The sequence below is a fragment of the Amblyomma maculatum genome, chromosome 10 (assembly GCF_055883805.1).
Source record: "Amblyomma maculatum isolate TAMU_Amacu chromosome 10, ASM5588380v1, whole genome shotgun sequence".
Classification (NCBI taxonomy): Eukaryota; Metazoa; Arthropoda; class Arachnida; order Ixodida; family Ixodidae; genus Amblyomma; species Amblyomma maculatum.
The window spans coordinates 111,935,582-112,007,670 of record NC_139353.1 but is presented as its reverse complement, the minus strand read 5'-3'; the positions used below and the strand labels follow the sequence as shown (position 1 = coordinate 112,007,670).

The 72,089-nt window shown below is 45.1% G+C and overlaps 1 pseudogene across 1 annotated transcript; it reads right to left on the bottom strand.

The window, feature by feature from the left end:
* Nucleotides 1–16,509: 16,509 nt before the first annotated feature.
* LOC146177250 (BTB/POZ domain-containing protein 6-like) lies at nt 16,510–71,456 on the bottom strand (annotated as a pseudogene). Its single transcript, XR_014701352.1, has 4 exons — nt 71,171–71,456; nt 46,891–46,949; nt 28,522–28,745; nt 16,510–17,095 (listed from the first exon to the last, which is right to left on the bottom strand). The product of XR_014701352.1 is annotated as a BTB/POZ domain-containing protein 6-like (transcript).
* Between the last annotated feature and the right edge of the window lie 633 nt (nt 71,457–72,089).

Genomic DNA, 72,089 nt, shown 5'->3' with positions numbered 1-72,089 from the left:
AAGACAGGCGCCGTGTGAGAGGGTTTGGGGACCAGCGAGTGGAGAGAGTGTGTGTTTTGAATGTTGTATTTTTATTTGGCGTAATTAAGGACCTGGGTCCAAGATTATTCCCACCCCACGGGGGTTGTGGCGTGTTTTTAAATAATTTGATTGGCTGCTTCATTTTCGCGGCGGATCACCTAAGGTGACCGCCATTGGGTCTTTGTTGATGTCTGGTATCAAAAAGCGGTCCTCGGACCATGTTCGACAGTCAAGATTGAGGCTCCGTGCTTAGCACGTATTTACACCCCCTAAGCTTTAACCGAAAGGCTCGGTAGGAAAGTAAGGGCCTGTAAAGTGACTTCTCTGTGTGAGAGTCTTCATTTTCTTTTAAGTTACAGTTGTCTGTGTGACTTGTTGCTGTAACTTTGCCTATGTATACTATTTTGCTTCTGTAAATATATATCTCCTCCTGACTATCATCAGATCATCGTCTTCTGCTTCTTACCTGCCGAAGACAGCTAAACATCACTGTCCTCAATAATATTTGTTGTTTATATTGTGTTAGAGAAACAAGAAAAATTGAGAAAATAAGAAGGAAGCACTTCACGCACAATTAAAATATGAAGAATGCAAAGGTTAATATTAAAAAAATTAACTGGATTACAATTACTGTTTTCCTTTCTTAAGCACTGTTTCACACATTTCTTGTGTGCACTGCTAATCGGAGTCCCGTATTAGCACTCACTCCCCCCACACGTAGGACGCTGTATTGGGTACGCATTAGGTCCATTAAAAACGGTAAGAAAACACACACACAACCAAAATAAGGTAAACGCGGCGCCAGCCACTGCAGCGCAGACTCGTCGGAGGCACGCTGCAGGCGGGGGTTTTGTGGGTTTACATGTTCCAAGACGCACTCTCGGGACGCTCCACGTGCGGTTCAAGGTTCACGCGGCCGTCGCCCAAGCGGAATTCCCAGTCAGCCGCTAACAACTGTATGCCATTCCTTTTTGTGCCCGTCGCTGTTGCTAGGGTTGTCAGTAGTTAAAAATAAAAATAAACAAACCAGATCCCTGCAGCACTCGCGACCTGCACCACTGCTGTAATTCTCGGCATCCGGTGCTGCAAGAGCTGCGAAATTTCTACTTTCGTGATGCGGCTGAGACCTAACCTCTACACGTACGTTGCATTAACACGCCGCACAAACCCACTAGGAAAGTACTCTGTTGCTGCGCCGCCGATCTGTACTCGAAAGCTTTAATAAAGCGGCATCGAATGGAACTATAGACGCTGCCTATTTTTATGTGAGGCTCCATTTATTTCAGATGCGACATAAGGACGAATGCAACTATACTGCTGGCCCCGGCTGACTGACCTGTGCACTCAATATCTCGAATTACCTGTCGTCGCTTCACCTATGTGGCTTATTGCACTGACGTTTTCGGCTGGTGTGATAGTTTTCTTTAGCGGCAGAGGTGAAAGGACTCTACTCAGGACATGAACAAGGTTCCATAACAACCAGCTGCGCGAGATCGCACTTCGATTGACCGCGAAACACTGGCGGATGGACGAGGGAGCTGTGACGTCACGCTCTTCACCTCATGTCTGCCGGCGGAGCGAGGGCGGCTTGTCACGCGCTCGCTGAGCGCAAAAAATTAAACCATCCGCTGAAACGTATGCGGGTTGACGCTATTGTTTAGTATAATTGGCATGTTGCGATTTTATTTGCAGCGTTTTCTCCAAATTGTCATAATTTTGTTATTTATTCCTTTAAGAGAATCAAAGGTGTCTGCTTGTTGTAATGGTAAAATGTCTTAATCTGCTTGACTCTTTGTCTACGCGTGCATTACGCAATGACGTACAGAACGATGCTTATGTGAATGAAGCTGCGAGGTATCCTTAATGACAAGTTAAATATAGGGGTGTCACTTAGCAAATCGTGTAAGAGATGGCCAAATATACCAGTGAGCTGGGCGTAGTGCTAGAAAAAGAGCATCATGTAACTCGAAATGCGCTGCTTATACAGGGAAGAGTTCTGACTGCACAACAAGCCACAGAACGAGACTATCGATTTTAAGAACAGAGGGTACCTTATCGTTTAGGGGGATAGAGAAATAGGTGGGCGCTAGTGCGCATGGACAGGAGGAAAGCTGCACCCTTCGCTCTATCAGCGCAGCATTCCGCGCATGCGCGTTGTCACCCGCAATAACCCTATTCACTAGCCTAACAGCCCCCTCCCCCTTCCGTGTAAAACTCGCTTCTGCCAAAGTTTAATGGCTATTACTTAAGGTAACGCAAAAGGTAGTTATTCTCCTCAGTGCTGACCTTTGCAGGGAAAAATTAAAATGCAGGCAAAGCTTAGCAGCGTGCCCCACGCAGTGCTGCAACTTGCTTGAACCAAGAAGACGCGCGGTATGAAGACAACTGTGTAAATATATCTTGAAGATTATCGAAAATACGGGCCCTGCCACGAAAACAATGATGCAACCAAAGAATTTCGGTCTTGATTGGAGCTGCTCAAATAAAGGGTAGCATCTGCAACAAGTTGCGGCAACGTTTTTTAGCGGCTCGGTTCCTGCTTATATTCTTGCTCGGAGTTCGACGCCGCAATATGAGCTGTGTGTGACTGGCTCCTGTGACCGTGGCCATGAGCAGCCCCGCCGACAGCACCGCGCGCCCTTCCTTCTCTCTCTTTCTCACTCTCGCCGTACTATTTTATTTTGACGCAAACGGCATTGATGTGGTATGAGAACCACGAGGACTCCCTGACAACTTGGAAATGTTTTGTCGAAGCAATCAAGGAATGTTTTGGCGACCTAGCTGCAAAGAAGAAACAGGCCGAGCAGACACTTGCTCAGAGGGTCTGCCGGAAAAACTTGCACCACCTACATAGAGGCCATACTCAAGTTGTGCAAGATCGTCGACAGCACAATGAGTGAAGAAGATAAAGTAGGCCATCTGCTCAAGGGAATTGCGGAAGATGTCTACCACTTCCTCATTGCCAAGGAAAACTTGAGTTCGGTCTCTGACGTTATCCGGCACTGCCGAACATTCGAGACCCAGAAGACTCGCCTCATTACACCGAAATTTGGACGGCTCGCAAATGTGACTACAGTGGCTAGTATTGAAGAATCGCTATCTGAAAGCCTTCTGTGCGCCATCCGTGAAATTGTTCGAGATGAGATGTCACGACGTGAGCAGCTCGCCCGGCCCAATGGCTTCGGAGGGGACGTATATTCTCTTCCAACCTATGGGGGTGCGTGCCCGCCGAAGTCCGCGAATGTCACCGACTTTGCCTGCCGCGAAGACCTATACACTCCGCGACCAAGACCGGAAGAGAGTTTCCAACAATTCTCTTGCCATCAGCGCAGAGATCATCGCCCTTACACCAGTCGTACATCGCGCCGACTGCCGTACAACTACATCGCCCCGGAACCACCATCTAGATATTCGTCGCGGCCTACAATGCAGGAACCAGCTGACACGCCACTTTTTGACCGACCTCTTCCAGTGTGCTACAGGTGTGGTGTCGCGGGTCATATTTCCCGCTACTGCAATCAGCGCGCACAATTCAGGAATCCTCCGATGGCATCGAACCGAAGAACCGTCCAGCCCTATATCGACAACTATCGGCCAGAAAATCCATCCCGGAGGGGCCGCTTTCAAAACGATGGGCTCTGCAGCCATTCTCCAGCAGCGTCTGACAGTAGTGTGACACCGCCTCCGTCATTTCGTGTGCGCCAATCCCCGTCACCACGGCGCCGATCTCCACCACCAACGCAGGAAAACTAGCCAGCGCGGCCAATGGAGGTGAAGTCGCTGGACAATGTGCGCTGCTACATATTATTCCTCCGTCTGTGTTCATGTTAAAGAACAAGGTTAATGTGCTCGTTGATAGTTTACCTACGATGGCGTTGGTAGACACTGGTGCCACTGTCTCAGTAATGAGTTTAGATTTTAAGAAACTTTTGAAGAACAAAGTTATGTTTGGGACAAAACTGTTAATTTTTATGGAGTAAGTGGAGAGTTATTGTATACGGTTGGGGTATGCAGCGTTAAAGTTTCTTTGGGGGGCACAGTATTTCCGGCGGAGTTTGCAGCACTGCCTCGATCTACACACGACGTAATCTTGGCAATTGACTTCCTGCGTATGTGTGGCGCTACAGTTGATTGTCAAACTGGAGAGCTAAGTGTTAGTGGTTTTCTTCCTCGTGAACTTTTGGAAGAGACGTCAAATTATGAAGACGTTTTGTGTGTGTGTGATGAAGTCGTCATACCACCACATTCTGCAGTGTGTGTCCAGGTGCCCTGCTCCCGTGCTATTAACGACTCTTTTGAGGCTACTGTGGCGCCTCTTAATTTACAGTGCGTAAAGAAAAATGCGTTAATGCTGCATTGTTTGGTTCGCTTGAAAGAGGGCCGTACCGGACTGTGGACTATAAATTGCTCATCGGAACCAGTTATTTTTCCAGCAGGCTCCAAACTAGCTTCATGTAGCGCAACTCTCCCGAATTGTGTAGCTGTCGTTACTTCTTCCCTAGACAACCCCGCTACTAACTTACCTGCTGACGAAAAGCTTCTTCCGATGATCAGCGCATCGTTAAACACCTCACAACGACAGATATTGAAGAACCTCTTGTCCCAGCACCTATCCGTCTTTGATTTCGCGCAATCCGACGGCTCGCAACGTTTTTCGCTGCCACGCGCACGCCACAGGATTGACACGGGATCTGCCCATCCGATCCGTCAAAAGCCGTACCGTGTGTCGCCGTCACAGCGTAAGATCATCACCGAGCAAGTCCAAGACATGTTGAACAGGGGCGTAATACAGGAATCCTCGAGTTCTTGGGCTACTCCCGTGATATTGGTGAAGAAAAAAGACGGAACATGGAGGTTCTGCACTGACCATCGTCGCCTCAACTCCATCACTGAAAAGGATGTGTATCCTCTCCCGCGCATCGACGATGCCATAGATTGCCTTTTCTCCGCGCCTTATTTCTCCAGTTGATTTGCGATCGGGGTATTGGAAGATTCCGATGGACCTTGCTGACAAGGAAAAAACTGCATTTGTTACGCCGGACGCCCTATTTGAATTTAACGTGATGACCTTCGGCATATGTAATGCGCCGGCCACATTTGAAAGATTTATGGACACAATACTTCGTGGCCTCAAGTGGGAAATCTGCATGTGCTATTTAGACGATGTTGTTATTTTTGTCCGGACTTTTACTGAACATAACACGCGACTCGCTGTTGTTTTATATTGCCTACAGAAGGCTGGCATTGTCCTGAATTCCAAAAAGTGCCGTTTTGGTGAACGTCAAGCGCTGGTACTCGGGCATCTCGTTGACCGCGATGGAGTTCGGCCAGATCCACAGAAGACTGCAGCAGTTGCAGCATTCCAACGACCACAGACTCAAAAGGAGCTCCGCAGTTTTCTGGGGCTGTGTTCCTACTTTCGACGATTCATCCCAAGGTTTGCCGACGTCGCCTACCCTCTGACATCCCTTTTACAAAAGGACGTCCCTTTCGACTGGACCTCAGATTGTGACGCGTCTTTCCGCCAACTACAATTTCTGCTTACGTCACATCCCATACTATGGCACTTCAACCCCTCCGCTCCGACTGAAGTCCAAACCGATGCAAGTGGGATTGGTGTTGGCGCTGTGCTTGTGCAACTTTCGGCAACAAGCGAGCATGTAATTGCGTATGCAAGCCGTTCCCTCAGCAAACCTTAGCGTAACTACACTGTTACGGAGCAGGAGTGCCTCGCTGTAGTTTTCGCTGTTCAGCGGTTTCGGTGCTATTTATATGGACGCCATTTCACGGCTGTGACGGACCATCATGCCCTGTGTTGGCTCGTCAACCTTCGTGATCCATCTGGTCGTCTGGGATGCTGGGCCCTTCGTCTGCAGGAGTACGACTTCACAGTTTCGTACAAAAGTGGCCGCAAACACGCCGATGCAGACTGTCTTTCACGTCTTCCTCTTCCTACGACCGAATGTGACTCTGGTGATTTCGATCATTACATCGCCTCCGTCGTGCCCGAGTTTCCCGACGCCTCGGCTCTGCGCACTGCGCAAGAGACCGACATAAGCCTCGAGCCACTGCTTGCGGAGGCGCGGGATTCCACTGCTTCCAGCCCATTTTGTCTCCGTGACGGCCTTTTGTACAAAAAGGCTTACTCAAGCACCGGCACGAATTTTCTGCTTCTGATTCCAGAGAGCTACCGCTCGTGCATCTTACGTGCGATGCACGACGACCCCTCTTCCGGTCACCTGGGCTCTGCACGAACGCTCCATCGTGCCCGCGACCGGTTTTATTGGCCAAAGATGCACCAGACGATTGAGCGATATGTGGCGAGCTGCACTGAGTGCCAACGACACAAACGTCCTACGTCCACGCCACGGGGCCTGCTACATCCTGTGACTCCACCACGTGGCGCATTTGAGAAAATCGGAATCGACCTTATGGGTCCCTTCCCGAAGTCATCCGACGGAAATCGTTGGATCGTGGTTTGCGCCGACTACCTCACCCGCTACTACGAAACGGCTGCTCTTCCTTCAGCCGCCGCTCACCACGTTTCCCTGTTCTTGCTCCGTTCTGTGATCCTCCGCCATGGATCTCCGCGAGTGATCATCAGTGACCGAGGTCGCCAGTTTATGGCAGATGTTGTGGAAGAGCTTCTTCGTTTGTGTGCGTCGCATTTCCGGCATTCCACACCATATCGCCCTCAAACCAACGGCTTGATGGAGCGCACGAACCGCACACTCACAAACATGCTATCTATGTACATCGCATCTGACCAAAGAATTGGGATACTATACTGCCGCTTACAACATTTGCATTCAACACTGCAACACATGAGACGACTGGCTACAGCCCGTTCTTCCTGCTATATGCCCGTCCTCCTCGGGGTTCTCTAGACACCATTCTTCCTTTCTCCGTCCATGACGAACCGCGAATCGCGGAAACTCTTTGTCGAGCCGAAGAAGCTTGCCGTCTCGCCCGTTTGCAAATTCTCGCTTCGCAAGAGCGTTCAAAAGCTCGGTACGACAGCCGGCATAACCATGTGTCTTACGCCCCTGGAGATTTAGTGTGGCTTTGGCGACCTCTGCGAAAGCGTGGGTTAGCCCAGAAAATGTTGGCGCATTACGCTGGCCCTTACGTTGTGCTTGAACGCTTCAGTGAAGTCAACTGCCAAATAGCACGTATGACAGCAAGTGGTCGTCGTTCAGCCAGAACCGAAGTTGCCCACGTCGCCCGCGGATGAAGCCGTGTCACTCGTGGAAACGAATAACTACCTCGCCCAGGGGTGCTTCGTCTTCCCAGGGGGAAAATATAACAGTACAGAATAAGGTGAAGTTTAGAATACAAGTGAAGGAGAAAGACGTTGAAAAAAAGAGGACTATCGTGCCGGACACGCTGCCGTTGACCAGCTGGGCTCCCTGCCCTATCGTCTTGTTGTTCAGCGCTCCGACGTCTTATTCCCGTCGTAACAATATCATCCTTCAGGAAATATTTTGAACCCAAGACGGCAATGAGGACACCGACGCGTGAGACTTTGTGCGGAATGGGTGCTAGCGCTGGCTTAAGTTCGGTCCCTGATGGCAGTACTACATGTCATAGAAGGATGCGTACTATGCCAACAACCCAGAGCGTTGTCGCCATTTCGCCGTCGGTTCGCGCTTTCGCGTGCATGTATATTTTCCTAAGTAGGCGGCAAAGCGAATGATGAGCACATTCGCCGGCCAGCCTTGTCGCGTCGCTCTCTTTTTCGCTCACATGCAGCTCAAGTCTATAAGGTGTAGCACCAGCAAGCGGGATGCTTAGCTTATTTCTGCCAACCGGGAAAGTGATACTTCTCTGGTAAATGTTGGCGCGATTTGTGGTAACAATCAAGCGCCAGAAGGCCTGCTTTTCAGCAACTGGATGTTGGATGTTGGAGCAACCGGAAGATTTCAGACAAATTGTCTATGATGAAATGCTTCTACAGCAGGCTTCACAATCCAACCGCGTTTTCCCCGCCACACTTGGCAATTGCAGTAGTGAAGGATGAAAATAGGGGCATCAAACACTGCCGGTCGTGCAATTTGACAGAATCAATAGGCACCATTCCCAGTTGATAGTTAAGTAACGTGAAATAAAATGAGCGTGCAAGCATACGGTCAATAAGCAGTTTTAATAAGCAGCATTACTTGTTTCTTACCCGCCGTCTACGGAATGTGCGAGCGCAGTTTGTTCGCAGTGGCTTTGTAGAGCTTATGCCGATATGATTGCGCTGGAATAATTGGTGTTCTCAGTTGTAACCTGTTAATTTGTATATATGTATTTATATTTTATGCTTATTGTGTTCTAAATGTGTTATATATTTAATTGTGTATAGATATTACATCTTTAGGTCGTATTGTTCGATTGCTTATGACGAGTATACCTGCGCTAGAGTAATTACAGTACTTATTTTGTTGTCTTTATATAGTTATCTGCAATTAAAAATTTTACTTCATGCTACATCATGAAACCCTATGTCGTTCGATGGCTTATGAGGAATATATTTGCCTCTCTCTATTGACTGTCGTAATTAATTAACTGCGATCAAATGCGAACGTTGTGCTACAACATCGTCATATATGTTTGGACAACTCGTAATGAGTACGACTGCCCTGCAATAGTTTTCACTACACTAATTGCACTACACATGCTGCCAGGTAAGTTGATGTATTGCGCTGTAAACAGAAAGCGCGGCAACTTGGAGAGGGATGAAAGCCTGGTCAAATGTGTACGAGCGCGCTGTGTTCGTCTTCTTTTTTCCCGTCAAGTTCTTTACACCGCGCACTGCCTTCCTTCAGAGTTTTCGAAAAGTAACAGGCCTGGTCTGCGCAGAAAGGGTCCTTGAGTGCGCGATTTCGTCGTGCATTGACTAAATGTGCATAGTAATTTAGAGAGGGAGGGACTTCCAACCACGGAAAGGATTTCTCTTACACACGGACACCCGCACGCTTTCAATATAGCTCGTAGGCGGGGATATTAAAGTGGTTCGTTTCCTATCCTTCCCAAAAAATCAAGGCAATATTGTTATGCGCAAGATCCACAGTCAGAAAGCTGTCCGCACAACTAACGTTGATGACACCACAGATTCCCCCCCCCCCTCAGCGTCGTCTTCCTCTGAAAGTATGTCGCACTTGATGATCAGCACGATCAGCGATTACCACTAAGTAACACTACACCCCCCCCCCCCCCCCCCCCCAGGGAATAGCACAGTCCCGGTGCGGTCTACGTTAGCGAAATAGAACGTGCATAATAGGGCTTCATACATGACATGTGCACTATCTCAGAGGTTGGCGCTGTGGACGAGGACTTCGGATGCACAGATTCAAATTTGTAAATGATGTCAGTCATGGGACGCAAAACACGGTAAGGGCCTGTGTAACAGTCCAGAAGTTTTTCACACAAGCCCACGCTACGGCACGGGAGCCACAGCAAGACAAGTGATCCAGGAATATAGTGGTAATCACGATGGCGACTGCCGTATCGAAACTTTTGGGAGTCTTGGGATGCAGAGAGCATGGCATGAGCTATCCGGCGGGCATCATGAGTGCGGGCGACGGCATCACTGGCGTAAGTACTGGTGGCGTCTGCCGCGGGTAGGGAGGCATCGAAGGGCGGTAACGGGTGTCGACCAGATAACAAATGCAATGCAGAGTATCCAGCGGTAGAATGGAGAGATGAAGAGTAAGCGAATGTCACAAAGGGGTGACTTTCCCAATCTTGGTGGTCGTTAGTCACATGCATGGCCAGCATGTCTGTGAGGGTACGGTTTAGACGTTGCGTGAGGTCATTAGTCTGGGGATGATAGGCGGTAGTGAATTTGTGGCGGACAGAGCACGAACGGAGAATTTCGCCAACCACTCGTGACATGAAGCAGCGGCCACAGTTAACGAGGGGCACCACGATGAAGAATTACGTTTTTCAGAAGGAAGTCAGCAACGTCTCTGGCACCGCTGGTCGGGATAGCTCGGGTAATAGCTTACCGCGTAGCGTAATAGGTGGCGACGGCGATCCATTTGTTCCGCGAGGCGGAAACTGGTAAAGGACCAAGACTGTCAACGGCTACACGGGGAAACGGGTCAGTCGGTATGGGAATCGGCTGCAAATGACCTGAGGGCAAAATTGTAGGTTTCTTCCGACGCTAACACAGTTCACATGCGGCAATGTACTGCTGAACGGAGCGGTAGAGTCCCGGCCAGTAGAAATGTCGGCGCAGGCTGTCATATGCGCGAGAGACACCCAGGTGGCCAGCCGTGGGAGCATCATGAAACTGTTCAAGAACAGTGGAACCAAGGTGTTGGAGAACGACGAGAAAAACGTCTGTGCCATCTGGTCGCATATTACGTCGGTGGTGTTCTCGTGGAGCACGGATAAGGGCAGAGATAGATTAGAGCGGTCGGAGGTAAGACGGAGGATAAGGAGAGGCAGAGAAGGATCTAAGTGCTGTTCGTTGGAAATGTTAGAAAAGGCTGAGAAAGACAAGACACGTGTCATCGTCAGAGTCGTTAAGACTAGGGGAGTCGACGGGATGACAAGACAAGCAGTCTGCATCTTGGTAAGCCGACCAGACTTGTAGAAGACGGAAAAGGTATATTCTTGCAATTGTAGCGCCCAGCGCCCCAAACGGCCAGTAGGATCTTTGAGAGATGAAAGCCAACACAAGGCATGATGGTGCGTTATACCAGTAAAAGGGCGTCCAAACAAATAAGGGCGGAATTTTTTAATAGCCCGAACAAGCACCAGGCACTCTCGCTGTGTGATAGAATAATTTTGTTCGGGAGTTGATAGAAGGCGGCTGGCATACGTAATCACCCTAGTACGGCCGTGTGTTTGCTGAGCGAGTACAGTTCCTACGCCATGACCACTTGCGTCGGTGTGAAGTTCAGCATTGGCGGATGGGTTGAAATGGGCCAAGACGGGTGGAGTAGTGAGAGCAGCAGTGAGCTGCGAAAAAGCTGCGATTTGTCCATGCCCCTAAGAGATGTAAACGCCTTTCTTATGTCGAACAAGGGCTGCAAAGTTCGAGACGAATTGTTGGAAACAAGAACATAGGCCAATAAAACTTCGAACTTCGCTGGATGAACGCGAAGTGGGAAAATCTCTGACGGCACGAATCTTATCATGGTCAGGCTGACAGCCGGGGGCATTACCCAAGTGACCACGGAACTTTGATTTCTCAGGGACCGAAGCTGCACTTCTTGGCGTTTAGTTGGTCCGGCGCGGCGTAAAAGAGCAAGGATTGAAAAAAGGCGAAGGAGATGGCTGTCAAATGTAGAGGAGAAAACAATTACATCGTCAAAATAACAGAAACAAAAGGTCCACTTCCAGCCACTGAGCAGAGTCCATTATGCGTTCGAAGGTTGCTGGGGCATTGCAAATGCCGACAAGCATTACTTTAAATTGATAGAGGCCGTCAGGGGTGATGAATGTTGTTTTTTCCCGGTCTCTCTCGTCGAAAGAGATCTGCCAGTAGCCGAAACGAAGGTCGATGGGCGAAAAGTAGCTGGCTCTGTGCAAACTATCAAGCGCGTCGTCGATACGCAGAAGAGGATAGACATCTTTTTTAGTTATCTTATTCAAATGGCGGTAGTCAACGCAGAATCTCCAACTGTTATCCTTCTTCTTAACTAACACGACAGCGTATGCCCAGGGGCTACTGAAAGGCTCGATTACGTCGTTCGCTAGCATCTTGTCGACCTCCCTTTGAATGACGCGTCGCTCGGCAAACGAAACGAAACGTGTATAGGACTGGTGTCACCGATGTCCATGCGGTGGCTGACAACTGTTCTTTGACCCAATAGGTGGGCACTGAAGCCAAAAAGGTCACTGTAGGTGAGCAATAGCTTGTGTAACTCAGCAGCGAATCCATGTTGAAGATCAGCTGCAGTCATGCTGTTAAGAGGATCAGGACGCGATGTGGAGGACAAAGGAGTGGTTGCAGAGACGCCAGTTGAAGGATCCGTAGTCAAAGCTGAAAAGACACAATCAATGATCGGGGACAGAGCAGCTAGTAAAAATTCTCTCGGGCAGAACGTGAGAGTGGTGTGGTTCTGGGAGATGTGCACAACTATATGAGGAAGGGTGACGTGCTGCTGCAGCATGACATCAGTAATAGGACACACGAGATAGTCGCCGTCTGGGACGTGTGGGAATGGCGACATAGGGATGTAGATGGCAGTTTCAGAGGTAAGTCAGTAGAACTGTGCCGATCGAAGGCGGGGTCAGGAGGGGTTTTTAGTGCAGAGCGGAATGTCCAAGCGAAGTAGGTCGGCAGAGCAGTCAATAAGGGCAGAGTCGTCTGTTAAAAAGTCAGTGTCAAGAAAGACGTCGTGGAGGCATTGGTGCAGGAGAGTGAACAACAGTGGGGCATGATGGCCAGCAATGGTATCTCGCGCCATACACATGCCAACCACGGCAGCAGCGCCTTCATTGGCTACGCGAACTGTGGACGAGACGGTTGGCGTAAGGACTTTCTTGAGGCGACGGCAAAATCAGGAGCTTAGAAGCGTCCCTTCCGGGAGCTGCCTTGGCTAGTTTTCCGTTAAGTGGCCAGAACAAGACGGTGACGAACTGAGGCGAGGAAGAGGAGAAAGCGAACGTCGTGGTTGCGGGGATGGTGAACGGTTGGCAGCACGAACAGAGGCACCGGGGTCGACAAAGGTCCGGTCGGGGCAAGGTGAGGAATAGCGAGGAGCATAGTCTCCGCGGCAGTCGACTTAGGTGAACTGGTGAGATCTCGTGTGCCAGTGGCTACGGCAGTGAAGTGAAATGTGGACAACGCGAGAACAAGTAAAACAATGGGGCGATTGTAATGGGTACGCCATTCATTTGGATTGCGGTACCGATATCGGGGCGAGAAACCGACGTTGGTTGAGGCAGCAGCAATCACTGGAGGGGCAGTTCCGGTGTCTATGGTGTCTGTGGCGCTGGCAAAAGGAAGGCCCCTATTCGCAATCTCTTGGCGAACAACAGCCTGAATGAGTGATATAGTAGCCAGGGTGTTGTCGGGAGTATACGATATTGAGGCCGCGGGAGTCATTGCCTCAAGCTCTTGGTGGACAATGCGTGTCAAAGTATTGTCGTTAGCATGCGGTCGAAGAGTCCGAAGATCGATACAGGAGGAGCTAGCAGTCGCGTTCCGCAGCCAGTAGAAACAGTGAGATATGCGCCTCTGCTTCGCCTGCTGAAAACATCGGCACACCTGCAGGACAGAGTCCACGGTGGAATAATCCCTGCACAAGAGGAGGTTGAAGGCATCGTCGGCAATGCGTTTTAGTATACGGCCGACGTTTTCCTCCTTAGGCATGCCTTGGTCGACTTTGCGGCATAGAGATAGCACGTCTTGCATGTAAATGAGATAGATTCCGTAGATGTTCGGGCGCGTGAGGCGAGCGTTTTCTTGGCGGCGATGTGGCGGCCAATAGGTTTTCCGAATAAGTCGTGATGCTTCTGTTTGCAGATATCCCATAATGTTAGGTCATCTTCATGGGTTTCCAACCGTTCCCGCGGGGTCCCAGTCAAGTAAAATATAATATTTGCGAGCATAAGTGTTGTATCCAACTTGTTGTGATTGCTCGCACGCTCGTATAGGGCTAGCCAGTTCTCGACATCAACTTTGTCGGTCCCGCAGAAGGTTCCGGGGTTACGAAAGCGGGCCATGACGACAGCAGGTGCGGCAGTCGTAGAGGTAGCGCCGTCTGTAGTCATTGCGGTGGTACCGACGTGGCGGCCGCTGCGGAGATCCAGCTTGTCACAGGGGATCGAATGAATTCACCTCCACCAAGAGATGTTGCGCGGAAGATCCACAGTCAGAAAGCTGCCCGCACAACTAACGTGGATGACAGCACCGATTTCACCATCCTCAGCGTCGTCTTCCTCTGGGAGTCGCATTTCATCATCCCCAGCACGATCAGCGACTACTACTAAGTAACAATATGAATACTAAATTTATTTCTGGAGCCGCTACGGTTCAAGTTCAAGTTAAGGATAACTTTATTCCCGTCGATGTAGAGGCCTCTCCACTCTCTCAGGAAAACCATAGGGGGCCTCCAAGGGAGAGGGAGCACCGCAGGGGGACATCTTTCGCAAAGCGTCCCGTGCCAGACGGATTACTTGAGCTTGCTGCTCCGGAGCCAGGCTCCGGAGGAGGGCATCCCAGATTTTCATAGCGTAGCACTACTAGTCGCAATCACGGACTTCGCCGATATTTGTCCGAAGCCGCTCACTTTCTCTCTCTCTCCGTGAACTTAAAGTGGAGAAAGAGAAGGTGGCGACGCGCACGTCGCGCGGTTCATCATCGAGGATGCGGAGCGGCTACATAGATAATGCAGAAACCGCTATCTCTTTCTCTCTCTCTCGCGGTCCATCCGTCTTTCCGTGAACTTGAAGAGGACGAAGGAGAAGTGGTGACGCCCGCATCACGCGACTTAGCACTGAGGGGGCGGAGCAGCCGCATAGATGCACCCAATGAGAGAGTAATACAGTGAGATGGGGACGTGTCAGTCGCAGACGTGGCGGCCGTCACCGTGCAGCGTTGTACAAACGTGTTTCTCCAGGTTGAGCAGTCCTGTGTCGTCCCACCATCGCATCAGCCACTCCTCAGCCTTCAGAGACAGCAGACGTGCACGCGCGGTGCTTCTGCACCTCAGCTCTGAGCCGCTAGCCGCGTCGTGAAGCTGCTTGTACTTACCTCCGCGCCCTAACTAGCGCTCGCCTACTAGCACGTTTCCCTCTCTCTTTCTTGCCCCCTATGGCGCAGGTTTTCCGTGCTTCACGTGCTGAAGTACAATGGTTAAGCTGTGCTACGCACCTAATTCGCATTTGATTAACTATGCAAATCGACGTAATTTTTTCTCTCTGCTTCCATCAATATGCCAGGAAGAATCGGGACATTCACAAATGAGATTATCCTGATTGGTTATTATCCTGAATTTGGTGCAGAATATCCGAGGTTCATGGAAAGCAAGGTGTCAAGCCAGCGCTTTGAACTCGCGGAAGCGCCTGCAGCCTCCGGCGAACGCGCCGACGCGGTGAAGCCTGGTTCGGCTGTAGAGCCACTTGCCGCCCAGGGTAGCGGCGGCGCGCGGCGCTCCGGGGTTTTTAAACGGAAGCTGGTTCTAGTAACGGTGAGGAAAGGCGCAGTATCTGTCCTGTCCCACCGAATCCCGCTGACACATCTCGCGGAAAACACAGCAACGCTCAGGCGCTCACGTTTGCGCATTTTTCAGTGCAGATTCTGCAGTGCTCTCGGATACTTTTGAACGCGTCACCCTCTCCCAATGCGCCTCCGCTCTTTCCCATCGCACCGCCACTCTCTCCCATTGAGTCACGCTTTGATAGTCTTTGCAAATCGCGGGACCGGAAGTGCGATCACGTAACCATTTTGGACCTCGCCTATACTCCAGTCGGCTATTTCGACGTTTAATTCCCTTAATTGGCTTTAATTATCTACTTACCTCACATATACTACATCTGAAATCCAGGAAGCTTTCTTCGTTGTACATAGCATACAACCATTTGTACTGACTTAACTCGTTCCAGTGAGACGCAAACGACTTGACAATTTTCTGGTGACAAGCCCCTCCAACATAGCCACACGTTCAATTGATTGGCTGTAATTCTCTACTTACTACATTCCTTCATAAAACATAACAAATGCAATATTTAACCTGCCACCCGTCGTTTCAGCAACACAGCGGCTACCACACCACGACAATAACTAAGGGAATTCCGCCCGTACAAAGGGCGCAGAAACATAGGTGTCGCTTCGCCTTTCCTGCGGCTAATCACCGCATTGAGTAAATAATTTGTTCGTTGATAAATCTGCATCGTACAGAATACAAGCAAATCAGTGCTATGTAAAGCAGCGTTCTGATGCCGAGATATTTAGATGTCACACTCTTGAGCATAACTTTCTATTTATTTAATAAAACAACCTGAGTTACAAATACCCTCTGAAATATGAAGGTATGTTACAAAGCACTGCGCATAAACTTTATTCCCTTTTCAGAGAGTCAAGTCCTTCAATAAATGTACGGTGGTGATGTGCAGATACGGCAACCATGTCTGCGGAACGAGAACACACGAAGTTACAACCATCGTCTTGGCGGTGTAGATAAGTCAGTCGTGTCGCTTTCTCTTTTTACGGTGTATTAAGAAACCAATTTTTTTTTTTTCAGTGTGCATTTACCTTTTCTAATTTTGCGCATTATTTATTTACTCAGATTCATAGGAACGTTTGTAAAATTTGGTGCACACTTAGAAGTTACTTGCGTTTCTTCATCTTGCAGTCAGTTTAGTATCAAATGATTTCAATCTTGTAGAATATATCCTTAGACGTCAAGCAGCTTCAGGCTTCCATTTAAGGCCGCAAAACCGTAGACAAGTCCTGCTGCACTTAAGCAATATTTAAGGAATGACTCAAAAACGTGCCTCATAAACTCATAAACGAACGCAAACTAACAAACAGCTTCATCATCACTACATGCGATCCTCAGTGATACTACAGAATCCTTGAGGCAGGGGTTGTGACCCGAATTTCACAATGTTTCGCAGCAGTGCAAGATTCTCGGCGTCTTCCAGCAGACCCCAGGATCCCGGTCCCACCACAAACTCCTCCGCTGTCATGGTCAGAAATCGAAGTTTTGGAAAAAAGGTACGCATCATTGCCTTCAACTCCACGGGAACGTCCAAACCGAGACTCCTGACGCACTGTTCTTGGGCTCAGCCGAAGACCGCTTTCGTGATGCTGTCTTCAGAGACTTTCTTGATATTGTCCACAATGTACCGAACGGTGTCTTCCAATGCACCGTTGAATTCCTTTGAAGTAAGAACGGCTGGCGCATTAGTAGAGGTCAGAAGAGTCTGTACGACGCCGTCCATGTCTGCTTCCCGGCTCCGCATATAATAATCTATGAAAGAGCACAATTGGTCGGCCTTGAGATTCTTCTCGATGTATGCGCTGCAGGCGTCTGCCAGCTGCGGAACGAGGTACTTCTTAGCGGCGAACCTCGCATGCAGTGCGTAACTGATCTTCTTGAGCTGCGGCTTTCCTGAGTAGAGATACCTGCATTGATCGTAAAGAAACGGTGGACATAATTGAAAACGCCACTTCCACTTTATTGCAGGTAGAGTCTGCATCACGCTTGCGTCAGCGCCATAGCGGCGGCCTGCGCTGAAAACATACGGCTTCAAAAAGCTGCTAATTCGCTTATGAAGTGACGTATGCGTGCACGCGGAGTGACTATGAGCTACGAGCAAGGTAGTATACTTGCAATTAATCTGGACAAGAGGTGCTGCCTAATTTCAGGAGGAGGAGGAGGAAAAAACCCTATTTAAATAAAAAAAAAACGTAAACACTCCCAGGAAGACCTCTTAATCCAGCAGCCCTCTGGCTGCTCCTTCTAGCTTAGCCAGCTCGACTAGCCGCAATTGATCTGCAGGTTGCGTGGCTAGAAGGGCAGCCTCCCAGGAAGAGGGGGTGGCTGCCTAATTTCAGTTCTTATTGCCCGCTAATCATTTACGACTGCTTAAGCAGAAATGACGCATACAATAGAGAGGAAAGAATTCGTACTCGTAGTGCATGCAGACTGATGGAAATTTCTGCTACACATTTGGTCCACTACACTCTTTCATTAAACTGCCAGGGCAATAAAAGTGATAAAAAATAATAAAGAAAAGCACCTCAGAAGCCTTCAAAGTTGTGAGAGAGCTGCTTAGAACTACAGCTGCTATACTCGTGCAACAATAGTACGCCTGCATAAGCGCGGAGCCTACAGCAACGTCGCCTCCTGCGGGCGCGCCTGGCGACGAACTGCGCTGCTCCCTGCCTGCCCTACTCGTCGCTGGTCCAAGTCGGTTTCGCCGGGCGGCACTTAGAATGAACGTGTCAGCGGCTCAACGCTATAATAAAGGTAAGTCTTCCATAACTGCTTTACTATCAGAAGCCTATGTCATTGTAAAATAAGCTTGATAAAACGTATGTATGGCGACTGTCCTCAATGGACCTAATTTGCTCTCCGCCGTCGACTGTTCCTAGCCGCTTGCAGCATTTCTTGGTGCACCGGGTCACACTGGCGCTTCGTAGTGATTGTAGGTGCGTTCTGCGATGTAAGCAATTGTCGATTGCAGTTCAGTGTTGCCAAAACTACACTGGATGGCCACTTTAATTAGGTAAAGTTTATGAATGTTTTCTTAACAATCGCCTAATCCGCACACATAAAAGCGGGCTCAAAACGTCGCACTAAAGCGGTGCCTCGATCAGTGCGATTCAAACTATACACTCACGAGCATTCCTTCTTAGTCAAAGCCACTCCAGCTTTTTGTTAACTTTTCCCAGCCGCTCGCATTGCGTCGGAATTTGTATCGAAGCGAGCGGCCGACATCGGCACTGCTACAGGTAAAAAGTTATCGGAGAGAGATTTGGTGACAGCTGTTCTCAGGCGACAACGGCAAGTTTCCGAATGATCCGTGTTGGCGCAACGTGACAGGATCGCCAAAATGATGCAAGCATCATGTTTACGGTCACAGATGCAGTTGATAATTGTTTCCGAAGTATGACTTCGCCATATGGCGGAGTCACACTGCATACAGAGCAGACGACGCGCCTACTCGTTGACGTCACTAGTTTTTTTGGTCCACGTGACATTTCAACTTTGTCTTTTTTGTTTGACGGTAGGTAAAAAACAAGCAACTACGAAACTAAATCAGAAACTGGTATCTCTTAACTCCTGGGCCTCAAGAAGAGAGACTGCGCCTGCGTCGACTTTCGGATGGATACCATCACATTCGAGTATAATATGGTTAATTGTTTCTGTGGATTTACCACATACTGGACATGTGTCATCTTCATTTTTTCTCTCTTTTTCTTTGTAACATGCTGTAAAGCTATTTAGTGCTTCTAACACCGTGCACTATATGCTAACGGAATCGCTACGAACTATTTACAGTGCAAAAGTACAGCAGGAACATTTCGGTGTCCCTACCCCTTTAAAGCATTTTACGAGTGAAATGCGCAAGCAATATTTTCTGGATCCATTGCACACGGATGCAAGTTAATGAAGACGACGACATACCATGAACAGTGCGGCAGTGACGGTTAAACTAGGGGAAAATGTCAAAAGTGGCTCGGTCCATGGTTGGGCCTCCAAAATGCATGACATAACTGAATGAGGAATTGGCGCCACCGCGGAAATTAGTGGCCGCAGGAACGCATAGCAAGAAAGATAGCAGCTCAAGTCCTGGAGTTTACACAATTTTTAATTCATAAATGCATTTAACGGCTAAACTTTCATCTTCCATATTCCGTCATAATTCCGTCCACCAAAGCAGTTGGCACGGTTACTATATAAGAGGGTTTTCAGAAATTCTCGTGTTGCTGTAGCGTTACTTCATAATAATATCAGATGAAGAAGTACTGACAGTGATTAACATTTACAGTACAACCTCCAATACAGATATTGCGGAGGTAAAAGGCTGTTTGTAAAAGGCTGTTTATCTGAAAATGTTTCTATCCCGGCACGAAGGATTGCAGGTGGAGGGTGGAACATAGGAGCGTCCCCTTTGAAACGGAATGGTAGCAGTTGCTCTCATGCTCGGTTTTTTTGCTATATCTTAATTATTGTTTTAGGTCGGTTTACTATACCATAGTTCCATTTATTGAATTTTTGTTTCTGCATTACTAACATTGTGTCACTTTTCTGCTTTTGGGCCACTAATCTACCAATCGTATTTTGCTAGCTTCCACCCAAGGTTCATTCACCCAACCACTGGCATCTCTAAACCCCAGGGCCTCAGTAAGAGCGACTGCTCCTGCATCGACTTCTTGATGAATACCATCACATTCGAGTATAAGATGGTTAATTGTTTCTGTGGATTTACCACGTACTGCACATGTGTCATCTTCATAGTTAAATATCATTTTGTAACTGCGTGTTCTAAGGCGCCCTGATCTAGCTTCAAAGAGTAGGGTACTGCATCTTGAGTTATCAAAGAAAGCTTCCTTCCTGATCTGCCTTTCCCACTTTCGGTATAGTTTTACCCTGTCTTTAGTTTCCATACAATTTATCAAATTTTTACCTTCTGTTTTTCACCTGTTGCTTAACGCTCTTTACTTCTTCGTCCTTGTGACCAGCCTACTTACTGGTTAGTTTTCTAGTTCTGCCTGCACTCTTAGTCAACGCTTTTTAGGTATAGGTATGTAAATATTTTAGCTACTGTTGTGCAAAGCCGACCAATCTTCACTGTTGCGCCAGGCCGGCCAAGCTTCACCGCGTCACCGGGTTGTGTGGCGCCGCCGTGTCGCGGAAATGGACGTTGTTCTTCTTCTGCCCCTCCGTTTGCGGTTTCGGGAGGAACACGACCTCGGCAGGCGGGAGAGAAGGAACCCGCGTGCTGCTCCAGTATTCGAAAGCCGGGATGCGCGGCCGACCATCGGACGCTTTGTTGCCATCGGCTCCGAAATGGGTCCCGGGACCTGTGGCCCCGTTCTGCGACGTTGGGACCTGCCGCTGCATCTCGACCGCCTGCTGCCTGACACTGATCTGTGAGGGCGGGGCCGGACGAGAACAAGACTCGAGAGTGATTTCGGACGAATGTGTTGTGAATCGACTGAGAGAGATTGCTCGAGAGGCTCTCAAAGAAGGCAGGCTGCCATCCTGCTCTCCGAGTTCTTTGATCGTGCTGTAAATAGCTGTATAAAGCTCTTTTCCTTCGTTCTTTCCAACTACGTCTTATATCATAGACTTCATTGCTATTTTCCCACCCCGACACCACGCTACCCGTGATTCACGATACTGCCCACCTGTTACTGTCCAATTTCCTCAGGCGTTTCGCATACAATACTTTACTCTGAGCCTCCCGTACTTAGAAAGATGTCCAGCCCATATCTCTCTGTACCGCCTCATTTGTAGTTTTGCCGTGGGCAGCCAGTGCTAATCGTCCGACGGCTCTCTGATTTATTTCTAATGCCGACTGTATCTCTGCTTTTAGGCACAAAACAGCATTTCCGAAAGAAAGCCCGGGCACCATAATTTCTTTCCAAATACCCCTCAACACACCTGATACCTGTAGTGCCCCCACAATGCCCTACGCTACATCATCCCGGCATTTCTTCGCCATTTTGTCCTACGTGATGATTGCTCATGCGTTTCAATGTATTCCAATCCTTCGTTTACCCACACCCCTAGATATTTATATTCTGTCAGGTATGGGCATTTCAGGGCCTTGCATTATTTATCAAACCCGACCTAACTGCGCTAAAACTGAGCTTAGAGCGTCCCTTTCCTCTTCACAATACTTAACTACAGTTTGCAAGTCTTCCCGGTTATCTGCTAACAGCACAATATCGTCTGCATACATTACACGAGGGGGCACTGCTCTACCACCTTTCCGCCTAATCTATTTGACAGGTTAAAACCAAGGTTACTTTCTTGTATCCTCCGTTCCATATTTATAATATAAAGCCTGAACAGCAGTGATGATTGAGCACAAACTTGCCTTAATCCTTTGCATACCTTGACAACGTCCGTACTTCTTATCCATTCCCATGTAATTTCTACTTTGTTATCCCGGTATATTTCTTGCAGGAAATCTGTTATCTCATGACCAATACCATCTTTTTTTATATGTTCCACGGGAGTTCCCTGTTTACGTTGTCGTACGCCCCTTTTAGACCATATAAAAAGGACTATTTTCCACTCTAAATATATTGATGCATTGGGTAAGCACGAACCTACCATTTCTAAAGCCGTTCTGAAGTTTTCCGAGTATCTTCTTTTTTTCTACCCATGATTGCATCTTTAATTTCACCGCCTGCATACCCAACCTGCATAAAAAACAGATGTTATGGTAATCGGCCTGCAGGATTTTATGTGCGTCCTATCTCCTTTCCCTTTATAAATGAAATTAATTTTACTCTGCCGCCAGCTGTTCCGAATTCGCTTATTCGTTGTGACCGTTTTCAAAGCTTTTAACAACGTTTCCTTACTTCCTGAACCGAATTCATTAATCAGCTTGATCGGAATTTCATCTATTCCTGTTGATGTGCCCTTAGGAATATTTTTTTTCTGCCTTTTTTCAGTTTAGATCGGTAAGTTCCAAGCTGCTTTGTATACGGCTGACTTGTGTTATTGCTCCCAGATTTGCGGAGATTATCCTATCGTCGCTCCTAAATGGCTCGGCAATAACTGCTGTAATGTAGTTCACAGCGTTGTCTCCCTTTAAACAATTTCCCTCGTTATCTTGAATCCAGTCCTGCTTTCTAGAGTTTATATGGTTCTAGAGTTTTCTTGGTCCGCCATTTGTGGCATCGTGTATTTCAGCCATCCAGCGATCGGTAGACTGCTTGATTTTACTTTGGACGAGGGCCAGTACATCAAGTTTCTTTTGTCAATACGATTCCCATTTTTGGTCTATTTTCTCATGAGATACCTGTGCTTGCTTTGCCTCTCGGTGTTCCCTTGAAGCAGCCCGCCGTTGTTCAATGGCTTCCCTGATTTCCTTATCCACTAGCTCACTCGCTTCCTCTTTCCATTCCAACTGTTTGCTACTTTACCCTCCCTAATTTTCCTCCTTATGAGTAGTTCTACCTGTTCATAATTCCAGTCTTCCATGGGGTTTTCTCTATTGCTTCCTCTATGTCTCCTGCTTTCTGCGCTATTTGATCGTCGTTTAACTGTCCGTTTGCTTTTTGTCTAAGTTCCTTTCTCTTTTCATCAAGGGGCCCATCTGCTGACTAATACGCTCATTATCACTTCCCACATTACACTCTCCTTCTTCGTCTGTTGCAGTTTTTGTGAGTTTGCTATAAATTCCATGCGATATTAGACAGACAGTAGTCAATGGTCGTCTACCTGTTCCGGAATTCCCATGAAATTTGTCCCTCACATTTTCTTTCTCTATTTACAATACCTAGGTTGTGTCGCTTACAGACATATCTAGCATTAGCTTCCCGTCACAATCCGTATATTCATCTAGATTACCGATGTTGCCATTCATGTCCACCTGTATAATAATATCGGCCCCGTCTCCAAACTGGCTTATATCGTCACTGAGACATTCAACGATATCCCTGTTTTCCAGCCTGAATTAGTGTCTTGTTCCCAATAAACTACCCCTAGCCATTTCCTTATGTCGGCAATTGTTCCTGATAGCCATATATGTTCTTTGGAATATGCATTTATTTTTTGCGAATGTGTTCCTTGATTTGTCAAAATAGCTCCCCCTCCACCCTTCTCCATTCTCGTTTCGTTGCGCCCTTCTCAGACGTAGCCCATTTTACAAAACTTGGAAAAACCGGTTTGAATGGACTGGGCTGTTAAGCGGAGGGGCGGGGGAGGGCGGGGGGTGGAGGGAGTCGTCAACACTTTCCTGTGCAACGAGAGCAGCCCAGTTCCCCAATATGGCAGCACCCTTCACCCATTTTAAAATCGTGTTATATATTCTAGCCGATGTTGAATTAGTGGCGCCATCTGGTGCCCTAACGTAGGTCATAATGTTGGTTGAATCGGGTTAACGGCCCCAGATAACGCAACATGTCCAGAAGTAGTCTACACTCCGTTAATTAGGTACTTGTGCTTGACTGCTTGAACTACTAGCCTTTTCATTTTGCTTATCCCTCTCGTCAACCACTTCTTATATTGCCAAGACGCTATGAACTATGATTGTTGTTAATAAACCACTTCAAGCCACAACAAGAAGTGAAACTTCTATTGATTACATCTTTGCACGACACGTCGCTGTAACAAGCATGGACTGCGTGTTACCGCAGCTATGCCGCTACTTGCTCTCCTGTGCAGCAGAACAGGAGCACACACCACGCGTGATTAAAACTTATCTCCTCACAATCTGTACTTTGTTTATCATAACAGAACATGCGCTAGCATGCATGGATTTCCGCAGTATAATGATCAAGGCGTAGCAAGCATGGATTAGACCAGCAATTCTTTTTCTCAGGAATCATTGACTGTGCGTGGTGACACATTCTTTCCATAATTCTTATACACGCCGCTGATGAAACAAGATAAGATTTCGTGTTAAAATGAGAGTACATAACTTTTGATACACAAATCACCTTGGCTGGCCTTTTCCTGCGCTTGCCAGAACATGCTCTCATGCGGTGGCCTACAGATCTGATCGCTCGCGCTCTTTTAGGGTCTCAACATTGTATTGACCACAATTATTTTATTTCTATCGTAGTCAGAGGCTTCACACAGTCCGAAAACGAGGCTTTCGGAAATAGGCAGCCTTAGTGCTGGCGAACTAAATCATCCTCTTCAGCCAGTTTTTGTGCATCAATCTTTCATTCTCCTATTATTACTATAGCTGCTATTCTGGGCAGATCATGCACTCACACACAAAAAGAACATAGTCACTCCGTAAGTACAGTGTGTGAGTTTGTGCACAGGCGGCCGAAAAAACCGAAAAAGGAGAGAGCATGGAACGCATGCTAAGCAACACCTGAGAAGCATTCACTAAAAATGCACCATACCATTGAGTGTTTTGCACTGTTTACAGACTGTTAACATTTTAATCTTTGCGCAAGATATGTCAGTGCAGGTCGACTGTACCGCAAGGCGGTCATTATATGTATTATAGAGCTCTGCCGCGAAGTGAATAGTGAACTGAATTTCGCCAATTAACTTTTATACTTACTATTTTACCGTTTATCCTGTTAAAAAACTGAAAGTTGTCAACATAAAAGCGGAGTCCAGTTTTTAGATTTTCTTGATCTTCAAAGCATTTCGAAATATAATTTCGTTGAAATTACGTTGAAAAGCTCTGGAAGTGCGATTCTCGAATAGACAATTTTTAAAATGGCGATGCTTGCCCATCTACCTTCCCCAAAGACGGAATCAGTTGGTGCATTTTATGCGGTAGAAGTAGGCGAACTGATTTCTGCGGCAATACTACGCCCAGAAAAGCCTTTCAAAGTGTGCATTGCGGGAAGCTATCTTCATGAGCTAAATGTGCACATTTTTCACGTTGCATATTTGAAAATGCATTGGTCATGAAAAAAAGAATTTAAACTGGACTCAGATACTAGATTTAGAGCCTCAAATTTCCCAATGAAATGTTAGAATATTAAATTATATTAGCAATACGATTAGAGAAATTTGTTTGTTTCATCGCGGAGCTCCGCCACCCACATAATGTTTGCCTTGCTGTACAATGAGTGTCTACAGACCGACAGTGGTATATCTCACAGGTTTTAAAATAGCGATCAAAAGAACACCGGTTATATCTGACAACCCAATGAAAAAAAAAAAAAAGCACTTAATGGGTGACAGTGCAGTCGTGGAGATGTGTCGATAACTGATAGATGTAAATTTTGCTGCAGGTTTTCTTTCTGAGTCTTTTTTGATAATAATAATATTAATAATAATAAAATTTATTATCTCCTTTTTCCAATACAAATACAGGGCTGCCAAAGCTTCTGGATGCTTGAATGGCAGTGCTCGGCAGTAAACAGCATATAAGCCATTCACTGATACATGAAAAACAACAAGAAAAACGAAAAAACCGAAACAACAAAAACGAAAACAATGAGACAAAAAAAAAATGGATTCAAAAGAGCGAACGCAAAAATGCACACACGCCAGGTGAAAAAACATGTAAAAACACAACTAACAAAGCTGTGTACTAGAACTAACATCTTAATTTCACAAGACAATCTTTCACTACCTTTTTGGAATGAGCAGAAAATATTTCTTTGGGTAACCAGCTTAAGAACAGAGGGAACAATGTTTTAGAAGACACTGGCCATAGCGTGTACGCACTCTAGGCACGAGAAAATAATAGCGACTTGGCAGATCTTTCACAGGAAGATAAGGTGTGGAAAAATTATTTGACCAGACGTGTTTAAACTATTGTTTCAGAAGATAGATGAAAAAAGTCAAGCATACGTAAAAGTTCAAAAACGTTACTATGTTCATCACGTGACCTACCATGTAATACTGATTTAAGGGCGGATTTCAATAAACTGATCATTTTATTTCGTCAAAAGGCGGAGCAGAAATAAAAGCAGCAAATACCATAGCGTAACACACTGTAGGCTAAGGCGTATACTATTTGCTTGCGTACATTCATAGGGCAAAGGGGCTTGACAGAGTACAGCAAACACGCAACTTTCCGGAGCTGAGAACATGCAAAAGACAAATGAATATTCCAAGACATGCCGGAATCAAAGAATACTCCTGAGTATTTCACTGTTGACACAGGGATAATTGACGGACACTTGCAATGAAGACAATTAGGTTTGTACAAACGAATTGATACGCCATTAGGAATTCCCTTTAAATAATTGTGAAAAAATACTAATTGTTTCTTTTTATTGTTAACACTTATTAAGTTAATGCTGAACCATTCCATTACTAACTCCCTGTCATGTTGAATAAAAGATAATGCTATCTTATAGTCCTTGTGTCTAGAAACTAAGAGCGTATCATCAGCATATTGAAAAACACGGCACAGTTTGCAAACAGAGCTCAAACCATTGACATATAAATTAAACAAAATAGGTGCAAGTATGGACCTCTACGGAACACCGGATGTGATCTCCTGCTGGCCACTTCTATATTTGCTTAATGCAACAAGCTGTGAGCGATTGGATAGATAATTAACAAGAAGAGGCAGAAAAGGACCTCTAAACCCATAATTGTGGAGTTTATCTGACAACACATCATGGCTAACAGAGTCAAATGCCTTAGACACGTCCAAAAATAAGGCACAAGCAAATTCATTTTCTTCAATCCAGCTCTGTAGCAGATCACATAGATCATCTAGCGCGTTCTGCGTACCACGATCCTTAATAAACCCAAACTGATTACCAGAGAACACGTCATAAGCTTCAAGAAAAGTGATCATCACAATAGAAATGTGTTTTTCTAAAACAAGCGCAATGCATGGTACGATCGAGATACCACGATAATTTTCAACTTTATTTTTTTACTCCATTCTTGTAGATAGGGATAGCCATCACCTTCTTCAAGCTCTCAGGTACTGTTCGGGTGGAAATTATGCCATTGATAATCGCGAGCAGAACATGCTTTAATCGTTCAAAACTTCTGATAAGTGAATCGACAGAGATACCATCCCACCCTGGAGACTTTAGCCTGCTAAAGCCAGAAAGGATGCAACGTAGATCGTCCTGAGAGCAAGAAGGCAGAAATGCTGATTCAAGCACCGATTTCATGCTGTGAGATGGTAGATTACGTAGTGTTGAATGTGCGGCCAGATCAGCAGTTTAAAAAAAAAAAAGGTATTGAACTCATCAGCAGCAAGTGTCAGAGATAACGCCCCAAAGTTGCGGGAAATGGAATCAGCTACGTTTCTAGGTCACAACCATCTAAGCGATTATCAACATCTCAGGACCTAGCTGGCTTCCTTTTCGATGCCTTAAACCTTGCCTGGAAATATTGACCTTTTTTTTAATCGGAGTAATGCGTTAGCCCTGTTGCGGGAAGACCTGTGCAGCGCCATCAATTCAGTGTTTCTAGGTTAACGCCTACAACGGTCCCAAGCCATTTCCCTTAATAGCCGCTATAACATCGGTAGTAATCCACGGACAATCAGTCTTCCTTTGCTTAATGATTATAGTTTTTTTACAGGACTCTAACAACTGTGAGAATGTTTCAACGAATGAATCGTAGAGAGCTTTCAGACGTGTGCGTTAGGAACAGATCCTGTAGTCGTACTTTTCAATTGCGGAGTCAAGTCGATGTCGGTCAACGACATTGATTGTGTCCAGTTCACCTTGCTTCATCGCCGTTATACCAGCATGTGAAAAAACACGGCAGCCAACGAAGAAATGGTCCGACATTTTTTGTTCTATGATTAATAAACTGGATTCATTGTGTTCAAGGCGAACGTTCACGTGCTCAAGGCATGGTGATATTAATTTAATACCAAACATTTCAACGCGAGTGGGAAGGTTGATTGTGGCATCAAGGCCGGCATCGACAAGAGTGTTTACAAGAGTGTTTAGGTAATCGACAACCGATTGTTCTTTAGCTCTTAGAAGGTCGATATTTTTATTACCAATCATGCAAATTTGACCCTTTGGAAAGGTGGTCTTGCTGAGCTCTTCGATGAAGTAAGCAGTATTTTGCTTTGGCGGACGATAAATTGCAACCACAGTTATTTCAAAAAGCCCCTTGTGAATGCAGAGAGCTAATGATTCTGCTGTGTTGAAAGAGATAGAAGTAGTCGTCGAAACCCAACAGTCTTTACAGTTCTTATGACCGCCGCATGACCAATAGAGGCCACCTTCTCTTTCTCTCGGCAATATTTTAGGCAAAAACTGTAGCTCACGCACTCTTGTCTTCAACGCAATTGACAACAAGATGCTATTTCAAAACCATTTCAAGCGCATTGAGCAATTTTTTAAATAAAGCCGCAGCCCTTACTGTGCGAATCCACTAAGCCTAACTTATTAAATGAATCACTCTAGCACAGTACCAAATGAAGCCTGTGGCTCGGAATAATCTTCCTCACCTGAGAAGTATATTAAAGCCGTCCGGATGGACGTCAATGATGACAACCTGATCTTTTTCTGCGAGGTCACCTTAGAACATTGCGTGGAAGACCTCGTTTCTCATTGCCAGGAAAAGCTTGTGAGCCCGAAACTTCCGCTCCGGAACATCGGGATCATCTTCCGGACGTACTACAAACTCGAAATCGGTGAACTCGCCACTGTCCAGGAAGGCCTCGACGCTGAACTGTAAAGAAAACAAGGTTTGTCAGTTACCGGCGCTTACCACTTGCAACGCGCTAATACCTGTGAAATACGCGCAAAAACCACGGGAGGGCGTTTTTATTAGCCCGCTTTGCTGTTTTCTGACCGGGAGCTGTACATGGAACCGTTTGCTACTGAACACAACAATGACAACTCCCACGAAAAAAAAAAAAATCAACCTGTTTGCATGCTGTTTGCATAGACACATTGCCATATTCACTTTTGGCACTTCCATTCACTAACGACGAAAAAAGTGAGCTTGTCACGTTTTACCCAAGCAACGCCAGGCTTTGCGCCAGGTCTGATTAAAAAAAAAAAGTGCAATCACCATAGTATGCAGTCGCAGCAAAGTTTCTTGTCATTGCTAAATATCTCTTCCCCCCTCCCTCCTGTCATGCTTAGATGAGCGCTAACAAAACTCGTCACGGGATATGTACTAAGTTGACGTTATTGAACCCTCTGGTTTTTCTAAGTTTTCCCTGAGTACTTTTGTAAAATTAATTCCCCATATTAGACAGAACGTTTTATTTCAAGATGCGCGCAGATAATGCCAACTGGTACTGTCAATAACAAATAAGCGTGCTAGAAAGAAGAGAAGCTTTGCAGTAGAGGTCTACGGAGGACAGAATATTCCCGTAAAGACAAACTCACGTGACAAATAGTAATTTCCGTTTCAAAAAAAAGAAAAAACGTACGACACAGCTCAGAGAAATTCACGGGTAATCGAACACCTTCGTAAGAAATGGCAATACTCACTGCAAATTGCGTGGAATCATTTTCTAATATATTTAAAAGAATTCGTACAAATTATCAGTAACCTGATTGTTTAGAGGTTGCAAGTTTATCACGAGATTCTATATCAACAAAAAATAGCAATAACATCTATTTGAACCAGCCACATGTAATAGCAATCTGTCAAAAATTGTGTAGGCCTGAGAGGAAGCCATCTTTGGCACCAAAACTCTTTGGAAGCCAGCAGCCTCAAGCGTTCTAAAGTACTAGCTGCTCTTGCGCAGTGCATTTGTATCATAGGAGCGGGGAAAATGAGCGGCTTCTTTATCAGATACACTATAAATGAGCAAACTGTTGGCTCATTTCTTATGTTCCACAAGAGAGCCGATCAGGCCTGGTTGGTTGATGCTGGCACAAGCAATAAATTCAACGAGGCTATGATGACGGGACATGAGAGGACAAGATGGACATTTGCAATGTTGCGCCGCTTGAAGAGCTTATTTGGGTTTTATATTAAACCCCCTACCTATCAACGTTAGCCACATTTTTATTTTTAATTTCTAGAGGGTACTTTGGACCACTAAAGTGCGATGAGGTGAAATCCATTATAGAGGGGTGGATCGTATCTTTCCACTAAGGCGCCTCTATCTCCTTCTTTTCTTTCAATCCCACCTTTCTCCCTTCCTTTACGGCGTGGTACATGTGTCCACGGAGAATTGTGACAGACACTGCGCCTTTTCTCTCCTGTAAATCAATTTCAAACGCCGCTGTTGCCTGCTGTACTAATGTCTCCTAGACATCTGGGTCTGCTTCTGTTTGCTATGTGGTGCGACGTTCGAGGAAGCGGCAAATGAAAAGCGCCGCACGGACGCCCAGCGGGGTCAGCTTCGTGTATTCATGAATCACCTGGTGACCTTGTGACCTGTCGTGACCGTACATCGCGCGCCCCTTGTCGAGCACAACTAGCATTCCATTGAAAGCATCAAATTTCATCGGTATTCTATAATTCGTCTACAGGAACGAAAAGGCGCAGTATCTGCCATTCGCGGAATCCCGCTATCATTCCCACGGTAGACAAGGGGAATTATGAACAGCGATTAATAATCCGGGGCGTGACGCCTTTAATAGCGCACGTTTGATGTGGCCCTACAGTATTTTTTATAACATTTTGCACTCTTCTGGCAAGTATCTTCATAAGCGCTTTATAATCAACAATTTTTGGCAGCAAATTAGCCTCATCCTCACTTTGGGTATTAAAACCACATGGGGTGTTCTAAATGACGGGGGCTATTGTGTGTGTGTGTGTGTGTGTGTGTGTGTGTGTGTGTGTGTGTGTGTGTGTGTGTGTGTGTGTGTGTGTGTGTGTGTGTGTGTGTGTGTGTGTGTGTGTGTGTGTGTGTGTGTGTGTGTGTGTGTGTGTGTGTGTGTGTGTGTGTGTGTGTGTGTGTGTGTGTGTGTGTGTGTGTGTGTGTGTGTGTGTGTGTGTGTGTGTGTGTGTGTGTGTGTGTGTGTGTGTGTGTGTGTGTGTGTGTGTGTGTGTGTGTGTGTGTGTGTGTGTGTGTGTGTGTGTGTGTGTGTGTGTGTGTGTGTGTGTGTGTGTGTGTGTGTGTGTGTGTGTGTGTGTGTGTGTGTGTGTGTGTGTGTGTGTGTGTGTGTGTGTGTGTGTGTGTGTGTGTGTGTGTGTGTGTGTGTGTGTGTGTGTGTGTGTGTGTGTGTGTGTGTGTGTGTGTGTGTGTGTGTGTGTGTGTGTGTGTGTGTGTGTGTGTGTGTGTCTGTGTGTGTGTGTGTGTCTGTGTGTGTGTGTGTGTGTGTGTGTGTGTGTGTGTGTGTGTGTGTGTGTGTGTGTGTGTGTGTGTGTGTGTGTGTGTGTGTGTGTGTGTGTGTGTGTGTGTGTGTGTGTGTGTGTGTGTGTGTGTGTGTGTGTGTGTGTGTGTGTGTGTGTGTGTGTGTGTGTGTGTGTGTGTGTGTGTGTGCGTGTGTGTGTGTGTGTGTGTGTGTGTGTGTGTGTGTGTGTGTGTGTGTGTGTGTGTGTGTGTGTGTCATAAATTTCCGTAAAGGCGCAATTAAGAACCTCAGTGATTTCTCATTTGAAACGCTTTTTGGCACCTAAGCCGTCAGAACCAGGGGATTTGCCAGCGCTCAACTCTTCCATAGCTCTTTCAATTTCTGTCATGCTGATTGGCCTCTCCAGCGTTCTTCTAGTTTCGGCATGCGGGACAAGAAGGCATTCTAAACTCCTCTTCTTGGATCTGTCGTCGGCCAAACAATTCCCGGTACTGCTCAACAAAAGCCAACTGAATTATATCACTGTCATTCGTTACCTCGTTTTTGTACTTTTTTGATTTCATTCTGAGTCGCGTACCTCTTTTCATCACTCAGCGAACGCTTAGTGGGCAATTCGTCGAGCCAGAAACGCTCGGCCCGCGCCCGTATCATGGCAGCTGTGTACTTGTCTTCAACGATAACCTCAAGCTTACCATCGGAACAAATGTGCACCTTCCAAGAACTGTTCTTGAATGCTGTGACGCCTTTGTAGAACGAGTTGCTATGATGCAGCTTGATCTTGCGAAGGCTTTCGACAGAGTGTCGCACGAAATTCTTTTCGCAGTACTAGAGCATGTGAATGTTGGCTCGGTGATATCAAAAGGTGTGCAGATGGCATGTGAAAGCTGTGTCGCACGTATTATTGTGAATAAGCAGTTATCAGAATGTGTGCCTGCCTGTTCTTCAGTACGGCAAGGTTGTCCGCTCTCACCTCTGATTTTTGCTATTTATTTTGAGCCATTTCTGTTATCATTGATACATAGTGAACGCGTCTACGGGTTCACTCCTCCAGTCTACGCAGGTAAAAGCACTGGCTTACGCGGATGAAATAGCAGTTTTTTTCGCAGATCGGGAAAGATTTAACTACTACTGTGTGTGACTACTGCAATAAGGAAGGGTGTGAAATCAATTGGGCGAAGAGCAATGCTTGTTGGCACGGTGAATGGGATAATACACCGGCAATGTTTGCTAATATGCGGTGGATGACTGTTGCAGCGAAGTACTTTGGTGTACCATTAGAAAATTATAAGAGCAGCAGAGAGTTGTGGAACGACACAACGCAAGACTAAGAAAAATGCGAATGGGTGGAAAGGGCGCGACCTCTCCGTGTTCGCACGTGCAAGCGTCTGCAATTTGTTTTTTATTACCACAATTTGGTATTTGCTGCAATTGTTATGCATGTCCCGCTTGAGAGAGAGACCCTTTAATGAAGAACAGAGATTTTAGCCGGCGTTTAAATTTCGTTGACATGCTACTCTGGGTAGGAAGGGGAATTCGGGAGGTCAAGATGGAAAAAGAATCGTGAGGAGATTAAAAGAAATGAAGGGGGGCCTAAAATGCGGCCATTAAGTGTGTTCTAAGGTGCATCGTGGAGTAATGGTATAAAATGAAATGATAAAATGCATAGTCCGATAAATGTGCTTACAGAGTTTACTGCGTGAATGTGCAGACACTGCATAGCTTATTAGATTTGGAGTCAAATTGGGAACGACCTAGATGCACTAATTTCTTTCTTCCCATGATTTCCTTTTGCACGAACAAACAGACCCTTTGTTGCGCACAATGATAGAGATGCGCTTAGGTAACGCGATACCTGGCTTTGTTGTGTCTAATTGTCCGGCCAGAAACCGCACTGTCACTGAATATTTACGAGAAGTTGTTTTTGCGTTACACAATTTGAGTGCCCATTTTTCGGTTGAGTATCTTAGTACAGTATTCCGGAAAAAATTGTATAAGGACTTGCTCAACCTGTTTGTACCCGAACCTCTATATTGTGGAGGCCCAGGAAAAGATGTCCTAAAGAGAGTTCGACCGTCAAATCGTTTTTCTTCAGGCTTCACTCTGGCATCCCTCCCGTAAAAACGTGGTTGAATGATAAAGGTATATTTATACCATGGGCCCTCAGCTGCACAATCTGTAAAAAATCAGAGACCATCGATCAAGTTTTTATAAAATGCTGGGATCCCGTTTTTCAGTGGGATATATTACAAAGAAATTAAAAAAAATTAACTACCCATTAATCCTTAGGGCATCCGGTTTTTATCCGTAACAAAGTGACGAGGTCCCACACGACGTGATTATGGTGCTGGGCCTCCACAGCATCTGGAAAGCGCGGATGGCATTTAGGCACGGGAAAGAAAATGTACGATCGATCCGGGACAACTTCATCGAAAGTGTCACATTTCTCGAAGATATTCTCCGCAGTCAGCCTGAGCATCCTCAGTGGATGGATGTGATTGACGCATTGACCACAATGAAAAAGTTTTAAGACATCACTTAAGTCAAAAGCGGGCTAGTGATTTCTATGCCTGTATGCACTTTGTTGACCGGCAATAAAGAAAAAAATATCTGGGCCGTGGCGTAATTGGTAATTCAATTGCCCGGTGGGGACAATGTTTATTAACTTATTTTTCTCTCGCTCTCGAAAAGTGACACCTCTGCTGACAACCTTATGTCGACAACGATGAGGCATTAAAGGTTTTCGCCTTAAAACGTAGGACTCGCTGGCCCCGATCATCTTAGAGCGCGTGACTAGGACCGAAACATCTTGACACAGTGAAGAGTAGGTGCGCACCGAGAAGGTATACAGGCACTGGGCCTACCTTTCCCTTCCCTAAAAAGTAACGTAAAGAAAATGCAGAATGAAAAGGCGGTGTGATTTGCATTTATACGTGTAGGTATCCGCCGAAACGTGAGGTGGATATTTTGCCTTCCTTCCCCAAAAAACAATTCTAAATCAAAGCAAATCGTCTACTGAAAGGTGCGGCAGTGGCTGCACGTTCCTCCCCCCTCCTCCTCCCCCCCCCCCCCCCCCGCCAAAAAAAAAACGCGAAAAGAAAATGCTCTAAAGGCGAAGCTTTATCTCCCCTCTAATTAAGATCATCAAACCGTGTACAACCTTGATTAACCATCCCTAACAGTGCTTTCGCTCTTATAACTCTGTTCAGTTCAGTCGTTCAGTCGTGTCCGACTCTTCGTGACCCTATTGACCATGTCACGCCACGCTTTCTGGTCTCTCACTATCTTCCTAACATCACATAACTTCATTTGCAGTGCCTCGAGGATGCCATCTAACCATCGCGTTCGCTGCCTACCCCTTCTCCGGCAACAATCAACCTTTCCCAACATCAAATCTTTCTCCAGCGACTCCTCTCTTCTCATCAGATGACCAAAGTAGCTGAGCTTTAACTTTAGAATTTGACCCTCCAATGAGCAGTCAGGGTTTATGGTCGGCAATATTGACTGATTTGATCTTCTGGCAGTCCAAGGAACTCTCAAGAGTCTTCACCATGCACCACAATTCAAACGCGTCAATTCTTCGGCGGTCAGCCTTTTTCACAGTCCAACTCTCGCATCCATACATCACAACTGGAAAGACCATAGCACGAGTTATACGGATCTTGGTTGGCAGACTAATGTCTCTGCTCTTTACTAGGCGGTCAAGGATAACCATTGCTCTCTTTCCCAGAAGCAGGCGTCTCCTAATTTCATGGCTGCAGTCTCCTTCCGAGGTAATCTTGGAGCCCAAGAAGAGAAAATCTGTCACAGCTTCCACTTCTTGTCCCTTGGTGCTCCAGGACTTCATAGGGCAAGACGCCATGATCTTTTGTCTTTTTAATGTTCAGTTTAAGCCCAAACGTCTCAGTCTCTTCTTGTACGCGCATCAGAAGTCTCTTGAGTTCCGCTTCACTTCCTGCAATTAAAGTGGTATCATCCGCATATCTAAGGTTTTTGATACGTTTTCCAGCAATCTTCACACCAGCTGAAGACTCGTCCAGACCGGCCTTCCTCATGATGCACTCTGCATATAGGTTAAATAGGCAGGGCGACAGTATGCAGCCTTGCCTCACTCCTTTCTCAATCGGAAACCAATCAGTAAGACCATGCCCAGTTCTGACTGTGGCCTCTTGCCCTTCATACAGGTTCCTGAGGAGACAGATGAGGTGAATTGGAACTCCGATCTCTCGGAGAGCTTGCCACAATCTGCTGTGATCTACGCAGTCAAACGCTTTCGCATAATCAATAAAGCAGAAGTAGATGGGTTTCTGGAACTCTCTTGCTTTTTCCATGATCCAGCGAAGGTTGGCAACTTGGTCTCTAGTTCCTCTGCTCTTGCGAAACCCAGCTTGCACGTCCGGAAGCTCCCGATCCACATACTGCTGCAGCCTGCCTTGGAGGATTTTCAACATCACCTTGCTAGCATGCGAAATAAGCGCGATCGTGCGGTAGTTGGAACAATCCTTGGCATTGCCTTTCTTTGGAATTGGGATGTAAACTGACCTCCAATCCTGTGGCCACTGCAGGGTTGTCCAAATCTTCTGACATAATGTATGCAGAATGTTAACAGCGTCATGGTTGAGGTTTTGAAGCAACTCAACTGGAATGCTATCAATTCCGCTAGCTTTGTTCTTAGCAAGGCAGGCTAAGGCTCATTCAACTTCACTCTTCAGGATGCCCGGCTCGAGATCAGGTGTCACAACCGTCTTATGTTGGGTTTGCACATTCGGGTCCTTCTTGTACAGTTCGTCTGTGTATTCCTGCCACCTCTTCTTTATCTCTGCGGCTTCAGTGAGGTCCTTGCCTCGTTTGTCCTTTATCACGCCCATCTTAGCACAGAAGTTTCCTTTGATATCTTTGATTGTCTTATACAGAGCTCTTGTGTTCCTTAATTGGCTGTTGTCCTCAACTGCTTGGCACTGTACGTTCAGGAAGGCATTCTTATCTCTCCTTGCTATTTTCTGAAAATCCGCATTGAGAGCCTTGTATTTTTCTCTTTCCCCCATAACTTTTGCCATCCTCCTTTCCTCAGCTATGTGCAAAGCCTCTTCAGATAACCAGTTTGCTTTCTTGCATTTCTTTTGCTGTGGAACTACCTTAGTAGCAAGTTCTTGTATTATATCACGAACATCAGACCACATCTCTTCGGGCTCTTTGTCTTCTAGATCTAATTCTTGAAATCGATTCCTCATTTCCACAGCATATTCTAATGGAACTTGATCCAGATTATACCTGAAAGGCCTTCTAGTTTTCTGCGTTTTTCTCAATCGAAACTTAAATTTGGTCACAAGAAGCTGATGACAGGTGCCACAGTCGGTCCCAGGTCTTGTTTTTACTGCTTGTAAGGCGCTTCTCCATCTCTGCCGGCAAATAATATAATCGATCTGATTCCTGTACAGACCGTCCAGTGAAGTCCATGTGTACAGGCGCCTCTCGTGGTGTTGAAAATGAGTACTCGCTATGGTCAGGTTGTTTTCTTGACAAAACTCTACTAGCCTCTGCCCAGCTTTATTTGGCTCACCAAGACCGAACTTGCCTGTAATTCCGGATATTTCTTCACTCCCTACCTTAGCATTCCAATCCCCTATGAGAAAAACGACGTCTGATGATGGGGTGCGGTCTAAAAGGCATTGTAGGTCCGCATAAAATCTCTCAACGTCAGCTTCTTCAGCAGTAGTGGTCGGTACATAGACTTGGATAACTGTTATGTTGAAAGGGTGTCCTTGGATCCGAAGTGAAATCATTCAGTCGTTTTTGGATTTGTACCCTAGCACTGCTTTGCCCATTCTTCTGTTTACTATGGGAGCGACCCCATTCCTTCTCTTGGATTCGTGCCCACAATAAAAGACATAATGGTCGCCGGAGTTAACTTCTCCCATTCCGGTCCACTTGAGCTCGCTGATACCCAAGATATCAATGTTCAATCTGTCCATTTCTCGCTTGACGATATCCAGTTTACCTTGCGTCATAGATCTTATATTCCATGTTGCTATGTGATACATCTCCTTGCAACATCGGACTTTCCGGTCGCTTCCCGACACATCCACAACTGAGCGTCCTTTTGGCTTTAGCCCAGCCGCTTCATTCGTCCTGGAGCTACTAGGAATCGCCCTTTGTTCATCCCAAGTAACATCTGGGACGCCTTCCAACCTGGGGGGCTCATCTTCCGGCGCCATATCATTAATGGTATTGTGACTGGCCATAGGGTTTTCTTGGCAGGAAATACTGGAGTGGGTTGCCATTACCTTCTCCAGTGAATCACATTTTGTCAGATCTCTCTGCCGTTACCTGTCTATCTTGGGTGGCCCTACACAGCAGAGCTCACGACTGCATCGAGTTTCGCAAGCCCCTCCGCCACGACAATGGGACCTTTTAAATGAAAAGCTCCATAAATAGCCGGGAACGAGACGTCCTCTCTGCCGTGGGCGTAAAATGTGCACATGTGGTCGCTTAGCAACAGGCTTGCTATTAAAAACGGAGATTAGTCCGACGATCCGAGTATGGGTGAATGCGTTCACAGCACGTCTGAGATAATTTAATAATTTAGCATTCGTTTCTAATAGGCAATTCGCAATGCTCCTGGTGCCGCAATACCTTCGCATTTGATCATCAGTTTTCATCTTCGTAGAAGACATCCGCGCGAGGGTTATTTTTCACATGTGGCGCCCGACGGGGCTGAGAGTGCCCAGCTGAAAGGCAGCCGAGGGAGGAGCTACGGTGCCGGGGGCCAACATTCAAGATTTCGCTAAGTGATAGCTGCAGCCCTGAAAAGTAATTCCCAGCTGGAGCTGACATAACTTGTGTCCAGCGCGAATAGGCACCTGCTACACTATGAAGAATGATATATTTAGTCAGGCCTAAAGCACTTCTCATCCCCTAATACAAGAAACTTAATGAGTTGATGCTGCTTCAGGTATATCAAGCATCACTAATAAGGGACAGTAGAACGGTGGCGACGTTTTACATGTAACGAAAGTTTATGTGGTCACATTGATGTATACGACAAGCCGTTTTGCATAAAACACAAAAAAAGAACCGTCGAGAAAAGGACAGAACTGTGTCAAAAAATACAACAAAATATCCTGTAGTTCTGTCGTAACTATCAGATATTTCTGTAGTCTTGTAGTACTTTTCTATAGTATATTTTTGTTGTCTGTAGTTGTGTAGTACTTTTTGTTGTAACCACAGAAATTTTCGATGTTACTACAGAATGTTTTGTTGTCACAGCAGGTAGCCCGTCAAAAACCACACAGAAATTCTGTCGTAACGTCAGAAAATTTTCAATTTTTTTCCGATTGGAAGCGTCTTTGTCATGTCTTTTTACCGCATCGTTTCAATTGGTGGCTGCCTGCAGAAAATGAAACGGGAACGTAATAACCTCAGTAACACCCCCGCGCCGGCGATGTTGCGGCAAGATAAGTGCGATCTCACAACGCCCTCCACCAGGGCGAACCCTCGTAGCTGATATGTGACCCTATGCGCGAGGTCGTCTGCTTCCCACAGCGCGCTGCATGCAAAGGAGGCGATACTAGACTCGATTTTCTGTAATAACGGCTGTAAGTAACCTCACTTCGCTGGCCATTCAAAACAAGGCCGTTTCAAACCTTCTTTGCGTACATTCACGACTGGGCGCAATGATGCAGCCTCGAGAAGGTCCACACCACCGGTGAAACTAACCGAATTGTCACAGGACGTGCGTACATGGGCTGCGCGGCCACTGTTACAATTTTTCGTAGATCCTTGGCTCTTGGAAGACAAAAAGCAGCGGAGTTGACACAGAATTTCCGGTGTGTAATCCCTCTGCGCGTAAAGAAGTGCGGCGCAATACCCTAATGCTCGAGAAACGACCTTCAAACTGCGTCGTGCGCCACAAAGCCACAAACGATATTGTATTACCTCCACCAGTAACCTAGTCAGAGGGCCAGCATAACCGCGGCCATTCTTAGCCGATGTTTACTACAGTTACCGTCAATCGTGGCTCGCAGTTTATTTATTTATTTATTTATTTATTTATTTATTTATTTATTTATTTATTTATTTATTTATTTATTTATTTATTTATTTATTTATTTATTTATTTATTTATTTATTTATTTATACATACTGCAGCCCCTGCTGGGGCTATTGCAGGCATGGGGTTCCGAAGAATACATATTAAAATGGCAAGGTACAAAACAAACTTAACATGTTAGCACACGCAGTGGATAAGATATGGTACAGACATAAGGTAGCAGACACGTTGCCACCGTTCTCGATGGCAGCCGGTATCCAATGGCCCTTTGGTCGGATTAAACGAACTGCCACAATCATCGACAAGGCAAGTTAAGTGATCAAATGTCTTAATTATTTCCAGCACAAAATTTACAAAGCCATCCGAAGTCACTCCGGCATCTTCAAACAGCTGTACCTGCTTTTATATATATTTCACTATATTTGCGTGCCTCCGTTCCCGAACACCCGCAAATTGTACGCGCCAGCGCCTTCACTAGATCTCAACCTCCGGCGTTAGAAATGCGTGCTAGAATTTGTTGCGCGCGTCTATGATAAACCCTGGAATAAAGTAACGTCGAAAAGGAATCCCTCTTGAGGATCACTTGCCCAAACTCAGTCGCTTGTAGAAGTGAGAGATGCGGTTTAAGAAGTTTCTGCTCACAGCTGTGCATAGCACCTGCCGCCGGTGCGGCACGGTTAGCTCGATAAGCTGTCTCCGCTGCTGCTGCGTTGCTTAACTGAATCATATAATTATTTTATTATGAAATTATAGTGCTGACAGTAAGGAAGTGCCATGCGTTATCATCTGTTATTACGCTAGCCAATTCCAAAACGCCGCCCGCCATGGGTTCGGCGAACCACTACACGAAGCTCAAGAATATCGATTTCTAGGCGTCTCAGTCATGTCTTATATTAGCTGATCAGCGCAGGTTCGTAACATAGATAAAAAAAGTTACAACTAAAGTTACAACGAAAGTTGCAACAAAATATATGAAGCGCTATCCGCTTCATATATTCAGATTACTCATACCATACTAGCGTGTCTGCTTTAAAAGCACGAGCCTCACTACCTAATCTTGAATCACGGCGAAACATGTTTAGATTGTGCATTTTTCACAAGTTTCATCATTCATCTCTAGGAGCATCAGTCATATCACCAGCTCATCGTCTCTCCAGTCGAATTGACCACCACAAGACCGCCTACCCTTCCCCTGTTAAAACGTCTGCTCATCTCCGATCATTTTTTGTGAAATCATCTAGGGACTGGAACGATCTGCCGCTGGAAGCCGTGCACCTTATCAACCCCATCCATTTCAAGAAAAAGATCGAAACCATAATTTTTTAACTGTCATGCCCATCCCTCATGCCCCATAAAAGGGGCCTTTGAGGTACAATAAATAAATAAATAATCTTCCTGAACCGCACACTGTGTAATTCTTACCCCGCCACAAAACAACTCGCAAATGCCATATTTATTTGTCCTATCCTTCATACGCTAATATGGTGTGGTTCCCGTACGTGAACAATGATGTCGCTACCTTAGAACATGCTCAACGCAAGACTCTTCGATTTATTTTTAACAGCTACCACCGCACTGACTCGCCCGCCGAATTACTACGTCTTGCGTTCCTCACTACGCTGTCTGATGGAGCAAAGTTTCACCCCTAAAGTTCTTATTCATATTACTCCATAATATATTCAAGATGGATCCTTCAGCCGCCTTCATGAATTCTTCAGCAATTCTCATGCAACAACAACACACTTTCTTATTCCTTCTTTCCACTCGCAGTGCGTGAGTTAAACGAGCTTAACCACCTGAAGAGTTTACAAACGCCTTCTACAAAAACTGGTTCCCAAAGTGCCTGAGGATATGATAGACGTCGTATTCGAAGGCAGCGGAGTAATTTCGGCCAACGGAGTAATTTCGGCCGACGAGCGCCTTGCCTGTCGCCTCCACCGAGTAGCGGCCGCCGAGGCCGGAATTCGATCCCGCATCCTAGCCTAGCCACTGCGCTAACCAATCGGGGGCTGGCAATATTGTTATTCCCATAAATGCACAGTAAATCTATGTTCTAATAAGTACTTTATAGTTTTCAGTTTTGCTAATTATACTACAACAGCATGTGTGCCCATCATCTTATACACTTTTGTTGAGACTTAAATTTAATATTTCTTTTCTTTGTGCCATACCTTTTTTTTATTTATTTATATACCCTAAAGGCCCTTTCAGGCATTACATAGGGGGGGAGGAGTCACATGAACAAAGTTGGTTATAACAGGCACATAAGTAACAATTGCACTGAAGGATCAGAGAGGAGAAAAAAAAAAGTCATTCAGGTCGCTGTTTTTCCCTTTTTTTTTTTATACAGTAGTTATATGACCTAAGCAATTTTACATGCACTGAAGAAACGAGGTATGCGCGCGCTTAATACCAAGCAGTAGGCTGAAATGAACAAGAAATAACACAGCACTACACATCAAGGAAAAAAGTAATGAGCATTGCAAAATATTATTAAGAAAGTTAAGTCAGTTTAACATTCAATTCCCTCCAAAGCCTTGAGGAATGAACTATGGTCAGGTAGGGTAGCGACATCTGCTGGCAAATTGTTCCATTGTGAAATAGCATTGTGGACCTAAATTGTAGCGATTTAATGATGCATCGATCATGTCGCTGTGTGTCCTCAAGAATATTTGTTATTTATATTGTGTTAGAGAAACAAGAACAAATGAAAAAATAAAAAGGAAAACACTTCACGTACAATTAAAATATAAGAATACAAAGGTTATATTAAAAAATTAACTGGATTACAATTACTATTTTCCTTTCTTAAACACTCTTTCACACGTTTCTTGTGTGCACTGCTAATCGGAGCCCGTATTCGCACTCACTCCCCCATAAGTAGGACGCAGTATTGGCTACGCATTACGTCCATTAAAAACGAAAAAAAAAACACAACCAAAATAAGGTAAACACGGCGCCAGCCACTGCAGCGCAGACTCGTCGGAGGCACGATGCAGGCGGGGGTTGTGGGTTTACATGTTCCAAGACGCACGCGAGGGGCGCTCCACGTGCCGTTAAAGGCTCACGCGGCCGCCGCCCAAACGGAATTCCCAGTCAGCCGCTAACAATTGTATGCCATCCCTTTTTGTACCAAGTTGTCAGTATTTCAAAATAAAAATAAACAAATCGGATCCCTGCAGCGCTCGCGACCGGCCCCACTGCGGTAATTCTCGGCATCTGGTGCTGCGAGAGCTGCGAAATTTCTACTTTAGTGATGCGGCTGAGACCTAACCTCTTTGAAGTACGTTGCATTAATTAACACGCCGCACAAACCCTCCAGTAAGGTGGTAGTACTCCGTTGCTGTGCCGCCGATCTGTACTCTTGTAATAAAGCGGCATCGAATGGAGCTATAGACGTTATGTGAGGCTCTATTTATTTCAGATGCGACATAACGACGAATGCAACCATACTGCTGGCCCCGACTGGCTGACCTGTGCACTCACTATCTTGAATTACCTGTCGTCGCTTCACGCATGTGGCTTATTGCACTGACATTTTCGGCTGGTGTGAAATTTTTCTTTAGAGGCAGAGGTGGAAAGACTCTAGTCAGGACAAGAACAAGATTTCATAACAACCAACTGTGTGAGATGGCACTTCGAATGACCGCGAAAGACTGACAAACTAAACTGATTTTCTTAAACTAAAATCAAAGCACCGAGAAGTCACTCTGTAAGAGCAATAAGTGACATCACGTTTGACGAGTCAACGAAGCTTGCACGTTACAAACGGGAAAGCATTGCCAGAGTCGTCATCCATCTCCATTATACGTACCTATCCATTGTACACAAAACAAATGTGCTCCCGACGATTTGGCATTTCACACTTTTTGAGAGCGACAGACTTTGGAACTCCTTAACACATACGAAGCGGTCCGAGAAAGCAAGAAGGTTTGTGCACATTTAATCATGTTTTACAGTTTCACATATCGAATCTTGTTATCATGTTTCTTGGGTGTGCAGGTTGTGAGCTGCAGCGGTGGCGTAGCGGTAAAACATCCGCCTCGCATGCAAGAGGACCGGGGTTCAAATCCCGGTGCCGCGCAATTCTCCACCGGATAAAAAAAAAACCGCGTGTTGATGGAATTGCATAAACAGGTTTGAAATGCGACCTGATGCCGGTGAACACCTCCGGCAACGCACTCCCTCACCAGAACAGGAGTTGGCCACCCTGGTGCAGTAATTGGCCGCAACCTCCTATGATAAGCTCCATAAAACCCCGGCCCTCAGTCACCTGCGGCTGCGGAACAACTGACCACGGCGGCGGTCAGACCTGTGACGCAGCGGGGGTGCTAAGAAAGTCTGGCTCCGCTGGACAGGCAGCCATTGGAAACTGACCCTGGCAACGTTTAATGCTAGAACCCTAGCTAGTGAAGCTAGCTTAGCAGTGCTGTTAGAGGAACTAGAGGGCATGAAATGGGATGTCATAGGACTTAGTGAGGCTAGGAGGCCGAATGAGGCATATACTGCACTGACGGATGGGCATGTACTGTGTTATCGAGGCTTACCAGAGAGGCGACAACTAGGAGTAGGTTTCCTTGTCAATAAGTATATAGCGGGTAATATAGATGAATTCTATAGTATTAATGAGAGGGTTGCAGGCATCGTAATTAGGCTTAATAAGCGGTATAAACTGAAGGTTGTACAGGCCTACGCACATACATGTAGTTATGATGACCAGGCAGTTGAAAGCTTCTATGAAAATGTAGAATCGGCAATGCGAAAAGTAAAGACGCAGTATACTGTACTAATGGGCGATTTCAATGCCAAGGTAGGGTAAAAGCAGGCAGGAGACAAGGCAGTACGTGACTATGGCATTGGTTCTAGGAATAGCAGGGGGGAGTTACTAGTTGAGTTTGCAGAGCGCAATAACTTACGAATCATGAGTACCTTCTTCAGCAAACGGAAGAACCGGAAATGGACATGGAAAAGTCCTAACGGGGAGACTAAAAATGAAATCGACTTCATAATGTGCTCAACCCCCGCGATTATGCAAGATGTAGAGGTAATCGGGAAAGTGCGATGCAGTGACCACAGGCTGGTGAGGTCCCGAATTAGCCTAAATCTGAAGAAGGAACGCAACAGATTAGTAAGAAAGAAACCCATCAACGAATTAGCGGTGAGGGGGAGGGCAGAAGAGCTCAGGATCTCGCTACAGAACAGGTTTTCAGCTCTAACTAAGGATGGCGACATTACCCTAGAGGCAAGGAACAATAATTTCAGGGATATCATTACTGAGTGCGCGGTAGGAGTAGGCGGTAGGATAGTTAGAGAGGATACCGGCAAGCTGTATAAGGAGACGAAATATTTGATTAAGAAACGCCAGAGTATGAAAGCTTCCAATCCAACAGACCAGATCAAATTGGCCGTGATATCAAAGCTAATCAATAAGCGCAAGGTGGCCGATATAAGGAAGTATAACATGGAGAAAATTGAGCATGCTGTAAAGAACGGGGGAAGCCTTAAAGCGGTAAAGAAGAAATTGGGCATAGGCAAAAACCAGATGTATGCGATAAGGGACAAGGCGGGCAACGTCATCACTAATATGGAAAAGATAGTCAAAGTAGCCGAGGAGTTCTATACAGATCTCTACAGTAGCCAAAGTCGTCAGGACCGTAATGAGATTGGCGGTAGGGAAAAACAGTCAGACGTTCCACCAGTGACGAAGGACGAGGTCAAGAAAGCACTAGAAACTATGAAAAGGGGGAAATCAGCTGGAGAGGATCAGATAACTGCAAATTTGCTGAAGGACGGCGGGGATATTGTACTAGAAAAACTGGCCACCCTGTATACGCAGTGCCTGGTGTCATCGACGGTACCGGAACCATGCAAGAATGCAAACATTATCCTCATTCACAAGAAAGGGGATTCTAAGGACCTTAAAAATTACAGACCAATCAGCTTACTGTCTGTTACGTATAAGGTATTTACTAATGTAATCGCTAATAGAATCAGGACAACCTTAGACTGCAATCAAGCAAAGGATCAAGCAGGGTTTCGGAAACGGTACTCTACTATCGATCATATCCATACCATCAATCAGGTGATAGAAAAATGCTCGGAATATAACCAGCCCTTATACATAGCATTCATTGATTACGAAAAAGCATTTGACTCAGTTGAAACCTCGGCGGTGATGCAGGCATTGCGAAATCAGGGGGTAGACGAGAAGTACGTGAAAGTGCTGGACGATATATATAGTGGCTGCACAGCAACCATAGTTCTGCATAAAGAAAGTAACAAAATTCCCATAAAGAAAGGTGTTAGGCAAGGAGACACAATCTCCCCAGTACTATTCACAGCTTGTTTAGAGGAAGTGTTCAGAGACTTGGAATGGGAGCAGTTAGGAATAAGGGTAGATGGAGAATACCTCCGTAATCTGCGATTTGCTGATGACATTGCCTTGCTAAGCAACTCGGGGGATGAACTGCAAATGATGATTGATGACCTAGACAGGAAACGTAGAAAGGTAGGCTTGAAAATCAATATGCAGAAGACTAAGGTAATGTTCAACAGCCTCGGGAAGGGTCAGCAGTTTACATTAGGTACCGAAATACTGGAAGTAGTAGGCGAATATGTCTACTTAGGACAGGTAGTAACCGCAGATCCGGACCACGCAAAGGAAATAACAAGAAGAATACGATTGGTATGGAGCGCATTTGGCAAGCACTCGCAGATTATGACTAGCAGCTTACCGGTATCGCTCAAGAGGAAAGTATACAAAAGTTGCATCTTGCCTGTACTCACCTATGGGGCTGAAACGTGGAGGCTAACCAAGAGAGTTCTACTTAAGTTGAGGACAACCCAGAAGGCTATGGAACGAAAAATGGTATGGGTAACATTAAGAGATAGAAAGCGTGCAGAGTGGGTCAGAGAAATAACTCAAGTTACCGACATTCTAGTAGAAATTAAGAAGAAGAAATGGACATGGGCAGGACATGTAGTGCGAAGAGAGGATAACCGATGGTCGCTGAGAGTAACAAACTGGATTCCAAGGGAAGGAAAGCGTAGCAGGGGGCGGCAGAAAGTTAGGTGGGCGGATGAGATTAAGAAGTTCGCAGGGGCCAAATGGATGCAGCTAGCACAGAACCGGGTTAAGTGGAGAAATATGGGAGAGGCCTTCGCCCTGCAGTGGGTATAATCGGGCTGATGATGATGATGAATGAAAAGAAACACTGTGCTGTACTTGCAGTCTCCAATAAAGTTTCGGGACAAAAATTACTACGAAGTCGAATAACTGCGCAACGAAACCTTGCGGCCAGGGTCTGAAATGCGTCCATTGTACTTCCTTGTCGGCCTGCACAATAAACGCGCTGCTCACTGCATATCTCCATCTCTTTGCAGTGCGACCAATTTGTAATTTGCACGAATTGGATGTTTCTGAAATGTTAGTGGGAACGTGTACCAATCTAAACAAACTTCGAGCACAAAATTAAACTCTGCCTTGAATGTATTCGCCTGGTACCTACCTTTGAAGAACTTTATTATTCAAGCAACCTGTAATAACTCAAATTCTGAAACTCACCGGATGTTGTGCCTCCACGTCCTTCGACTCCGGTAGCCTTGCTCGGCAGGCGTCGCAATCTGGTGAATGAAAATGCAAAATTTCTGAAATTACACCTATATAGACAACTAGTACACACACCGACGCAGAACGAACTACTCGTGAGTTGCTTTAACGAAACAATTTTTTTTTTGCTTCGAGCAGGTTACCATAAACAAATCAATGAAGATCCATCTATCCCTGCTTAGCAGAGAAACTCGAAGGCCCATAAAAGCATTAGTGGGCAGCCCACCATCCATTGATCAACTACGATTTTTCTCAGGCATACTGAAATAAAGCAGTGTGGCGCACTTTGCATCTGAGCCTCGATTCTAATGTGGAGATGGAATTCCACCTGCGAGTTTGAGAGAAGCTAAAGGAGAATATAAAGTTGACCCCCAGGCTCTCGCATTCTTAGTGAAAGTACTACCTTTATTCCTTAAAAAAACATTGTGCTTTCATTAAATACTAATATACCAGAAATTAAAATCACCACTATCGGTCGTTTACGTAAGCAAAACGGAATGACGAAAATGTATGTTTTTGAGCGTAGGTGCACGTGCGGGAAAATAAGCTGCCTTTAAAATACAACTTTACCATTGTTATATTAGTCTTGGGCTTGCTGAAAAAACCAAAGCAGGCGTAAAAAAATATGGTTCACACTTAAGCACCGCCTTTAAGGTTATGATGCAAAAAGTAGGCTATCACACGACGTATAAAGTCCCTCTTTAACGAAGCCGTATGAACCGGCCTGCCTGGCCTACGGTAACATTAATGCTAAAGGTATGGCAGGCTGATTCTGACATCACGCTCCTACATGAAAGGCGAGTAGCGATTTGGCATCTCCTGCCAAACGTAATGTCAGTTAGCTCTACATCTACGTTCTCAGCCATGCTTGTGATACTTAGCTCACAATGCCAAAGCCGACGGACGTCCACCCAAGCCGAAATTTCGGTGAACGCGCCCTTTAAACGTGACCCTGTTAAAATTCAAACAATCAAGTTTCATTCTCCACTAAAACCAGGCAGGTTTCTTCTCAGCCGCAGTAGTGTCTTAACGTGGTTACGTCGGTACCTCATGCGAGAGTTAATTTATTTTGGTGAGATTTCTGGAGACCCGGAAGGAATTTTGGGAATTGCCAGGGCCAACAGTCGTGATAGCAGTCTGAGCATACATGGTAATACCCTATTAGGTCGTGCACGTTAATCGACGGACGGCCGCCCCAGGTGCCCTGTCTTCATGGTGCATACAAGCCGGCCGGAGACCAGCGAAGTGCGGGCATCCGAGACCCGAGACCTAAAGCGGCGTCGCATGGCGGGCCGACCCTCGGGGACCCCGTTTCCGCGCACCGCACTTGCTGCTGTGCACGCGGCTGTCCCGATCGTCTTGCTGCCGGTCTTCTCGTGCCCACCTCGCCACTGCCAGATCCTTTCCATCGCATCGCCATCTTTTAATCCCATCCCTCCAATTCGGCGCACCGGGCGGTGATGCCTCAGAGGAGACAGTTGAACGCGCCGAATCCCCCTTTTCTGTCCATCTTCACCAAGAGCAACCTCATCATCATCGCGGACAAACAGGCGTTGTTAGATTACGTGAACCTCCGGATTACGGCCTTCGCCCCCAAAACTTCGCTGCCGAGTTCACATGTGCTGAGCCAGGCCACGGAAACTGAACCCACATCAGGAAGGCGACAATGGGGCAACCATAAACCTCCTTACAAACGGCGGCAGCAAAATGCGCTCACAGCTTCTCAACGATGCTCGGTCAGGCCAATCATCATCGCCGGCGTGTTTCTCATTCCCATTGCGTTAAATTTCAGTTTCGTACGCATCAGCCTCAATTTCTTCCTAATAGAATCAAATGCTGACCGCTTGCATTGCCATTGATTTCTCATCATCTCATCAATTCGCTATATTTTATCGGTATATATGGCGGGTGATTTTCTTAACCCTTGCGGAATGTTTTTAACCCTGCGAGAGGTAGGGCGGTTCGGAGTGTGCACGCGTCTTGTACAACAAGGGGGGAATTTTGAACTCGACAGTGCTCAATTATGAAACGATTAATTAGCTAAAAGTACGTGATCAAATTTTCATTTCATTTGATAGGCTGTTGCGACCCGAACGCACAGTGGCTTCCTCGCTGGAAAAAGGACGCGGAGACGGAAAATCAGGAAAAATCGACACGACAAAAACTTATATTTATGTGGTTACATCTTGGTATAGTATGACAGAGTGTATAGATAGCGGCAAGGAAGGGGTCAAGGAAAGAACAATACAGTCTTGCGCACTTGAATAGGGTTTTCCCCTCAGGGTCATGGTCGTTTTTTCTCCGATCAGCAGTCAGCACAGCTCTTCTTTCGGTGCTGTCTTACGGTAGCATCACTGAAGCTTATTTTACGAAATCCTTTTTAGTATCGCTTTGCTTTTATTTTATTTATTTGAGTGTTTATTTTGAACGGCAGAGTTGAGTTGAAGTGCAGAGTTCGCTCGGGCATCCGACGGTATCACGCCGAGCGTGTATGCAGGTGCTGTAGGTTATCCTACTCGCGAAGGTAGGTTGCCTCCTCCTCGCGGACGCTGTCCTTTGCTCTCTCGGCCCCTTCATCGCCTATGAACACGGACTGTTGTTCGGCGAGTTTCCGCTGCACAACAGGTCACACGTAAGTACACACACAACAAAAAACAAAAGAGACGCTGGCCACAGAGGCACGTGCTCCTTCGCCTGGTCTCGGAAGGCGCATTCAATGTTTACGGCGTAGAAATTCCGATGCACGGATCGAGGTCTCCGGCTCGGAAGAGTTCCCTTGAGGGCGGCAATCTCCCATTTCCTACGAAATGTCTGCTAAGTGGAGACCTTGACCGCCAAGACATACATGACGAACGCAGGTTCGTCACAAGACCAACGTTATATTAAATAGTTGAAATCTGTGCACAGAAGCTGCGTCCAGTTTTTAAATTTTCTTTGTCCGCAATGCGGTTCCAAAAGTAAACGCCAAAAATACTATTCTTTATTTATAATGAACATCTTTAAAAATGCGTTGGAGGCACTTAGATACATCTTAAAGGGACACTAAAGACATCCAAAGATGCTGTGAAAACCTAATAAACTACGTTTGGTGACACTGTCGCCGCATATCCGGCAGCAAAAAATCGAATAATTGCTGAGATATTGCGATAAGAAGTTGAGGTTTTTTTTCTTGTTCTCGCCGGTCGTATTCAAACTGTTCCCTCCGACTACGTAGTCGGAGTTGAGTGACGCACACTATGACGTAAGCGGAGACTCCGTGATAGCTAGCGAGCCGGCGCGGCCCGAGGCGTCGCATCCCTCAAGGGCCAACATGGCAACAGCGTACTCGCAATGACGGCCACAGCCGAAATAAATAAAACGATGGAGAGAGTAATTTACCGAGCGATGGGCCCATAAAGGAAGAAAAAAAACAGAGCGCTTGTAAATCACAATACTTTACATGTTTCTCAAGCTTTTGTGCTCCTTGCACTGTGTATAAACAAACCGAGCCCTCGGTCGTCGCAACGCTTCCCGACATGTTTACCTACAAATAAGATTTAGTTACCAGCAAAATAGTGTCCTCGCTGCTGCGCTTGTCAGTTTTGAAGCTTCGTCGCACTTTTTTTCCTTCAAGGTTTGTGCTATAGCTCCGTGTTCAGCCAAAATTAGGTCCACGGTAGCAGAGCATGACCGAAGAGCTGGCGCCACTAAGTTTTGCCAGCGCTGTGAAAATCCACATGTTAAAATGGATCCATGTACACAATATAGTGCGCATAGACATCCAGAACATTAGTTGCAAGTCGTGAGAGCAGGCAGCATGCTCCGATGGTCAAGAAGTTGTAATTTTTAGACCGGCAGCAGAAACATTTCATTGTAAATGGGGCCATAAAGTAAAGTGCAGAAATATTTCCGGTGTAGCCGAGCGGTTAGCGCCGTACGTTACTGAGTAAGCAGGGGCGAGTTCGAATCGTACGGCTACTGAAGCTTTTTTTTTGCTACAAATAGATTTTTTTTTACCTTTTGTAATGTATTTCTGGTGCTTCGTTATTTTTAGTTTTTACTTTTTACCCGAGGCGCTTTTTTTTCGCTGGCCGACGAGCGCAATATATCGACGCTCTCCTTGGTTTGAGCGGCAAGTATGCCCCTCTTGTTTACGATGCTTGCAAATAGCACGTTGAAGGTCTTGTTGACGCAGTATATGTTGGTCAGATGTGCCATGATTTAGTGAACAATTGAATGATAATGCGTTTTTGCTTCGGTACTTAGCATATGTATGCTTTTCGTGGCGTACGTAGCTGCAGTCGAGCGGTCCGGTCGCAGTCGAAGCCGCGACGACGGCGATATGTTGGCGCAGAAGTGTGAACGAAGGAGCGTGTCGGCGGCAGCGGATGTCGCTCGCTCGCGCCTCCGAATGCTCAAGTGGGAACGAGCCAGGCGCATCTGCTGCTCCAAGCTCGTAATTCAGGCGCTGCAGGTCCAAACAAACTATCCGAGTGCGCACGAAATGCCTGAGCCGAAACATGCCAAAACTGAAGTGGGCGCCTATGACGCCTCCAAGTATATTTTTGTATTTGCCTTGCAACGTTTGCGTTGTCTTTTCGCCGTCGTTTACGTATGATAAAAGCGTGTTATTATATTGGAGACAAAACCTACGACCGCATTCAAACGACCAGCGTAATTCGCATTTGTCAGCCTCCGTGATCCCTAGCGCGTCACGTGATTTGTGGTTGCGAGTTTCAGCTTTGGCGGCGATACCTGTATTTCTCTTCTTCCTCTTTACTGCCTCATAACATCTCTGTTTTCAGTAAGAGTGGATTTTTGTAATCAGGAATTGGCATTCTATCGATGCAAGCCCACTTCTGTTTCCTCTTTAGTGTCCCTTTAAGTGCGGTGAGGCTAATTAATGCCCTGATGCGAATCTTTTTGCCCATTTTCTGCGCCGGAAGTGAGCGGCACCACCGGTGACGTCACAATTATGCGCACCACATCGGCAATTGCAGTATCCGGTGTTGGGCGGCGACCGACACGATGACATCTGTTGTTAGGGCCGCCTATATGGGCTTGTTTATCGATTCGGTTTCCTCTAATTTGTAGATAATTAAAATTATGCGCTAATCAGTTCTACGCAAAGGGTTTTACACATTCTGCTTCCATGTCTTTTTGTAGTATGTGATGTCACCATCCAAGTTTCTTCGTTTTTGACCCACACTGAGCCAAATTATAGTTCCTTCGGTGATCTTGAGTGTTTCCTACGCTTGATTGGACGTTTTGTATCCAATTCAACATAAATCCGCCGTTTTTTTCCTCATTTTGCGAGATATCTAACACTGCATCGACGTTTTTCCCCTGGATTGAACATCGTCATCTAAGTTTCTTCGATTTTCACCCAAATTAGAAGTGCTTCGGTAATCTTAAGTATTAACTGCATTTAATTATACGTTCTTAGTCTAATTTCACAGAATTCCAGCATTTCTATCTCGATTTTGACGTTTTTTTTTGGTACTATTTCGACGTCCGTGCTGTTGGCATGTGCCCTGACTAAATCGACATTCGGCGCATTTTGATGAAAATTTGACATTTGTGGCTATAATCAATTACTCTACAATCATCAAACTTTGATTCTAGGTTTATTTTTTCCTCCTCTGTCGCATGCAATCATTCGTTTTTTTCCCGTGTTTATTCGTTTAAACACTGACAAGGGTGGACACATTGCGCGGACGCAGATCTTTTGCGCACCCCAAACAGCCTGGTAAGGCTTTCGCCTTAAAATGGCATCCTCTTATTTCTACTCAAGCACATACGAAAGTCGTTTGTCTATTTTATGCCTTAGACGCAGTCACATGAACGCTGCCAGAATAATTCTTCAAGCGACGCTGCTTTATAAATGCGCATAGCGGGAGCCATATTTATAAGCTCAAACCGTATTTTGAAGCACTGCCGGTAAAGGCATTTTAAAAATTGCACTCATATTCTATGCTGGCAGCCCTTACTGTCTTATCATAGTGTTGGCCCCGAATATCGATAGTAAAGTTGATTGGATGTTTTAGTTAAACAATCTCTTCCTTACTGAGCTCTATGTCCGTCTGGCTGTACAATCCACCTGCAGAGCCCGTAAACGACGTCTCTTTCGCGGTGTAGAAAATAACGACCAGTAAACGGTTAAAAGAAGCGGCCGGTAGAAATTATTTGGTAGAGCAATATTTGCGAGCTTGTTACATAAGCAGTAAGACGGAGAGCGTTCCAAATTCATAATTTTTAATTGTTATGTTAACAAAGTTAATTTTGAGTTGATATAAAAGGAATAATAAAGTAGCTTACCTGACACGCCAAACGGGGAGTCGCCTTTAAAATGTAAGCTATAGACAAAGGAGCCGCGAAGGTCTCTCAAACTCAACTGTCCATTTTTCTTTATTAATCTGCATACAGTGACGAACATGACCATCACACATTACTGCGTTGTCGCCTCACTTAATCAGTCTCCCTACCATTGGTTCTCGAACATCGAGATACCGTGTTGTAGAACATTTAATATTGTCAGCAAGCATCGGAATAGGAGAACTGCCATAGGTGAACCTTCCATAAAACTGGATATCTTCGTAAAACAACATACGCACACCAATGTTTTAAAAGCAAACATCGCGCTTAAAACATTTCTCACCCCGCAAACTCTAGCCCTCATGTTCACGTGCTCGAAACACTCATTATAAAATTCGAGTAGCGTGTTCACGATCTAAAGTATCTCGCACGTGCATTTCAAATCTTTATTATACAGCAGGTGCTACGCATTTTTTCACTACAAACAAATGCATACAACAAGTAGGCTGGCTAAGTTCCAGGTGGCATTTGTGACGTGGAAATGTGTTTTGCGGTTGCATGTTTCCTCGGGACATCTTTCGTGAAGTACGAACAAGGGACAGCAAAAGCTTCAAATTTAAGTCTGCTTTGGCAACAACTTTGGCTACACGTGCTGCGCCGCAGAAACCATCTCCAATCAGGTGTGAGCAGAAGGCGAGGAATGAAAAAAAAAGAAAGAAAATAAATAACACTTGATAACGAAGCCATCCACAACTCTGCGTGAAGGAGGTTAGGTTTACAGCGTTTAACTTCCCAAACCGACTCGCGCCATAAGAGACGCCGTAGTTGAGAATCCTAACATTTCAACCCCCTGAGGCTCTTTAACACGCATCGACACTGCGCAGCACCGTCTTTCTTTTCACCACCGCTGAAAAGCGCCCGTCGCGGCCGGGATTTCATGCCGCATCCTCGAACACAGTAGTCAAGCGCCCTAACCACTGCACCACGACTGCACAGCGAAAAGAATCAAAATTCTTTTCTGCGGAAAGTATGCATTATCCCTCAGCGTAATAAAATCTGTTCACCGAGATTCAGCTGCAGGGATCGCGTCTGGCTTCAAACAGTGCCGCTCGCTACATCCTTAATTCTGAACGGTCGCACGCTTGCTCAAATCAGTCCTTATCTTATCCGGTCACCCAGTGATCGCCTGCCGCTAGCTTAACTTCCACTATTCGGAAACAACTGCACGATCGCGGGCAGGATGCACTCGAGACTTGCGATAAGGTGGCCGTGAGGCAACCGGAATCGGCTGCGCTTGGCAACGACGCCCCTAGATAGAATGATGCTGAATGGCAGCACGGAATGGTGTCACTAGAGTAGACGAGACGAAAACTCTGACAGATAAGTAAGGTGCAGGCAATTCTTAACGCTGATCTTGTGGGCACGGAGAAGAGTATAAGTAGAGTACTGCTGCTAACACCCCTATCACATGTAAACGGACAACATCGGTTTCGGACCATCATCCCGAAGTCCAGAAATTAGAGTAAAGCCGCCCGAGGAAGCACCAGACAACGTGCACATCGGACACATGTGTGCTTAATATTCCACTACTTTCATTAAGCACAGCACGATGTGAAAATGGAAAATAAATTGTAAATAAAATAAACAAAGCGCACGCACGCGCACACGCACACTGCGCGTGCGTATACGGGGGTCTCGGTTCTGCCAGTCTTGAAGCCATAGGTAGCGTAAGAGGGTTCTAGCACAGCTTTCGTCCTCGCTCTTGATCACGTTCTACGTGACGCTGGCGGTAACAAAGGACGTGCCACGTCCGCCGCTATGACTGAGGGTGGCGCTGGTGAACACTCTCAAGGTTGGTATACAGACAACATTAATACCCAAGAAAGTAGCAGGGGGACAGCGGCCGATGTAGCTCAGTTGGAAGAGCACCGGACGCGATATTCGGAGGTCGTGGGTTCGGTTCCCACCATCGGCACGTTGTTTTTCTTTCTACTTTGTGCTTATTTATTCAGATATTCAGATATTCTTTATTTCTCTTTCAAAAAATGAAAGAAGGAACTGCGACAAAAGGCGGTTAGGCCTGACGGGGTCACAGTTCCCCATACAGTTCACAGCGGCGCGCAACACGGAAAACAAACGATAACAGAACATTACAGCAAACGTGGTAATTAATCATACTGGAGTAAAACCTAAAAAAAAAGGGAACAGTGTACACTGTACACTCAAAAAGAAACAACAGCATATGGCACACAAAACACGGAAAGGAGAAAAAAAAAAGTTGTACAGTAACATAACGTGATGAAAATTTGCATTTGTCAAATACAAAACCAGACTAAACGATTATTCCACTTCGGAGAGTATCAACTGCTTTTTTATTTCTCTTTTAAATCTGCGTTTAGAGAGATGGAATATTGAACATAGGGATGGGTTTTTGAGAATAGTTGGAATCTGGTAATTAAGCTTCTGTTTACCGTAGTTTGCCCTTGTTTTTGGGACGAGGTTTCTGTGTTGTCTGAGAGGGTATTTAGTAGGAAATCGATTAGGAGAGACGGAGAAAAGCCTATTGCTATGGATATGTTGTAACAGGCGGTATGTGTAGACTCGGTTAGCTTGAAGTAGATTATGTTTTTGGTATAGAGGTGATGTTGGTAAGTGTTCCGGTCTTCCATGATAACCCTCAATAGCCCGGAGTGCCTTTTTTTACAGAATCAAAAGCTTCTGATAATTGCTATTTGTTGTGGTGCCCCACACCAGTGCACAATAAGATAACTTAGAAAAAAACAGAGCATAATACATAGAAACTTTTAATGAAACAGGTAAAAGGTCACTGGTCCTGTACAGACAGCCAACAGTTCTGCTAAGATCTGTGGCAAGTTTAGAAATATGTGTATTCCAGGATAGGTGTTCATTGAACCAGACACCGAGAAACTTCTGAGTGGTTACCTGCTGTATTTGTTTGTTAGCATACCTTATATCAAGTGAGTAATGGATTGGGGCGTTGGTAGGTCTGAAAATAATATAACTAGTCTTGGACAAGTTTAAGCTAAATTGATTTGCCTGCATCCAAGCGTGCAATTTTACCATGTAGTCATTTACAGTAGTTTCTAAATCTGGCAGAGTTCGGGCTGTGAAAAATATATTCGTATCATCAGCATACATGACCAAATCAGGTGAATCAGGTATGTTACAAACATCATTTATGTAAACTAAAAATAAAAGTGGGCCTAAAATAGATCCCTGCGGCACACCTTGAGTAACACACAAGAAATCTGAAACAAAATTATTGCATTTGACATATTGAGGTCTGTTGCTCAAGTAACTTCTAAGCAGGCTCAAGGAAGTACCTCGTATTCCATATCTACTTAGTTTGCCTAAAAGAATTTCATGCTGCACGCAATCAAAAGCCTTTCGGAGGTCCAAGAACAAACCAAGTGTATATGCTCGGGACTCAATGTTGTCAATAACTTTCTCTTTAACAGCAAGTAAGGCTTGTTCGGTCGATCTATTCTTTAAGAAACCATACTGGGACGGGTTAATTATATTATGAGCACTGAAGAACTTTTCCATTCTGCTGTGAATGGCTCCTTCGAATACCTTAGAAAATACAGATAATACGGAAATTGGTCGATAATTCGTAACATCATTTCTATTTCCTCCTTTATATACTGGGCACACCCGGGCTATTTTTAGTTCATCTGGAAACACACCGCTGGTGAAAGTTAGATTTATAATATAAGCTAGAACGTCGCAAATTGATACCGATACATATTTAACGGTATGGCTTTGATGCCGTCATGGCCGGCGGAAACATTGTTTTTTATTTTACCAATATAAAGAGCTACTTCTTGTGGAACCACAGGCAACAGCACAATAGAATTAGATAAAGGTTCAATGAGGTCACGCATTGAGGGGTTTGATAAAGGTTGATCAAAAGTGGGTTTTATATTATGAGCACTGAAGAACTTTTCCATTCTGCTGTGAATGGCTCCTTCGAATACCTTAGAAAATACAGATAATACGGAAATTGGTCGATAATTCGTAACATCATTTCTATTTCCTCCTTTATATACTGGGCACACCCGGGCTATTTTTAGTTCATCTGGAAACACACCGCTGGTGAAAGTTAGATTTATAATATAAGCTAGAACGTCGCAAATTGATACCGATACATATTTAACGGTATGGCTTTGATGCCGTCATGGCCGGCGGAAACATTGTTTTTTATTTTACCAATATAAAGAGCTACTTCTTGTGGAACCACAGGCAACAGCACAATAGAATTAGATAAAGGTTCAATGAGGTCACGCATTGAGGGGTTTGATAAAGGTTGATCAAAAGTGGGTTTACCAGCTTCAATGAAAAAGTGGTTTATGGTGTTTACTATATCAGTTCCACTGGTCTTGGAATCAGATATAAGAATTTCTGCGTTATCTCTGCACTTCTGCTTGTTTAGTAATTCGTTTATCTAATGCCAAACTGTCTTGCGGTCGTTATATATTCTCGAGAAGCGTTCTATATAGTAAGCCGTTTTTGCTGCCTTGAGGTCTTTGTTTAATTTATTTCGGAATTTCTTGAACTCAGTAAAAAGGTTTGCATCACGAGTGCATACAAAGTTATGGTACATTTTATTTTTAACCTGTATTCGTTTATATAACTGCTTATTGACCCATGGCTTTCTGGACTTTCGAAAGCTTTGCTTAACTCGAATTAAAGGAAATGCAGCATTATAACATTCAGTGAACTTTGCAAGAAACGTAGTATATGACAAGTTGACATCAGATATGTAATATATATTGTCCCAACTAGTGTTTTCGATTAGAGTTCGAAATTTAAAAAGGTTTGTCTCACTAATATCCCTAGTTACCTTCTCGGCGCTTTTGGATACAATTTTATTGTGGTTCGTAGGAAGAAAACAAAAAATCGGGATGTGGTCGCTAATTTCAGAAGATAACAGGCCAGCCTCCGTTTGAGGAGACATCGTATTTGTGACACAAACATCCAAAAGAGAAGCTGTATCAACGGTAACTCTAGTTGGTATAGATATAGCATTTATACAACCATAAGATGCTATAATGTTATTGAATTCATATGTGTTACAATCATTATGCATTAGATTAATATTAACATCACCCATTATTACAAAAGGCAACCGGAAATTGGCGAGATAGAGCAGTAAACTTTCGAGAAACTTTAAAAAATGCAGTTTTTTCCCAGCAGGAGGTCTGCATATCACAACCACAATGATATCGTACAGTGACACAGCTAAACACTCGACATTGGGATCTATCATCGAAATGTCTTCTAGTACAGACTGTGGATAACAGTTTTTCACATACAAGGCAATACCACCACCTCTCATATTTGGGCGAATGAGCCCATGATGCCGGTAGTTCATGAATGGCAAATGATCATCTTGAGATTTTAACCAAGTTTCGGTAAAGAAAAGCACATCAAACTGCACATTTAATGACCCAAAGAACTCATCAAGACTGTCACGTTTGTTCTTCATACTACGGACGTTAATATCTATGCCAGAGAATCTTCCCATAGAAGTGGCAAACTTGTTGTTAAAGCATCGTGTATCACAATGAATGCAATGGAATGGGCTGTCCATGTCAATGAGATATCAGTCCAGCTATCAGATAAGTCAACACCTATTTAGCCATTTTAGCCAGATCAGATCCTGCAGAGATTTTGATTGTGTCAGATGATTCATCCCTGCGTGCGAAAATCTTGCAGCCATTCGTCCACACAAATTTCCAGCCGAGTTCCTTTTTTTGAGCAATGGTCGCTCCTAGCAGTTTTTTGTTGGCATAGGTCAAGTGTTCATTGACGTAGATACGGCCGCTGTCTGTTTCCGTGAAGCCAAGCTCCTTATTAGACAGCCCATGCTTTCTGGCCTTGGAAAGAAATGCCTGGCGCTTATCTCGGCTCACAAAGCGGACTATGATGTTGGTTTCATCTTTGCGGCTAGTGGGGATTCTATGACACGTGTCAATGTCAATGGAAGAAACTTCTTCATTAATCAACTCGCCGATTTTCTCTACCACTTCGATTGGTTCAACATCTGACTTTACACCCTTGATTTCTAGGTTGTTTAGGCGACCATACTGCTCAAGTTCTTGAACCCTTAGAGCCACACGTTTGTTTTCGGCTCTCAAATTCTCATTGCAGCTTACCAGCTCGCTAAGCTCTATTCTTAGTGCCTTTATTTCAGAGCTGATAACTTTCGTCTCGTCACAAGTGTCGCTGCAGAACATTAGGCTATCCTTGACAGAACGCAGCTCAGCTCTCATTTCACGATTGAAATCGTCCAGTGCTTTCGCTATTTCTTTATCTTTCGACATGGCACAAGAGTGACAAAAACCACTACACAAAAATTCAAGTTTGGCAGCAGTGCGCAACGAAACTATGGGCTAAGCAACAAAAAGTTCAGTCGCTCACCTGCAAAAAGCAGAAGGGATAAGAGGCTTGCTTTTCGTTCGCGCACCGCTGCCAAACTACTGCAGTCCCAGGAATGCTGTCCGTTTTAAAGGCAGCGGAATACAGTTGTCCCACGGCGATTGGACGCAGATTATGCACCGGAATCGCCGATGATCTGCTGTGACCAGGCAGACTTTCCCCTAAACAGATTACATAACTAATTTATGTGATTACAGAAGTAAAAATTAAAAAAAAAACATAAAAGTACAATCATCAATGTTTTCCTTGGTCTCGCCAACTGTTGGCTTATTTCTTTCACATATATATATACATAACCATGAACCAAGGGCTAAAAAATCCCATATTTGAGGTATGACAGGGCAATCAGTTGCATATAGCCGCCTTGCGCACCACAGGAATCTTTTTGCTTTGCAATTACTTATAGTTAGCTAGTTGTGTTAATTTTCCTAATTTACTAAATGCCTCCAGGCCGTAAATGGGCAGTGGAAAATTGGAGAGCTCCTTCAGAAACCCCCATTCCATTAGTTGCGATAAGTATAAGTAAGATTAGTATCTTCCTGCTGGCTCAAAAGAAATCTCGCAAAATACAAATAAAATCACGTGACTGCGCGTTCGTGCGCCACGGTTGCGGTGCTCTCAGTCGTGGTTTGAGTGAACGAAATTAGCTGCGGCAGTGACTCTTCCCCCTCGTTTTAGCGTCAGGCCGATATGCCTGCTATGGTTTCTTCATCCGCGTTAGCAAATAGGCGCACTTGACGGTCCAGGTTTTTCTATTAACGTACCTCTCACGTGATTGTTTTTTCAGCATTTGAAGAAAACCCGCGAAATATGAAAAAAATACCACGTGGCACGCGGTCTTGCGCTACCGTATTGCAGCGCTTCCAAGTGCGTTTCGAATTACCGAAGCGTGCGCGCTGCCGGTATCGAAATGGGCGACCGACGGGCGCCGCCATCAGCGTATCTCAAAACTGCGTCAGCCTATTCTGCCGCAGCGCACAAAGCCCGAGTCAAGATCCACGATAAGCAATAGGCAGCAATCGTGGACAGAGATTTTATGGCGCTATCGCACTGACAAAACAAGAAGGCAAAAAAAAAAAGGCGCTCAAGTAGCATAATTCAAGGCAGGCTCATTTGTGTCATGACGCAGCCCGTAAAATGAGCGGCGGCAGCACACCCCAAGCAGCACGCCGTCAATGGACCGCCAATGGTCCAATATTGGGATATATTGGTCCCAATATTGGTCAATATTGGCGCCTGATTGGGGCGCACAAAGAGCCAAGATATATGCCAACCAATTTGATTGGCTTTCCTATCAAAACCAGTATTGGCATACTACCTTGTTTACTGGCATTCAACGGCACTCAATGGCTACTCAATATCTTCCACCCAAGCTCACTCATTGGTTGTTATATCACGGCCATCCCGCCAAGCTCACTGGCCATCCAATATCTTGTATCCATGCTTATTCACTGGATATTCACAACTGGCATCCAGCCAGATTTATCGGCTACCCAATATTTCCAATCCAATCTTGCCCAGTGGTTTTGCATTATTGGCATCCAGCCAGAGTAATTGGCAATCCGGCTAGTTGCTTTTTCGTGCTATGACTAATAGGCACCTGCAAAGCCATCCCCTACTTATGCAGTGCAGATATTTTTCATGCAGCTTTTTATTTAAATAAATCATGCTGAGGATATTCATGCACAGAAAATAATACAGCTGAAAGGTTCACTGCATGGTGATTTATTAGGTGTGCACGTGTTACAGGGCATGGAAACATTTAGGCAGAACTCTTAGACTTCAGTGCTCCTCCTGTCTTTGCGTCCCTTGGCAAGGTGTTCTCAGGTCCCAGGTTGGAGGAAGGCGCTGCGTTCATCGCAGCTTCTTTTGTGGTCGGTTGTATAGGGGCAGCAGCTCCATGCAGCCTTTAAAGATATGGACTTGAGCAGCGTGCATAACAATGTATTTCCTTTCGCAGATGGCACCTGGAATTAAAAGCAACATTCATAAATCCCATTAAGACAGAAAACTTTTGGAAAGTGGAAGTGCAGCTAGACCATGGAGTAAAAATGCAAAATAAAGCACTACCTGTTGGCCCTCAGGCAACTTTCTTGTCTGATTTACTCAGGTTGAAATAAGCTGCATGCTCAGTGAGGCCGGCCATATTAACTTGGTTACATTGATTGCGACATCTGGCAGTGCACGGCTTCCCATGTGGATGTGTTGTTGACGCTGGAAACATAAAACAAAATGATATTTGCCGTTATCTATTCGTTAAACGGTAGTCAGGGCTTGCCTCCTTATACTTGTAGTGCCTTTGTGATCGAACACCTGTAGAAGAAAGACATCGTCATAACTGGAAGCTTAAAATCAATAGCTTTCCTTTGAATAGATTGGCGCAAGAACTAAAAAGAAACTATAAAGGAAAAAAAACAGACACAAAAAATGGTAGTCGCACTCCGACCGCGGCTGCTAAATTTAGTGTGCACCGCATCATTACTGCAAACAGAACGTTTTAAAAGTTGTCAAAGCTGCAGCCAAAACAACGTACGACACAGATGCTTTGGGGTTTGTATGATACACTCGAACCGAAAAAATAAAGAAATCCGTAACTTAGCATCACGTTTGTTGTGGGAACAAGTTTGTACGTGTGGTAAAGTATAAGAACTATGGTAGCAACTGTAAATAACCTATTTTAAGCGGCTATTTTATGACACTTCTACTACTCGGAATTAGCGCAAGAGAAAGATCAAACACGTGAATAAGCTACGCGTCGTTTAGACCATTCCAATAGCGCATTCATAACGGCAAATTACAATATTAAATATTCGCTCGCAACTAAAAATCATGTCCCAGAAAGCTAGACTTAACTCTGAGTTTTGAATATTGTTTGTAAAAGAAACTGACCACTTCAGACACACAACACACGCGCGATGAAGTTGTAACCTGAAAATCACACAAAACACGCGTCGTGTTTTACAGGACCACGTTTTTCTTTTGCAATACAAATTGGCCACCTCTGCGCCGTAAATTTTGTCATTATGACCAGAGTTTATGCGTACAAAATAGTGCGCTGAAAATACAGTTCAAAACTGACTGGCGTGGTGCGGTCGAAATAAATGACTTTCCGTTCTCGCAAGCATATCGGTTATTGACATGATGATCAAGGCTGACAACATACTGCACCAAATAATGCAAAAAAAAGTATCTTACCATACGGCTAGCGCAGATTTGCAGACCTCAGTTGCAACAATCCAAAATGAATGCTGCCACGCAAAGTACATCCCAGGGACCTGATGCTTTGTACACCTGGTAAGAAAAAGTAGCGATCTTACAAGGAGACAAAGCAAGAAATAATCTCAGAGAGCTCAGTTATGAACAAACAACTTAAAATGCTGGTGGTACTCACAAATATCCTCTTTCAGGCATGGCCATTAAAACGAATCGGAACTTTCAGAAGGCTTGGTTTTTCGGTTCTGCTGTCCAAAGCTGCGGGAGCTCGAGCAGCTCGAGCCGGTGGGGATTGTGTGGCCGACCAGACGCCTCTGAATCAGCGGCTTGTGTCGAGTTGTGAGGCACGGTTTGAAGGGGGCTGAAGGATGGTTGTGTTTTCTCTCCCTCTTTTTTTTTTTTTTTTTTGCTTGAGATCTGTCGAAAGAGTAGGCATAAAGCTCGAAAGGGGGTGAGAGAAATGAAAGAGGTCCCGCAGGACCACGTGAGCCCAGAAGGCTGCCGGCCAGGAAAGTTGACGGGAAGGAAGGGAAGAGTGAGGGGGAGTAGAGTGGGGGGCATTGTGAGCAACGCCTGCCTAGCTGGGAGGAAAGAGAGGGCAGTGAAGGTCGCTGCCCTTCCGCGATGACTGCTTTACGGGGAGAAAAGGCTACAAGACGGGAAGTTGAAAGCGGTTTGGAGAATTGCTTTAGTCAAGGCCCTCGGGCGGAGAGGCGACAAAAGGACGAGAGAATGGAAACCATATGTTCTTTGCGCCAAGCTTGTGAGGAGGAATGCGCAGAGTTTTGCCCTTGGCTTCGCTAAAACAACGAGGAGTGCGTTCGGAGCTCTTTGGTCGCCTCGGCTGTTGGCTCGGTAATACTTTCAGTGGAATGATAATTTCGCTATATTTTTTTTGTTAATGCAAGATACTTTTCACCTCACAGTTTCAAATAATAATCACATACGTAAAACAATCTTCAGTTTTCACGGAATCGTCCTCGGTTCGAACAAATGGAGATATTTTTTTTTATTAAAGATGGCACACAGGTCGCTGTTCATGACGGAGTGCTCTTGAAACGTCATCACGCGCAACTGAGCGATGCAACAGCCCGTATACTTGCTGTATTCCTATTAAGGAAAAGAAAAGCGAAAACGACCATAACTACGAGTACTTCAAGGTTAAAAATTCCAATGTTATTCTTTTTATTTTCTTTTTTTTTTTTCAAATCAGGTGGACATTTAGAGCAAGAAAAAATCCGCGTAGAACTAAGCGTGGGCATATCAAGAAATACAAAATACGCGACGAGCTAATATCTGAAGAACTAAATTTGCAGTAAAGAAAAAATAGAAAGAAAGCAAGGGTCAACATTGAAACTATATCTACGAACTTGGGACAAGGTTGTCCTCAGAAAGAAGCGCGGTAGAATCATCTTTCAGCCCGCGGAAGCAGCGCTTGTGAAAGCGGCAGAATATTTCACAAAGGAACCCTAATTCTCAATTATGTGTTAAATTCTTTGAGAGTGGTGTTCTCTAAAAATGCCTCAAAACTGCTGAAGTAACGCACTCGCATTACTTTTAATATATATGAATTGCAATTAGCTGCCTGGTTGACACGATGGGATAGAATTATTTAGTTCTCTGAAGGGAAACGCCTTCGGTGCGGTGATTATATGGTTGGATAATAAGGCAATGAATGTTTGAAGAATAGTTTCTGAACAATGTTTAGGAGAGCGCTGTCAAACGCTGTGGTCAAATGCATCATTATGAGCCATATATTACAGCTTTCGAACAAAAATAACTGCCGTAAAGAACATCGTTATTATGCAATTTCAATTTTGTTACCATATATGCTGGCGACACATGTGCGCGCATTCATTACACTGTAGGTAATTGTTTTAAATTTTTTTTTCGTTTGCCTTGCCCCATGCAGTGCTGTTGATTTTTTTATTATCTTTTACATGTACACTACTTTTTGGCAGTGTGCGATTTACGTCGCATTAGAATACGAACCATTCCAGGACAGTTCAGATTTGTTTTCTTGTCAAGTGAATTAGCTAGACATAACGTAGAATATATGTTGCTTATATTTTTTCTTTGAGCTGAAATATTTTATGCGCTGCTGCACCGATGACCAAAGTCGTTCAGTCTTTGTTGCTGAAGCCCACAGCAGAGCGCAAAAGAGTACAGTACAAATTTGTGTTTAGTAGATATTAGAACTCGAAGGCCCTGAAAGCAGCCCAACATATCTGTCTATAAGAACAGCTAGTACTGAGGCGTGGTATAATCGGTGCTTATGCTGAATGCCGGAAACAGCTAGGGTAATGGCGAATCATGCAGTGCGTGTTTGATTGGCTAGCGCGATCGATCTCTCCCACCTCTGCTTAGCTTGAACATGTTGGGTTTCTTTCCATCACGTAAAAAAAGGCGGAAATAATGATGCTACGCGTGCGTGTTTCCAATCATGGACAAACGTTTATAGGATGTGGATTCACCGGATATATTCCATCGTTTCTGCGTTTACAATCCAAACGTGTTTGTTCAAGCGACCCACACGTTCTGTTGCATTCTTTGCATTTGAGTACCTTGCGTTTCTTGACTGCGCAGGATTTTTTTCGCGGACACGCATCGATTAAACATTTGCTTGTCAGATCAGATGTGTGCTCGAGCGCGCGCGTATGCTTGTACTCGTATGCGTATAAATAGGCCCATGGAACGAAATCCCGTGCGCGAGAGTTGTGCGCGAGATGTGTTCGAGATCTGTGCATGGATATATCTGTGCATCGGATCTGTGCATTGATGTGTCAATCACTTTCAATCATCTTGATTTGACGAGATCAGAAAAACAAATCATCTCCACCGGGTATCGAATTCCTATCCTAGTTAACGCTTTAACCAACTGCGCTAAACCCTGGATCGCGAAACTAGCACCATACGTAATTCTCATTGTCTACCGTGAGGATAGCGACGAGAATGACGCTGCAATTAGTGATAATGACAATGATGACAGAAGCAATGGTAATGACCCTGCGTTTAGTTGATAACGGTAATAATACTTAATGCACCGTATGCAGTAGCATTAATCTCGCCTTCGCTAATTTCTGCAGTGTAGATTCCACGTGCTGTGAGAATTTTTTCAACACTTGGCTAAAGTTTGGAACACTATCTGTGTTAGCTACGTCCACGCGTGATCGACATCCGGGCCTCTAGTCTGCGGGAATTGTCTCGAAGATATTATATGCAGAATTTTACATAACAATTAATCGTGCCTAAAGCCGTAAATAAAAGAGTTCTCTACCAAAATTGTCAAGTATAATCGCAGGTCATCCACAACAATTAGCGAATCACAAAAATGCATTCAGAAAAATATATTCTACATTTTCCGTAATGGGCACTTCTGTTCATTTTGTCTGGTCAGCTCAGTCAAACAATTTTAGGACAATCTATACATTAATCCCAATAAACATTATATATATGGTGGCCCAAATTACGTATGGCATATGAATAACTTCTACAGTTGAACGTAAACTGACGTCCGGGCCAGCGAAAAATTTAGTTGCGACGAAATTAGCCCCAACACACTGTCATATTGAGATGCAAGCATTAGAAATGTCTGTCGGTCAGAGCTGCTTTTACTGTTTTTTTAGCGCCGCCGCAGCCTGAAATGTGCAAAGGTGGCCAGCCATCAAAGCTCGTTAGACACCACTAGAAACCAGATCGACCACTAGAAACCATGATATATACAATGTTGGGATGCCATCAAAGCTGATGGGACAATATTGACCAATCTATGTCAAGATATATGCAATGTTGACAAGCCAATCATATTGGCAGAACATTATTGCCCAACCTATGCCATTAGGGTGCAATGCTGGCTAGCCATCACAGTCCATCAAACAATATTGAACAATATAATGCATATGTATGCATTGTTGGCAGGCCGCCATGACAGGTGGGTCACTATTGACCAATATATGCCATGATTTATTTATTGCTGACAAGACAACCATAATGGCCGGACAATATTAACCTATTTATGCCATTATATGTACAATGCTGGCCAGCCATCAGACCTCATTAGGCAATATTGACCGCTATAATCCAAGATATATACAATGTTAGGATGCCACCAAAGCTGGTGGGGCAAATATTGACCAATGTATGCCAAGATATATTCAATGTTGACGAGGCAACCATAATGGCCGGACAGTATTAGCCAAGCTATGCCATGATATGTGCAATGCTGGTCAGCCATCAAGGCTCATTAGACAATATCGACCACTAGAAACCAAGATATTACAATGTTAGGAAGCCGCCAAAGTTGGTTGGACAATATTGACCACTGTATGCCTAGATATATTCAATATTGAGAAGCCGTTGTTTTTGACCGGACAATATTTACCAGGTTATACCATGGTGTACAAGATATTGGCAAACAATTGCAGCTGGTTGGCCAATAATGACCAGGCTGCCTCATTGTGTATACAATAATGGCAAACTGTTCAATATGGATGGGCATTATTGACCGCTCTTAGCCGGTTGAATGCCAATAACGGATATGGGTGAAGTTCGCTGGGCCAATAATGAATATGGTATAGCGTGGCTGCACATTATTGGTAGCTCAATGGCACCATTGGGCCACTTGTGGGCCAGTAATCCCCAATCAATCCCCATTATTGGGCCGATGAAACGTGCTGCCTGGGACTTGGGCATGGTCACCGCATACGTTTCGTTCGTCTAAACGTTGTTGGGACCGCTGCAATATTATAACGCACAGGCGCAGAGACGTCTAAGTTATTATATTATATTATATATATATATATATATATATATATATATATATATATATATATATATATATATATATATATATATATATATATGTATGTATGTATCCACTCCAACTTCGGTTCAACAACCACCGTGCCCATACCAAGTCCCTTCCAAATCTTCCATTACTGAAACATATAAACGTAGAACATCACTCGTTCGACTCACTAAATGTAACTATTCTCCAAGGGGGCTTCAAAAACACTCGAGAACGTGAACAACGTGAATCTTATATTATTCACAAATATAATACCATTCAAGACGGTCCTAACGAGAATCCTGGGACCCTTTCATTTATATACATTCTCCCCAAACCAAATAATCAGCTAATCATTTTGAAATTGCTTATACCAAATTATTATTAAAATATCACCTAATACTTCTAGCCTCCTGGATGTTTGGTTAAATAATAATTGAGGAAATATTTACAGGTCGTACGGCTCACTCCTGCTACAGTCTTTCAACGCCCCTCATTTTTTTTTCCAGCAATGGCCAGGGGGGCGAGTGGTTAGAGCATTTCCGAATTCCACACATGGCTGCCCGGCTAAAAAAAAATACCACGGGCTCTTCTTATTTTTGTTTTTCACAGTCCAGCTCACCACTCATCCTATACAGAAGGCAAAAAACACAACCAAGGCAAACGACGCTAATCGCACGCACAGCTGCGTCTTTTCTAAGTTATGCGCTAACTCTGAGTGCGAAGATGTCTTGCATTCTAAAGCCTTCCCTCTCGAATACCCGCGCCCGCACACGCCACATTGCCTACAACACCTTACACTGACCGGGAAACCCACCCCACCCTTCGTTTTTATTTTTTATTTATTTATTTATTTACTCAAGTACCTAATCGCCCTGGTTGCCATTACAGTAGGTGGGACGAGGCAAAAAACTGGAACACTTGTCAGCGCCGAAGTTCTAAATTGAAAACAGTACAGGCATCAAATTTCAGAAGTGTGCGTTTGTGCATTCTCTCTTGTCTATTCTTGTCTGGAGCGTTCCCCAGTCCTCGACCCCCCCCCCTCCTTCCACATTTTCCCCCTCCCCCTTTTTCTTCTTTTTTCAAACTGTTAAGAACAGTCCTTACTCGTGTCAACTATGTTGCTTTGTTTCTTTTGTAGCGGCGACTTCTTAAAAAGGCAGTCCCAAGCGATGTAACACAGTGTTGATAAAGGTCGGGCTCCGACCAAAACGTCGACAACAAATAAATGTGTCTCTAAGAAGTGTCTACTCTCTTCAGCTTTTAATTACGGAAGCCAACGGAAACAACTTCATAGAATATATATATATATATATATATATATATATATATATATATATATATATATATATATATATATATATATATATATAAGGCACGTTGGCAGAAAAAGCTGAACATTTCTTTTCCGAATCCCCATTATGAATCCAAGATTATGAGACCCACCTGGCCCCGAAGTGATAATAAATAATTTGCAAAATTTATCTTCGTTAACTAATTGCGCGGAATATACAAATACTCTGACGAGCTCCACATGTCGAAATATGATCTACCGTTGGTTTCAATAATACTTCCTTCTGGGCGAGTTGGTTCATATTAGCAAAGGGAATAAACTAGCGCAATAGGTAGAAGAAAGAGGCGTGACGACAGGACAGAGCGGAAACTTCCAACTGGTTTTTATTACAGAAACTGTACCTACATGTATAGCAAAGTAAAGTCAGATGTCGAAGCCATCCAAAATAAACAAGTGTTTCACCAGGCCTCGCTGCACCGTATTTTTTACATCATTGGTTCAAATAATTAGTGCAAGTTACGTGAAACACCCTGTATACTGATAAGAATATTGTATAAAGCTAGCGAAAACTCGGGAGCAAGAAAGTTTACGCTTAAAGTCAGCCAGGGCTATATTATATGTGCATATGCGTCAGCAGAAAGCAGTGAAGCTCCGGAAATGTACCGCAAAAAGAAGAAAAAAACAAAATTCATCTCCAACTCCCGTCTTCAACATGACCGGCTGCACGTAAGAATGGATCCAATAGGGTACAAAACGCCCAGGCCATAAGCACAGCAACCCATGCCGCAGGCGGCATCGCCGTGTGCTTGTTTTTGCTATATCAAAAAAACTCGGAGTGGTACCATATTGTCATGTAAAGATAACTGCCTCCGCGAACTCTCTCTTCATAACTTCCTGGGTTATTCTTCTCCCGAATAAGCGGCACCAGAACCAAAGTTACATATTTCATAGCACATAATTTATTTACAGTGTTAGATGACTGCACTGATCAGATAATTTGATCAACCCTAGAATGGAATCTCCTGCCATTGCCTCCTCAGCGTCCGCACTCTCTTCGACCTTACGCATTCCGGAGTTGTGAGACTCCCAGGAATGCATTTTATACATAGGGCAGCACTTCTGAAACATTTGCGCGTTAACGTGCGCCTGTTCGTCACGAAATAAAATTGCTCGACGAATATGCAGCTGTTGAAGGTGGACTACGAGACGAGCCCGTTAGCTCACTCACTCTATTACTCCGGCCTTTCTCAGCGCATTCCCGCCTCAGTTATGTGCTCCCCTCCCCTCGCCTCGCACTTGCAAAGGATGCAGATTAGGCACTCGACTGGGAGACGAAGGCACGAACACGAGCTGTTGAGGTTTTATTAACTGAGCATTCCGCCATCATCATCATCATCATCAGCCTGATTATACCCACTGCAGGGCGAAGGCCTCTCCCATATTTCTCCACTTAACCCGGTTCTGTGCTAGCTGCATCCACTTGACCCCTCCGAACTTCTTAACCTCATCCGCCCACCTAACTTTCTGCCGGCCCCTGCTACGCTTTCCTTCATTGGAATCCAGTTTGTTACCCTCAGCGACCATCGGTTATCCTCTCTTCGCACTGCAAGTCCTGCCCATGCCCATTTATTCTTCTAGATTTCTACTAGAATGTCAGTAACATTCCTTCTTATGCATTCCGTCTTATGCCGTAAATTTTTCTGAGATTATGCACATGCATCCTACACTAAGTACTGCTCCGTAATCCTTACACATGACACAGGCATGCACAGAGTCATTGAAGTGGATATAAATGAAGTATGACTGCGCAGCTAAAAGGATATTTGCAATCGGCACCGACCCGTACTCATGAGCAACCCCCAAGCCGACCGAAGCAAGCGCAGGGAACGGTACACAGGTGCAAAATTCACGGACGCTATTACAGGATCTACATTAAACTGAAACATAACACATACAGTGCAAAAGTTATTACAACGAAGGACAGTATAGTACCTAATGCACGCAGATGTTATGGCAACGCGACGTATGTTGGGACTCGCTCAAATGATGTGAAAGCAGAAGCCACACAAAGCGCTGAGATTTTTGAAACCGAAAGTGTAATTCTGAGGATGCGTGCACTAAAAAAAAAAAAAAAAAAGTACTGCCGATAGGATAATGCGTGCGGTTAACAGCAGCCTCGTACTCACAGGCCATCTCTCAGCGAGCAGAACACAGACGGTGTGCAGAACGTGTGATCTGTCGATGAGCCACGACGGTTATATGACGCACATTTGATCGAAACCGAAACTTCTCGCGATGCGCCGTACGCAAAAGACAGATGGGAGGAGGGGGCGAGCGGCCGCTGGCCCTCGCAAGCTGATAATCGGACTGCAGTTTTCACTCACACTCTTTGCTTCCGTTTTGTTTTGTTTTTTGTCCTTTCCATCAGCGCAGGCGAAGGATGGCGGCAGATATCTCTGCAATTGCCGGAGCGCCAGTCAGCGCGCGTCCGCGGAGCGCTGAAACATGAGCGGGTACACAAACCTTCGTACAGCGGTTCGTAGACGCCTCCGAGCGAAATCGACTAGAGGTGGCGCCATCGTCGCTCCGATAGTGCGGATGTGCAGCCGACGGCGCTCGCAGAAACAGAAGCGGCGTATGTCTGCTTCCGAGTTTACGGCAGGTTTGTCGGTGATGAAAAATATGCCTTATGCAATGCATTAGCGATTTACTCTTAAGAGTGGTGCAATGTTGCAGGAAAAAATGCGTGGATTTCGCCAATGCAGAAAATAAAAAGATGAATGGATTTTAGGAAATCAATGGACGCAAACACCCGTCTTTTAGATTTACTGACGTCACTTTGCACACTTTTTTGCGTTGTACAGCGCTCACGGGCCGTGTACTTGGGCCTGGACATGGCACATCGCCTTTTCAACTGTGTGCGCCTGTCTTATATGAGTTAGACAGGCAAATTTATTGTGAAGCCCACAAAGTTACAAGGTTCGTGCTCTGATCTGCAGTACTGTAGAATAAACCGAGGCAGCCTGGTTCATTATATCGTACTTGACTCATGGATTAAGCAGGTGAAATGCAGCACTGGCAGCGTATACTGCCCGGCGAGTTGCT